At 36.6% G+C, this 60,948-nt stretch overlaps 3 protein-coding genes across 3 annotated transcripts; all 3 read left to right on the top strand.

The window, feature by feature from the left end:
* Nucleotides 1–1,358: 1,358 nt before the first annotated feature.
* On the top strand, nt 1,359–16,123 carry zmat1 (zinc finger matrin-type 1). The gene is made up of 7 exons (XM_066711799.1): nt 1,359–1,504; nt 9,509–9,615; nt 9,935–10,030; nt 10,116–10,278; nt 10,928–11,209; nt 11,851–11,950; nt 12,636–16,123. Exons 1-7 carry the CDS (start codon nt 1,363–1,365, stop codon nt 13,807–13,809), a joined length of 2,064 nt encoding a protein of 687 aa, XP_066567896.1. The 5' UTR covers nt 1,359–1,362; the 3' UTR covers nt 13,810–16,123.
* Nucleotides 16,124–24,821: 8,698 nt separating this feature from the next.
* cd8b (cd8 beta) lies at nt 24,822–35,321 on the top strand. Its single transcript, XM_066711800.1, has 7 exons — nt 24,822–24,916; nt 27,797–28,150; nt 32,379–32,471; nt 32,942–33,034; nt 33,558–33,591; nt 34,721–34,777; nt 34,889–35,321. The coding sequence occupies exons 1-6, from the start codon at nt 24,871–24,873 to the stop codon at nt 34,737–34,739; spliced, it is 639 nt and encodes a 212-aa protein (XP_066567897.1). The 5' UTR covers nt 24,822–24,870; the 3' UTR covers nt 34,740–34,777; nt 34,889–35,321.
* Nucleotides 35,322–52,839: 17,518 nt separating this feature from the next.
* Nucleotides 52,840–60,235, top strand: cd8a (CD8a molecule). Its single transcript, XM_066711801.1, has 7 exons — nt 52,840–52,945; nt 53,819–54,142; nt 54,539–54,646; nt 56,757–56,873; nt 56,954–56,993; nt 57,803–57,864; nt 59,397–60,235. Exons 1-6 carry the CDS (start codon nt 52,888–52,890, stop codon nt 57,852–57,854), a joined length of 699 nt encoding a protein of 232 aa, XP_066567898.1. The 5' UTR covers nt 52,840–52,887; the 3' UTR covers nt 57,855–57,864; nt 59,397–60,235.
* Nucleotides 60,236–60,948: the final 713 nt, after the last annotated feature.

Consider the following 60,948-nt stretch of genomic DNA (forward strand, 5'->3'; position numbering starts at 1 on the left):
AGTAAATTGTGTTAAGCAAAGGAAAAATAATTAAACTCACATGAACACAATCAGACCATCAATCATTAATTAAAAAAGGAACCATCATTCCTTTTGTAAAGTTAAATAAGTCAAAATAAATATATTGTTACACAATTGGCAAAATCTTGTTTTAATTTACAATATTTCACAGTTCTAATATCATGATTTGATAAGAGCATTTGACTCGGACCATCTGGTCCCACTTTTTGGTGGCCATCTTATAAAATGGCAGGCATCTTGTCTTGAATACTTAGGAATGCAAAATGGGTGTACTATGGTCAACATCATATGATTTGAAACCAAGATCAGTCAAATTGGACCAGTGCGTTTCAACTTTAATGATAAACATAGCATTTTAACTTTACAAATGGTGGCCATCTTGAATTTTTCCTGTTTAAATATTGGTGACTCCAGGGTGAAAAACATTAGGATTTGATACAAGAATCATTCAAATTGTATCAGTGGTCCAACTTTCAAAAAACATAACATTTTGAAGGCAGCCATCTTGGAAAATTTTGAATTTTTAAGTAGCTAACTTTTTTTACTTTCAAAAAGTATTCATGACAAATTTGGTGCTTGTATCACAATATTGATTTTATTTGTTTTATTACTGCTGTTCTATTTTTTTGTTAATGCCGAAATATTGCAGCAAAGATTCCTCGGGAGCTAATTCCCCACTACTCTTTGAAAATTGTGGACCTGCAAGTTATTTTAATGTATTTATTTTACCATATTATCTCACATAAACTGCTGTAGGCTATATTTTGGTCTGCACCTAGCAAGAAGGCTGCTCACAGACGTTGATACCCAAATATTGGTCATTACTTGATATGGAATAATCTAATAACCGAGGACCAATTTTCATGGGAGACTATCGTGTTTCCAAGACAGGTCATCTGACAGTTTCATGGCAGACTTTTTGAGAAATTGTGTGCGGTAGGCTACCTTTTGTATGTCAATTGTTGGGTTAATAAGCGGTCTTTATTACGTATTCTCATTATATTGTGGCAGTCCTCAATTTGCTACGTCACTGCTTCAGAGAATAGTAGGCTTCGGGTACCCCTGTACCCCATGACTGGCTATTGAAACGCACCACCTCCAATACACAGCTTCACATGTCCCCCATTACCAGTCATGAAGCATGTAGTCACTTCCAAAAAGTAATATGTGTAACTGCATAGTGTCATCATCTGTTTGAAGTTGGACCAAAATCCTTACAAGAATAGTTGTCACCTCCTACCAGCAGGCGGCAGTACGTTCGCATGCATCGACCAGAACAAAGCCCTTGTCCTCTTTCCCATAATTCCAAGCGGCGCCCTTCCTTCTCAAATAGCAACAAAGATGGAGTCGAAGAGTCCGTACATCCCGCAGCTAGTGGAGATACTTACACCGCAAAGTCCCAATAGCCCGAGCAGCTCGGCCTCTGTAGTAGAAGCCGAGACTAATAAAAACACACAAAACACCATTAATTCCCAGAGCAAAGGTGAGTTCAGAAAGAACGTGGAAGTATTAAAAATAAAAGGAAAATAAAGTTGTAGCGGAGAGTGTGGGGATTTGGTGATAAGGGTCATTGTGCGGAGCTTAATTGGGAATAATTTATTGAGAGTGAGGGCGAAATATACAACCTTTGTGTTATTGGTGATTATATTGAAATGGCGGTGTATATTCACATCAGACACTGGATTAAGCCTTTCCTGCCTGTAGTTAACTTGTGTCGTCAGACACAGGCCGTATGCTAGTAGATTGTTTGGGTTCTTATTTCTTTTCATTTTTTATTAACAACGAGGATAATAAACAAATAAATAGATCAGTGATCACGATGATAATAAAATGAAAAGAAAATGCTTTGATGAGCCCGGACAATCTACAGTTACGTGATGCGGTTGTGCTGGGCTTTTGAATGTTTGTTGGTTTAAGTATCGCCATTTCTTCGCTTACAATATAGCAAAGCCAATATTGTTTTATGAAAACGTGGTTATGTATGTTAAAAAAAAGTGTACAAAACTGCCTTGGATTTTCAAACGATATCTCCATTTCTCAATGTTAATTTACACAGCATTTTTAAAAACATTGACTATTTTTCCGCAGCTGTTAGGAGGATAAACACATGACTGATCTCGTTCTATGCTACAATCGGTAGTATTTTGAATTTTTACTTGATTTACTTGATATGTGCAAGTTGCCTTGCACAAAACACACCGATTGTAGACTTTCTAACTACTGAATTTCTTTAAAATCAATTGAACTTCCCCATTGTTTTACCGTCTTAAATTTGGGTGTTTGAAAAATGCAAGTTGTGTTATAAGGGAACTCCAGGCACTGCAGCTGCTGTTAGTGGGAGTTCGTGTCGATTGAACTGAAGACACAATCAGTATAGCGCATTCATTCCAATGTACTGAGTATGGTGTTTTAAGAGCAAAAAGTAAAATTATACACACACACGCATGTACAAGTATGTGTGTATCCTGTAAATAAATAACATGTTGAATGGCCTGTCTGTAAGGCTAGCAACAAAATTGTGCCCTTTCCTTGTATATTACTGGGCTCAGAACTTGTAACCACTGCCACATATATCATGTGTGTGACACAAGTATTCAGCAATTGTAGTCTCATTCTCAGCTTTCTTAAGATTTATTTATTATGTATTTTTGTCCTTCATAAAAGAAATTTTATTTTACAGAGCATGATACTGTGCATTCTCTTCTAGGCTGTCTGTTTTTATTTGGTTTGGGAATAATAAAATACACATTTGCAGTTCTCGAGTTCATCCCTACATAGGTTGTATGTATTGTTTGTTTGAGAAGAATAAAATACACATTATTTGCACTTCACAATGAGACCAGGAATACATAAGCAGGCACTCACTTGTTATTTTAGAAGCCTCTATTAGTCACTGTTTTTATATTTTAGGTTATGTAGGTTTTTGTTTTATGCACCTTACCTAGTTGTCAGTGTGTCAGAAGTGCTGAGTAATAATGAAATAGAATAATTCCAGATAATCAGATTTAAGGAATGAGTATACTAAATTAAACTTTTTTCAGAGAGGCTTATTTCTAATTTCTAATTTCTTCGAAGCATTTTATGTGTAGTTTTATAGCTGGTGAAAGTATGCTATTGACTACAGACAGACCCCACAGGAGCCTGGAGAGAAGTGTTAAATGTACCTAATTTTAGGTGTAAGGTCAGTTCAGCATGTGAAACCACTCTCCACTCTCTCATCCCAGGAAATAGACAATAGGGCAGGGCAATCAACTCTCTCTCCAGGGGTGGTGCAGTATCCTCTGCATTGATCTGATTACTATGATTTGTTTGGGGAGAGAGGGGATGGATGGACTAAAATTTGGTTTCAGCAACTGTGAAAATACAATGAAACTCTTAAATAAGCTTAGTTTGAGGGAAAACGCATAGTTTAAATTATTGAGCACTACAATTTAAACGAGATCTGCTCTAGGGACTGAGTTTCATACTAATGCAGTAGGCAATACATGAGGCACTGTTATGAAGAAAGAAACAAATAAGGTTCCTGCATCAGAGCAGTGTGGCTTGTTTTATGGAAGATGAAGGATGGAGAACATAGTTTGACCCGTACTGGTGTGTAATAGAAGCATGACTCTGTTCACAGCCCAGATGATCCCATCACAACATAACTACTTACTTCTTGAACATATGCAAACATGTACAAACTCCTGAGATTAAACACAACCAAAACTTAAGGTCTGGTGGAGTATTTGAATGTGCTATGTGACCTCTGAAATGCAACTCTGACTTTTTGTTTTGTTTTTTTGTAAATCAACACTGAAGTGCTTTGAATTCTGAAGCAAAGTGTCACACGAAATCTGAACTGCTCGGAAATTTATTTTCAAGGACAACAAGAAATAACTTGGGCTGTTGCCACATGATGCTGACTCACTCTATCTCTTATGTTTGTTTCCTGTTATTTTATACACATTTACTACATGTAAGGTTACACGTGTATCATATATCTCCTGTTAGCTTAAGTAAGGGGCTGTGATGCCTGCAAAACCTGGAATGAGTCTGACAGCTATGAAATGGGAGATTTTTGATCCCTAAAATTAAGCACAAGACATGCAAATGCATACTTATACATTCAAGAAAAAAGTCAAAGATAACATACATCATATCATTTTCTCAATACCTCTTCCAGATTGTAAGAGTAAATGTCAAAAATCATCAAGCGAGTGCTTTCTCCTGTTATTTTTATTGTTCCTAATGCACATGATTAAGCTTGGTATCTATACTGTACTGCCCTGCTACTTAGACTACCAAGAGCATCTCCACCCAGTACCCTTTAGAGCAGTGTTTTTCACACTTTGTCCTGGAGTACTCCTTCATGTTTTGCTTTTTGTTTTAGTTTTCTAATTAATAAATTGCATCATTGCAGCTTTTTGTAATTACTTCCAGCTGTTAAACCATTACATTAGTTAATTTATGGATTTATTTAGCTAACTGAGAGAGGCAGCTGAAAGGAAAAAAACAGAGGAGATGGAAGAGCCCAAGGCCCAGAGTGGAGAACAGCTGCTTTACACCAATGTTGTCCATCCCTGGTCCTGAAGGGCCAAAGTCTTTCCAATTTTCCTACACCATTGAAAAGAGAAAAATCAAAATTAAGAAAATAAATTTTGGAATTAAGAGCTCCGCTGAAACAATAAGACAGTGCCCCCCCTAATTATATATTTTCAGCTCTGCTTTAGACATTATGTAAGAGTGAAAGATAAAACTCATGCATTATAACAATGTGAGGTTTTTGCACTGTTAAAACTGCAGGTTTGGATTGTTAGCTAAATAAATAAATGAATTTTGTATAAAGAGTATTTTCCCTTGATCCACCACAGTGTTAAAGACTCAAATATGCACACCCCTTATCACATTCATCTTATACTTATACAGAGACGAGACATAAATTAATCAGCACCCATGTTTAAAAAAAGACATTTAATCTGGCATTGTACAGAATAGTGTGTGGATATTACTATACTTGCCCAGCATACTTCCTCAGTGTGTTGGCTCAAGCAGTGTTTCTCAACCTTGGTCTTTCTGTATGTATATTGTACCTATGAAATGTAGCCTTCAATTATGTGCCAGTACCTCACTACAGCATACTGCAAAAAGTGAGTTATTGTAGCTAAACTACTAAACTACTGAGAGATATCTTAGATGGCCCAGCTGAGACAACCTGGATTAGCTATTTTTCCGGGATTAGCATTCTTAATCTTCAGAAAAGTACCATGGTCTGTTTTTTATTGACCAGCGGGAGCACCCCCTGTCCCCTGTTATATGTTCCTACTAATTTACTCTTCTTAATTGAAATAAAATAGCTTAATTGGAATCTTTTAAATCATTGTCAACTCTTTAAATAGTTGGAATAATGAAATCCCTTATTTATTTAGGTAACAAAAATATGTAGCTGGATCTGCATCTATGAGACCGGGGTTGTTACAGATTTAGGGCTGAGATGCATAGGGCTATGGTAGTCCTGGTTTGAGGGCCTATAGCTAGTATTGTCACTGACTCTTGAGTGTGAGTCCTGGGGAGATTTTTACTGGGACCCGTTTACAGCAATAGAGTAAAACAAAAAAAACAGCAGCCCTGACAGAGATGTGTACATTGCACAACAGAGCATGTAAAAGCAGACAAAAACACAACATGACGGCATTTAGTGTAGCCTGGCCTTGTTTGTAACACAGGACCTGACAGAAGCTCTTGCAGTGTTGATATTTACACCACTAGTGAGGAGGTGCTTAATTTTAATATAAGACCTTGACCCCTAATTCTATAACTAAAGTTGACAAGCACATTGAATTGGGATACACAATTTAAGAAAAGGTAATTGTGTATGTTCTGACTGTCACTCAAATCACACTTTTCACAGGATTTAATATAAATAAATGAATCATTCTATTTTATACACAATAGTGGCAAAGTGGCACAGTGGTTTGAATGAATGGAGAGTGGAACCTTACATGCACTAGGCATAATATCAATGGTGGGTCTTATAGTGTTTTCACCTTTAGACAGCATGGGTCTTCATATCACAACAGTGTTTGCCATGTTACCAGTCTTGGCAGTACGTGGCGGGACACATTGAGCCAGTTTAAACATGAAAACCCTGAGTCTCTAGGATCTGTGGTTAGTTAAACACTGACAACAGACTCTGTGTCAGGAAGGGGCAGGAAACCTCAAAATGCAGGTTTCTGCCTTTTGTAAGAGCAAGGGTGGTTCCACAAAACATTAAACCCCACTAATGGGTTTCCAGTGCTGCAAATGGCTCCAGTATAAAACATTTTGGTGCTAATAGGATTATGCAGTACTTACTCCCATCTGAGTTCAATAAATTAGCATTATACTGATCATTCCTGTCAACTTTGGCAAAGTGTAAAAGAATAATACTTGCTAATAAGCAGAATATTGTTGTATTGTTTTTTTTAAGGGCTGGCATTTTTTGTTTTTGTTTCAGTGCATTATGCACTGGCTAGTGAACAGTATTTAAATGTATTTAGCAACGCAATAATTAAATATGTAAGAAAAACATGTTAAGGGTCATTCAAATAGTTGCTGGAAATACAGGAAAAAGAACAGGATCTTATTCTGGACCAGTGTTGCACTCTTTCCAGAGCAGCAATATTGTTTTTTTGTTGTAATCAGCACTGGTGACAACATTGTGAATTTCAGTGCATAAGTGTATGTGTTCGGATTAAGCGTCATTTACATTTCCATAACTTCCAAAAGTGTATATATGCACTACCGTTCAAAAGTTTGGGGTCACTTAGAAATGTCCTTGTTTTTGAAAGAAAAGCACATTTTTTGTCCATTAAAATAACATCAAATTGATCAGAAATACAGTGTATACATTGTTAATGTTATAAATGACTATTGTAGCTGGAAACTGCTGATTTGTAATGGAATATCTACATAGGCGTACAGAGGCCCATTATCAGCAACCATCAGTCCTGTGTTCCAATAGCACATTGTGTTTATCATTTTCAAAGGCCAATTGATCATTAGAAAATCCTGTTGCTCTTATGTTAGCACAGCTGAAAACTGTTGTGCTGATTAAAGAAGCAATAAAACTGACCTTCTTTAGACTTGTTGAGTATCTGGAGCATCAGCAATTGTGGGTTCCATTACGGGCTCAATATGGCCAGAAACAAAGAACTTTCTTCTGAAACTCGTCAGTCTATTCTTGTTCTGAGAAATGAAGGCTATTACATGCGAGAAATTGCCAAGAAACTGATCTCGTACAACGCTGTTTACTACTCCCTTCACAGAACGCAAACTGGCTCTAACCAGAATAGAAAGAGGAGCGGGAGGCACCAGTGAACAACTGAGCAAGAGGACAAATACATTAGAGTGTCTAGTTTGAGAAACAGACGCCTCACAGGTCCTCAACTGGTAGCTTCATTAAATAGTACCTGCAAAACACTAGTCTCAATGTCAACAGTGAAGAGGCGACTCTGGGATACTAGCCTTCTAGGGAGAGTTGCAAAGAAAAAGCCATATCTCAGACTGGCCAATAAAAAGAAAATATTAAGATGGGCAAAAGAACACAGACACTGGACAGAGGAAGATTGGAAAAAGTCTTATGGACAGATGAATCTAAGTTTGAGGTGCTTGGATCACAGAGAAGAACATTCGTGAGATGCAGACCAAATGAAAAGATGCTGGAGGAGTGCTTGATGCCATGTGTCAAGCATGGTGGAGGCAATGTGATGGTTGAGGGTGCTTTGGTGGTGGTAAAGTGGGAGATTTGTACAGGGTAAAAGAGATCTTGCAGAAGGAAGGATATCAATCTATTTTGCAATGCCATGTCATACCCTGTGGACAGCGCTTGATTGTAGCCAATTTCCTACTACAACAGGATAATGACCCAAAGCACAGGTCCAACATTGCAAGTACTGTTTAGGGAAGAAGGAGTCAGCTGGTATTCTGTCTATAATGGATCTCAACCCTATTGAGCTGTTGTTGGAGTAGCTTGACTGTATGGTACGGAAGAAGTGCCCATCAAGCCAATCCAACTTGTGGGAGGTGCTTCAGGAAGCATGGGGTGAAATTTCTTCAGATTACCTGAAAAAATTGACAACTAGAATGCCAAAGGTCTGCAAGGCTGTAATGGAGTATTCTTTGACGAAAGCAAAGTTTGAAGGTCACAATTATTTCAATTAAAACCTTGTCAATTACTATATTTCCAATTCAAACTCATTTCATGTATGTTTTCATGGAAAACAAGGACATTTCTAAGTGACCCCAAACTTTTGAACGGTATTGTATATATGTGTACATGTACATGTTGTAGGTGGCCTTTCGTAGTTCTATATATATCACTATCGGAAACAGGTGAAGGAAGCTGTGTCCATGTGCTCTGTCATTCCTTGATTGTTATAGCTGGAGAGCCAGGACTAAGGATAGTAGCTAAACATGTCAAGGCTCATGTATCATATCAAATATGTATGCTGATTTATAGGAACTACAGAGTGACTGACTGATACATGGATTTACTGATAAATGAGTGATTGACTGCTTTTTTAATTACTGTAATTTTGGTGTTCTGCAACTAAGATTAATAAATTCTCACTGAACACTTGATTTTCATTAGATTTTTCTTTTGTCACAACTACTCTGTGGTTTTTAGTTACTTGTATTGTTTGCATGGTTTTTACAGTGTGTTCTGTCTGCTCTAAAATCTATGGAAATCTGTGCAGCAGGAAATTTGCCTCTACTGGATAATATCAGAGAGTTTGCCTTTTATCAGAATCCATACTAATTGACATACCCTTACCTTAGCTGAGAAATACAACAAAACCTACATTGCAAACACATTTTGGAAAGTTTGTGGTTCTTATGTAGATCTTAAACTCTAATGGTTAAAATTTAAAGATAAACTGCTATGTGTGAATGATGTCTTGCAATGCTCAAATGTTAATAAAAGATTAAACAGAATACCTGAAAGGTTAAAGTACTATGCAGTGTCCACAAAGCAAAAGCTGTGAAGATATCCAGGTCATCATTCAATGCAAAATAAGAGCACATGTGTCAGTAATGTCTTCCCTTATTTAAATATTCTGCATTTTGACTTCAATACATTGTATCCAGTTGATTTTATGTTGACCTTATTGGTGTTTGCACCTTTTGTGTTTTTCATTTTTTTCATAGTTTTTTAAAATATACCAACATCTGATCGCTCACTGCTGTGCAGTCTCACAGGCTCAGTGATTCAGGTTTCAAAGCCTTCTGATAGAGAGGGAAGGGTACATTATCCACTATATTGTTCTATTACCTTGTGCATAGGATAATACATTTTTAACCAGTTTATGCATATATTTCTTAATAGGGTCTCTGTATGAGTTGGTGTCTTTTTCCATTAAGTCAACTGCAGATTCATTGCTGGTTGTAAACCGCAGCATTTAAAAAAGTAATTCAATTATAATGCAGCCGTTCATCCTTTGACATGTCCCTTCTCTATTTGTCTCAGGTGATCCGAGTCCTGGAGGAGCTCTAAGTGAGCTCTTCACAGACTCATTCTGCAAAGTGTGTGGCGTTGTGTTGCTGTCTGAGTCTCAGAGAGTATCTCACTATCAGGTAGGTCACGGTTCTCCCCTAAACACATACAGATCTCTACTCCACACTCAGATTATTATTATTATTATTATTATTATTATTATTATTATTATTATTATTATTATTATTATTTTATTTTTTATTTTTTTATTTGCAGACGCCCTTATCCAGGGCGACTTACAACATGGTTCTGTATTCAGGTGCATAAAAACCCTGAAGTGTTGAGGTGTTAAGTATTAAATGCAGTAGCTTTACACTTTAACTGGTGTACTCACTTTAATGTTTTGAGGTTCTTTGTGTGATGGACTGTGTGCTGCAGGGTGACTGTGTTTGAATGCAGGGGAAGAAACATGCTCAGAAGGTGAGGTTGTACCTGCAGATGAAAAAGGATCAGAATGGAGGTGGAGCCAACAACAGTGAAAAGAGTGACTTTCAGGTAGCTTTTCCTCACAATCGTACTCTGTGCATCTCTGTGCAACTCTGTGTATTTGAGTCTGTGTCTTTATATGTTTGTTTTACAGAATGATGGCACAGTGGATAAGAACCGGTTCTGTGAGCTGTGCAACATGGTGTTTAGCTCTCCCGTGGTGGCCCAATCCCACTACTCCGGCAAAATACACACCAAGAAAATGAAGAAGCTTGGCCTACCACTCCTCACCCACACACTGCTGCCTGCACAGACAGGTACCACCTTGTAGACTTACGGGAAACATACTTTGCAAATCTTACTGTGTTTGGGTGGAGGGTAGGAGAGTGTCTAGTTAGGACTCGTTCTGCAAAATGTAGCTCCCAAAGGTGCAGCCATGATTAGACCATTTTGTATATGTTTCTTATTTAGGTTTCAATATTTTCTGGGTATGCGGTTCTTCAACTGATTTAATAGGGTGTTCACTCTGTTTCTGCTTAGGAAGAACACCAGAAAAGTCCCAAACGAGAGGATTAATTATTTTGTTTTCGTTGCTATAGTAGATTAGTGACCCAAGGATCTCTTCCAGCTATTGCTTACCAAAGACTCCCATGGAATCTGCTTCAGTAGTGTGACTGGGAAACATGTTTCTCCCTTTCTGTAAGAAATTGCTTCTTGTCTTGTTTTCAGTCCTAATAGCGTATCCACATTGCTATTATATTTTATCTGTGTACAGGGTGTGGAATCGTTTTCTGAATTGTGTGTTCTCTGATAGATATATAAATAGACTGCACTGTTTAAATGTACGGTACAGAATAAGCCCACAAGACTTTGTGCAGTTCCAGTTGTACCTCCAGCCTTTAACAGATATTGTAAGCGCTGCATTACAGTGAAGAGGATGTCAACACGCTCTCCCTATGCTTTCAGACAAGTCTCATCGTACCGCTGTCCCTCCCATATCTTTGGAGGCAGAGTCCGCAGCACCCCCCTGCTTGGGAGGGGAGCGGAGGAGCCAGCAGCCAGGGCTCAGTGTGGAGCCAGAAGTGGACCTCAGTGATATTAACAAGTACTGCCAGCTCTGCTCGGCCTCATTCAACAACCCCCTAATGGCCCAACAACATTACGGCGGCAAGAAGCACCAGCGCAATGAGGCACGGCGGCGCATGCTGCAGGACATGTGTGAAGAGGAGCCTGATTACGATAGACACGGTGCCACAGCTTGACCTGCCCCCCTTACATACACTCAGACACTCGCAATCACACTGCCCCATCACCCACACACTCACACTCAGGGTCGCACTTCGCCTCCTAGTCAGTGACTTGCCTCACACGGCACAATAAATGAGTTACCTTAAGTTAGTTCTGATTTGGTAAGCAAAGTTTAATGAAAACTTTCCATATAATTAAAAGAATGTCAATCACACATTCTTAGAGAAGTTAACGAAATCTTCAATCTCTCTCTCTCGTTCTCACACATAATTAGTATTCAAAATGGTTTTATTAGCATGACAAGCTTATGAAAATATTTATAAAAGCTTTTAGTATTGCTGGGTTGCAGAGGAACAAATTGGATACAATTAATAGATTATAAAAAGTTGCCAAATAATGTATAATACTTAATTAACATATCTACCTAATAATAATAATAATAATAATAATAATAATAATATTATTGTTATTATTATTTATTGGCAGATGCCCTTATCCAGAGTGAGCAGTTTACACAAACATTACAGAAGTGTAGTAATACAAATCAATAAACCATTTTAGTATTACATTGACATGGTTATTTGTATCCTAACTGCCCCCCATCCCTTTTCCCTCTCTCTCTCTCTCTCTCTCTCTCTTAGCAGTGGGAATGGGGACCCTTACCTGCCCTATCTGCAGTGTGACCCTGAACTCTGTGGAAGTGTACCAGGCACACATGCAGGGAAACAAGCACCAGGTCAAGTGAGTATTTCTACCTGGTCCATGGGAACATGAAACCTGCAGCACCCATTGAAGTTTCGCTCTGCTTTGTCTATTTTCCTGTCTGTGTTATGAGAGACTGCAGTTGTGAGTCTCTGTCAGGTTCAGTGGGGGAATGGTTTGGTAACAGGCAGGTAGTCCCAGAAGAGCATATATCCCTCAAAGAGATCCACAGAGATGTTGTCTGTCTGCACTGAGCTCTAGTTTGTACTTATTGTTTGGTAGCTACATATACAGTGGCCTCCATTTTTATGTATCATTCATGATGAATTGTAACTTACATTATTTAAATGTTTTTTAAATAATGGCATATTTATCAACATTTTTTTTTCACACCTATAAGTGAAGCACTGTTTTTCCTTTGTATTCAAAACAATCACCCCTGGTTATGTGAAAAATAATATATTTAATTTTACAAATGCAAAACCACATTAACAATCATGTACATCTACTTATGTGGAGAGCTAAATATATATACAGATAAACTGATAGTCATATATAGATAGTCACAATGTATGTAATATAATGTATATAAATGCACCAAATCTTGTCAATTAAAGCCCCTATGAGACAGTAAGCTACAGGACAAAATTGCAGCGTTGCTCCTGCTCGTCTTGGAGCACCATTCTCTCCGCCTCACCATTCTTCTTGGCATATATTCCCACAGAGAGACAAAGGTGGCCAGTTTGATGAAGAGCACCAAGAAGAAGGTGTATGACTCCTTCCAGGATGAGCTGGCTGACTACATTCAGGTGCAGAAGGCCCGGGGGCTGCTGCCCAAGACTGTACTGGCTGGATTGGAGGGGCAGCAGCAGCAGCAGCAGCAGCAGGAGGAGGAGGAGGAGGAGAAGGAAGAGGAGATGAGGGGTGCTGCTGGGCCAGGGGAGGAGGTTTTGGGCTCAGCAAGAAGTGAGAGCATGGAGCAGCTGCAGTACCTACCCGGGTGCCCCCCCCTAGAAAGCTGGCACTTAGATGGTCTGCAACACCCCCCGCCACCTCCACAGAGCAAGCCCCCCTGGATTTGTGGTGCTGGGGGACTCCAGCCCAAGACCAGATTGTTCAGACTGGACCAGGGGCTACCTCCTGGGCTCCCTCCTGTCTGTACCTTTGGGCAGCCAGGGTCCCTGCTGGGGCAAACCTGGGGACCCCGAGGCCCTCCTCCATTCTTCTGGCGCGACCCTTTCCCTCCTGAGAATGGGGGCCTGTTTGTGCCATGTATGAGGGCCCAGCTGCCTGAGTCATTCGGGGCCAGGCCCTGTGAGGGGGTGCTCCCTGCTCCCCCCCTAGAGCTGGGCTGTAGACCCTGGCCCCCACACAGCCAACTGGGACCCAACAGAGATCTGGGCCTCTCTTACACATATCGAGAGGGCTGCCAGGAGCCCGACAGCCTGGACTCAGACTGCTCTGACACCAGCAGCAGCTCTACAGGGGAGGAAAGGAGGCTGAGGAGGAAGAGGAAGAAAAAGAGAGAGCATAGGTCTAGGGGGGACTCAGAGGAGGTGGACGAGGAGATGGGCGAGGATGAAAGGAGATGCAAAAAGAGGAGAAAACATGAGCACAGGGAGTCCCATAAGAGAGAGGACAGGCAGAGGGTGAAGAAGGTGAAGGTGGGGGAGGGAAGGGTGGAGGTGAAAGAGAAAGAAAACAAGGGGAAGGAGGAAGGAGGGGCAGAGGGGGGGAGCCAGAAACCACAGGACCCTGCAAAAGAGGAGAAACAGAGACAGAAGAGGGAGAAAGAGGGCAGGGCCAAACACAGGAAGGACAAGAGGAAGAAAAAGGATAAGGTTGATGGCCGAACAGAGGAGGAGAAACTCTGGGATGAGTCCATCATGGGGCTGTGAACACAAAAGCCACTGAATGCAGGGCAGCAGCCTTACTCTAAAGCTTTCCAGTGACTGACTCAGTTTGCAGATGACAGTACAGCTGTTTATAAAAAAAAAAACAATGAAATACAGCCCTCCTTCCTTATTGTACCAAAAATCTGGAACAGCCAGTGAAATAAGATGGAGAGTGTGAGATGGGTATACACCGGAGCACAGCTATTCAAGAGGTGACACTGGCGACAGGATGCCACTTACAGGGGTATTGGTGTTGATGGCAGTTCTGCTCCTTCCTGTCTTCACATCAGACAATCATCCAGCAGACAGACGGATTACGGTCTTTGGAAGAGGAAATTCATAATCGTACAGGGAAACCAAGAACCATTTGTTCATTTGTCCCAAAGGAGATCGATGGGTGGAACTATGCCATTACACTTAGGTCAGCTGTATTTGATGTAGCTTTAGAGAGGTGAGGTGAGGTTATCTGTTCAGGTACACCAAGTTATTAGCAAGACATGGAATGTGGAGAATAAGAACAAGTAGTATCTTGTTTGCCCCCTAATCTCGTTTCTTTGAATATGATGCATTGTCTATAAGTTTTGACCTGCAGTTTTTATCACATTTTCTGATATATTTAACTGATTTAATGCTGCATAATGTAGTTTTTTTATTATTTAAATTAATAATGTACTAATCTGGTTTCCCAATGCACTGTCTAGTGTATTTATTTTTTCATAAATTCAGTGCTATCAGACTCTGTAATGTCATACTGATGTATCTGTGTATCAGAATACACACACACACAAGCAGATTGATCTATTTCTAGCACAAGAAAAACAAAACCGGAAGACATCAATCTTAAAGTCATGTCTTCTGAATTGCTACCATACAAGCCGCTCATGTGTGTCCCACAAATAGACTGAGTCAAAAGGTTAACCTTCTTTTTGAAGTCTGAGCTTGCTTTGCACTCTGGCTGGTGATTTTATATGTATGGGTAATTCCTTTTAAAATGTTTATTGCGGCCATTCCAAACACCCAGTCCTGCAGTCCCAAAATAACCAAGGAATATCTGAAGGAAACATTTCTCTATAACTATCCTCCAAATTCAGTAATATTGGTATGGTAACGTTTTTTTTGTCTAGTTATTAATATAAAGTCTGCTTTTCCTGCTGCTGCTTATACACTACAAATCTGTCCCTTATTATGGCTCAGAGACAGAAATTACTGTGATCCAGCACCATGTGCCAAGGCTCTGCAGTGGCTAATCTGTGATTTGCCTTCAATAGGGAAACATGGTGTGTTCTGCAGTTTAGATACAATGGGTTTCACTTCCGCACCATTATCCCATCGAACACCCTACCCAAATCTCAGTCCCTAATGCAAATTCATTTGTGTGTTTATGTTTATATTTATTTTTTCAAGCATATGTATTTATTATTTCAGGAGAACATATCCCTGATTCATTGCCACTTGTGTGCTGGCTGCAAAACCCTGAGTCTTTCTATGCTCTGGCCTTGTAGAGATGGAGGGCTTTCTCTTCCAAAGACAGCTTTGCCCAGCTCTCCACTCCCTCTGCCCTCTGCCCAGCCTGCTGCCCCTTTGTGTTTCTCAGAGTGTGGCTCCTGCTAATACATGAGAGTAGTCTGTGTCCTTGCTTGCTGTGGCACACAATCAGTGTATCCTGCACTTTTCTTAATACTCTTTTATTGTCAAACTCAATCTCCCCCTTTATAACCCCCCCTTTATAAGGCCCAGCAGTGTAGAGAGGAGGTTAGGGTTGTGTGGCCAATTGTACAGAACTCTTAAAATACAGACTCCCCTTGTATTCCTTGAGGTTTTCTTTAGGGTTAAGGGTGTTGTCCAAAGTATTTTAATGCCTTAAAGTCAATACATAGTTAAGGGAAATTTTGCTGTGTTCAGTTCTTAACTAATTTAACTGTTTTATCCAACTGAGTTCAAATATCAGGAAGGGATACTACTGCTGTGCCCTTCAGCAATAATTCCTCACACAGATTGCTCAAGAAGAAACCCTGACCATATCAATGCCTACCCATGTAAGCTTCTATTGAGATAGAGAGAGAATAAAATCAGAATTCACTGAATTCAGCTGAACTTTGGGTTCCTCTGTACACACGTGAGATAGACATGTTTGTAGAAGGGCATCAACCTAATTTTGTTCCTGGGCAATCCAAGGTTGTGACTAAAATTCTCAGATAATTTATAATTTTGTTTTTCTTGTTTTGTCTGGGCTCAACCACTGCTTCTCAGTTTTAATTTATTTTGATAAATGTTACTTTTCTTTATGGAAACAAAATAAATGTCTATTCTGTGTTGATTTTTTTTTTTATTATTTTAACTGGGGGACTTTTTTTGCTTATGTTTATTTTTATCATAGAGAAACCAAAGTAATACTTAACATTTGGTCATTTGACAAAAACACAGCAAGTAATAACCAGTGTACAAAATATTGTTGGGCACAATACAGAATGTGATTTTTGGAGCAAATGCTACAACAAAACGAAATACATGTGCACATGGAAACACAGCATGCAAAGGGCTCTTAAGACATGGCTTGTCAGAATGAAAATTGAGGATTCCATGCAAACAAAAGTGAAATGAGATACAAACGTTTTTTGCAATAAATAATTTTACAACTATAAGTAGAATGCTGTAGCGGAATTAAATTGAAGCTAAACAGATACACTATCCTCTGTGTCTCAAAAAAATGGTCAGGATTTCTCGCATACCTTTTACCTTATTTGTAATGCATCATATACTCCTAAATAAAATAGAGCTATACACTCACCTAAAGGATTATTAGGAACACCATACTAATACTGTGTTTGACCCCCTTTCGCCTTCAGAACTGCCTTAATTCTACGTGGCATTGATTCAACAAGGTGCTGAAAGCATTCTTTAGAAATGTTGGCCCATATTGATAGGATAGCATCTTGAAGTTGATGGAGATTTGTGGGATGCACATCCAGGGCACGAAGCTCCCGTTCCAACACATCCCAAAGATGCTCTATTGGGTTGAGATCTGGTGACTGTGGGGGCCAGTTTAGTACAGTGAACTCATTGTCATGTTCAAGAAACCAATTTGAAATGATTCGACCTTTGTGACATGGTGCATTATCCTGCTGGAAGTAACCATCAGAGGATGGGTACATGGTGGTCATAAAGGGATGGACATGGTCAGAAACAATGCTCAGGTAGGCCGTGGCATTTAAACGATGCCCAATTGGCACTAAGGGGCCTAAAGTGTGCCAAGAAAACATCCCCCACACCATTACACCACCACCACCAGCCTGCACAGTGGTAACAAGGCATGATGGATCCATGTTCTCATTCTGTTTATGCCAAATTCTGACTCTACCATCTGAATGTCTCAACAGAAATCGAGACTCATCAGGCCAGGCAACATTTTTCCAGTCTTAAACTGTCCAATTTTGGTGAGCTTGTGCAAATTGTAGCCTCTTTTTCCTATTTGTAGTGGAGATGAGTGGTACCCGGTGGGGTCTTCTGCTGCCTCAAGGTTGTACGTGTTGTGGCTTCACAAATGCTTTGCTGCATACCTCGGTTGTAACGAGTGGTTATTTCAGTCAAAGTTGCTCTTCTATCAGCTTGAATCAGTCGGCCCATTCTCCTCTGACCTCTAGCATCAACAAGGCATTTTCGCACAAAGGACTGCCACATACTGGATGTTTTTCCCTTTTCACACCATTCTTTGTAAACCCTAGAAATGGTTGTGTGTGAAAATCCCACTAACTGAGCAGATTGTGAAATACTCAGACCGGCCCGTCTGGCACCAACAACCATGCCACGCTCAAAATTGCTTAAATCACCTTTCTTTCCCATTCAGACATTCAGTTTGGAGTTCAGGAGATTGTCTTGACCAGGACCACACCCCTAAATGCATTGAAGCAACTGCCATGTGATTGGTTGGTTAGATAATTGCATTAATGAGAAATTGAACAGGTGTTCCTAGTAATCCTTTAGGTGAGTGTATGTGTATAGTATATTTTCTCAACAGGTACATTGTGTCTTAACTTAAACTGTATAACTTATACGTTTAAAGTGACTGTACTTTTAACTTCAAATATGTTTTGAAGTACCCTCAGCAGGTGGGGGATAGTCTTTGTGATGTCTTTTTAAGCACTTCTGTGCTTTGAACGGAGCTGGGCCTTTTATAAAGGAATTTGCATCATCGTTGTACGACAGGAAACTGACAGCCTATACAAAGACAGACACCAAAATGCAAATTATTGTTCATGTTTTCTTTTAATGTGTGACAACCACACACCAGTTTTGTTGGATGCCCAAAGAAGCCAAAGATAACAAAAAGGTAAGGATTTGCTAAGGACTATTGAAATACTAGTGGAAGTTTATTCAGTTCAGTGGTGTTATAGCCAGATAGCCAGATCAGTGTGATGTGTCTGGTGTAGATGACTGTAGAGCTGTTTGGTTTTTCAACCAGAAAATGAATTATATCATAATTTAGTTTTCCTACATTTCTGTATCGAAAACCTTGTATCTGAAAATAATTTCCAAATACAACCTCAATTTACTGCTTTTGAAATATCCTATTCATGTGTATGGGGTGTATAATGGTGCCCCTCTGATTTCTGTTCAGAGACATGGAGAAGTGTGGCCTGATTCTTTTCATGCTGACAGGTAGGAATTTTTATCCTCCACAGAACGCTCTTCACAACAAACACCTACAAAGTGCTTTCACAGTAATTGATCAATATATTGCAATTTCAACGCACACCGAGGCCTGTAGACAGTGTCTGTCTGAAACATTGGCCTGGGCTCTCCTTCATCCTCTGCAATGGTCTCTAGAGAAAGCTGTAGAGAGTGCTCAGTGATGATGTTTAATTATCTCCTATTGGCTAGTTACCTTCTGGTATCTGTATGTACAAAAATATGATTTACAGAATGTTGCCACAAGAACACAAACTTCTTTTCAGCTTAATTAAATCTCTTCAAAGTAATAACAGCATGTTAAATGATGATAATGATCATCTTCATCAAAGTGATGAAAGTTCAATACATTTTGCATTCTTATTGCTTTATGAAATGCATTTGAGGAGAAAAACATCAGTGCCATCATGTGGTGGATATAAATACAATTACAATATGTCGAGTCATTTGCAGTGCTTTATAATTTAGGCTTTCTGCCTTTTTCTTTTCAGGCTTTATTATCTTCACATATACAAGTAGGTAAACTTAATTTTGTCTTGTTAGACAGTGAGTCTGAGAGAGGACAGGCAGTATGCAACACTCTCAATGAAAATGTGATGTATATATGTATATATTGGGTGCGAAACAGAAAAAATATATATACACGTGTGTGTATTGAATTTATATATATATATATATATATATTATTGATTCCCTTATGGAAAGGTTATATGAGTCATATGAGTACTATACAAAAACTACAATTAATCTTGTTGAAATACTGTAGTAGATTAGACACAAGTCCTATAGAATATCTTCATTCTATTTATGCCTATAGGGTCCTAAAGGATTCGCCTTTAGAATGTACTGTATAATCTATATGATTATACAGTACATATACAGTATATGATTATAATGATCTATAGGACTGATTATAGACATCTACAGTGTCCTAAAAGATTCTCTACTGAATTGTCCTCAAGTGTCCAGGGATATTCTATGAGTGAGTGTTCAGCACACTTACAATGTAGTTTAACAAACAAGCATTTATAGCATTTTGCATTGGTACATACATTGGAAAATAACATTGTTGCAAATAGAGGGTGTGTAGACTTTTGATGACAACTTTGAGAACATATTTGAAACCACTCAAAAATGTATATATGATTTTTGTAATGTTTTGTTTTTTTAAATCAGTTCAACTCGTCAATATTCAAAGAGCACATAAAGTACAGTATATTGTATGCCTGTGGTGGAAATATGCAAGTGTGTATTTTGCATACATAAATGCTTGGTTAATAAAGATTTAAAACTACATCTAAAGATTTAGGAAATGTTACAATAGTTTTTAACACTTCAGTATATTGGTTCAAACTAATACTATATTTACAATTATATGTATTATATTTATTGGCAAATATATTATTTTTTAACATACAACAAATCACTAGCAAAGGCCTATTTGCTATTTATTTTTTATAATAAAAAGAGATTAATTATTTAATGGATACTGTCATGGTTTGCTGTCTTCCATTGTCTTGAGAACAGTTGAGCGTTATTTAGTTTTGCATACCTCTGTTTAGCATGATTAATTTTGGAAATAACCTCATCCTATCTGGATGGAGGTGGATCTTTTATTTGACATCTTTTGCCCTGGTGCCTTTGTTAGAATCCAGTGAAAATATTAATTCAAGCATGTACCAGGACATTTTGTCCAAAAACCTGGTTCTCTCTGCAAAGAAGCTCAAGCTTGGCCAAAAATTTACATTCCAACATGATAATAATCCAAAGCATATATCCAAATCTACAAAGTAATGGTCAAGTGAACACATAATCAACATCTTCAAATCTCCAGACCTAAATCCAACACAGTGGTTTGAACTCAAAAAAGTAGTTCAGCTAAAAAATAAAAATCTGATTGAGCTGATGGAGCAATTCTGCCAGGAGGAGTAGTATCAGAATCTTATTATAGACTTAATTAAGCTTATTCTCAGTGCCATCAGAGTCAAAGGAGGATGGATAAAAATACAGATTGCAGAGATGTGAATAAATATGATCATTGTGTTTTGTTTTATTTAACACACCATTATTTGTAAAACATTTAATGTTTCTCTGTGTAGTGTTCAAAGTATTACATTCATTTTTGGAGAGAAAAAATGATTGTACACATTTCTGCTGGTAAATTAACTTTTTGTTACAATTTATCAAGGGTTGAATAATTGTTGAGGCCACTGTAAATATTTCACATCAGTTGTATTGTATTCAAGAGGATGTTTTGATCTTTATTCTTTAGGCTGCTATAAACAAGACTGCATGGTAGAACTTTACAGAATGAAAGGATGAATGAAAGAAACAGGTTGATTGTAGTCCTATGACCATTCCTCTATCCTCTCAGAGAGCTTGACCCCCCTGTATGTGAACAGTCTGATGAGCTGGGAGCAAGCTTTGTTATACTGCCGGAACCACTACACTGACCTGGTCAGCATCCAGTCCTCAGTGAATCAGAGAAATCTGCAGAAGCTGCACTCCAAACCCACCTCCTCCTATGTTTGGCTTGATAGATATGGCAAATAGATTCTATATACAGCAAGATATTTGTAAATGTCTTTCCCTGACTTCTAACTCTTAAGATGCTTTTACTTGCCTGAATTCTGTTTCTTGCTCTCCCAGGTGCTCAGAAGTCCGTGTACTATTACAGCACCTGCTAGAAGTCTCCACAGGGGGGTGCTGTGGTGCTGAAGGTCTTCTCAGAGGTCTGGGTCACTGTCTGATCCATCTTATTTATGTTCTCTATTGAATATTAACACTCAATTTCTTATTGAATAAGATGCAGTAGAATACTTTGATCTGCTTAATTAATCAATATCTAACATTTACCTAGTTTTTCAATTATTTAGGCCGACCAATTAAACTCACTGGCTCTCAAAGAACAGGGTTGCTTGCCCCTGCAATGTACAGTTAAGTTTAGAGAATCATTAGCAAGATGATGATGATGATTATAGTAAAAATAATAATTATTGTTTGTTAATAATAATAATAATAATAATAATAATAATAATAATAATAATATTATTATTATTATTATTATTATTATTATTATTATTATTATTAATAGCAGATGGTCCCTTTTAGTGGATAAACATTGTTTTAATTTTCATAATAAATAAACCAACAATTAAAGAAAGAAAGATCTGTAAGTTTGTTATTTTGAACAAGGGATAATTTACAAACAATATTTTTGTTACCTTTTTACAATAACACCTCTTCCCTTTGGACTTTAATGAAACTTAATAAAATAACAAAGTTCATAACCAGGCCGTCAGACTGTTGAACCATTAGGCTGCCCTTTCTGTATCTTTTGCACATTTTTTGAATATTAAATTGGCTTAATTTAACATACTGCAATGTTGGGCGAGGATAGGGAAACAAGATTTTTGCTATACATGCAATAACACCTGCTATAATGTGTATGTGACTAATAAAGTGGAATTGAACAATGGTAGAGTTTACATTCAGTGTTTTTGACTTGGGAAGGGATTTTATGTGGATCAGCTTTCCAGGAGAAAAACAAAACAAAAAACAATCCAGCACTCTGTCACAAATATTGAATCCCAGACTGGATGTCTAACTTCTAACTTCTGTATGGCTGTGTTTATTTAAAGGACCTAAGACTTGCATTCCTTACTTCTCAATTTCCATTGCCTTGTAACACTGTCCGTGATACAAAAAAAAAAATGAAAAATAGAAAACTAAATGCATCAGTTATTTCTGAAATCTGATTTGGTTCATTCAATGAAATCCATTCAATGGGTTTATAAAAAATGTATTATGTGCTTGTCAGATTTTAAAAATAAAAATGAAAACTGAAAATCAGGATTACAAAATATTTGGGTACCATGGCTTGACAGAACATTCAATTGAATTCATAACAATGTATAAACAAATATATTATATTATATTATATTATATATTACATTATATATATTACACATTATATAACATCTGCTTCTACAAAAGCATACAAGTCAAAATAATGTAAAATATTGAAAGAAAAACATGGTGAAGCTCACAGATATCCTGTTTTCAAAGAATCATGTGGCTTTCTTCCCAACACTGTATGAATGTCTTTCAAGCTCTTGTGCCTAAAATGTGTTTTATACCTGTTTCCTTTTTACAATTTAAAATACATGAACCAGAATAAGACAATATATGTTTAAAGACCATAATAAAACTTGAACTCCTGCTGTTCTATACACTCGCTCTTTGAGTTTATGTAATTTAGTATTTTTCTCTAGTCTAATTCATTACCATTGTCAGTCCTAAAGTCTAATTTCTTTTTTTTTTCATGATGGTTGGGTATTTGTTGGATACCCTGTAAGCACTAATCTCAGACAGCAACAGATGATACAAGAACTCTGGACATGCACTGTAGAAAAAGTCAGGATGTTTTTGGGGTACTATTTCCTTTTCTTCAACTTTATAATTAATATGGGTAGGAATACATCAATAAATAATTACAAAATGAATATTCTTTCTTTTGTGGTTTGGTAACAATTACAATTAATAGGTAGATTTCTGGGTATAAGTACTGAGTAAGTATTCAAAGTGTATTTACAAATAGAACATAATGTGTAACTGTGTTTTAACATTTTCACACATACACATACTTACCTTAACTACAAGTAACTACACTGTGGAACACAATTATCATTTAAATTGAATACAACACAGTACAATCCTGTTTAGAAATACACACTTACATTTCTGCATTTTCATTTTAATGCAGGACCTTTAAATAGTGCTTAGTTTCTTTTAATATTTCTCAATGAATATTAACCATGTCCTGTATAAAACACGTTGAATATACAATTGAATCACAAAATTGTTAAAATGGTGTAAAACTAAATTTAAACAGTATCATGAATTATTTAAGTAAAAAATGTGTAGTGAATTAAATGCAATAAAGAATATACCTTCAACTAATATTACCTTCATAGCAACTAGTATTTAGACTTATACAAAGTGAGATTTTAGTACCAATTCAATTTGTAATGTCACAAGTATGTATAAAGAAACCATCTATGAATGAAGAAAGAAAGAACAAAATAAAATAGACAAGTTTTATTATCATCATAATTTTAATAGTATTATATAATGATATAATGTCATTTTTTAAATTCATATGAGCACTTTTTAGCACTTTAAAACCTGATGATTCCACAAAGAAATAAAATGTGGTGTTTAATTTTTGCTTACTTTGGTCCTTTTTCAATGCAGTGTTGCGGATCTTTCCTTTCTAATAAATTGTTCTCCTCCACGCACCTGTGGTACAATATAAATGTTTTGCTCCAAACTTTATATGATCCAGTAAATTTTCAGTGCTGCTATTTTCCATTTTGAACCTTATATAATAGTGACATAATCCTTTTGTACTATTACACATGCCTTTTACACTTTAAGGACTCAGACACTGAGAGTCAGGTGAATCTAATTTCTCAGCCACCCATGAAGGCAGTGTTTTCAATAGCTTGCCTTAGCCACAGTCTATCCTTCACCCACACCAGCATAGCAGTGTCTCATGAGTCTTTTCCAACAAACTCTAGAGCACCCCTGCAAAGTAGCCATAGAACAGGTAATGGTTCTTTAAACACACTCTCACACACACTTACATACATATACCTACACAAACATAGGCAGCACAGCATCATGTTTAAACTATCAATAAGTAACTAAATACACACATAAATATTTTGTAATGCAGACTTCACAAATAATGTCCAGTTGGGCCTGCAGTGTCTTCTGTGATTTTATTCCCTCTGAGTGCTTAATTATCAACTTCTATGCATTAATAATTAAACTACACCTATTTAACAAGTTTTCCCTGTAGACACACTCCAGAGCTGTGATGCTGGGCAGGTGTGCTGAGACTTACACTTCTCCAATAATTTGGGCCATCCATGAAACTTGTTTAGCAGAAGACATTGTTTTGTACCTTGGTTCTTGTGTTCATCCAAAAGCAACATCAATAATAAAGGTACTGCCTGCTGTGAAGGATGTTTTTTTATATTCAGCAGGATGAAACAACAAGCTAATACAGCAAATGTATTTTGTCAGGTTGATATTTCAATATCCTCTCAGTGAGACATCTATATAACTTATTTATTTCTTGTCATTCATCTATGAATTGTATTTATATATTTATGTTTTAATTTATTTTAGTTATTTAAATGAGACGCAGGGTTTAGGTACACCTTATGATCATATGGGCGTATCTTATTATCTGCACATGATGTCACTCAGACAGAATAAGGGCGAGCTGGAGCTCAGTGTTAGCACTTGCAGTACTCTTACTGCAGTTGAACTGAGCGGCTGCTGTGAGCTTGAAGAGGACAAGAAGACATGGGCTGTCTGGGATTTCTCTGGGCATTGTGCTTATGGACAACAGGTAAGCCCACTCTCTGATCCACCTGTTTCCACTGTCATTTTATCCCATGCTGAGGGACGTTGTTAATGAAAGATCAGCACACAAGTAAGAGTTAACTGATCACAATGAAAAAAACTATCAGAATAAAAATAAATAATTAATGATCTTAATAACTGTATTGATTTATTATGCAGTTTGTTAACACGCAGCCTGAATTGATAAAGATGTCTGTTTTTATGATCAGAAATGTTTAACGTAAAGAAACCATGATCGGAAGTCTTCGGGCCTTCGATTGTCAGATGTTTTAAGTTAGAAATGTTGTTGTGGTATCTTAAATACATTAATTATATATATATATGTGTGTGTGTGTGTGTGTGTGTAAAGTGTGTATAAATGTTCATGTATTTTAGGAAGTATGTGTAATTCTAAAAGTTATAAACAATATCTTCCTGTTTAACTTGTTTGTTAATTTGACTTTTTGACTAGGTTTGCTAGTTTTAGCTTTATTTAGTTTTGATTATATTTTATTTATTTATTCTTGCTCACTTCACATGTGGATGTTAGGTATAACAGTTTATCAACAGTCATTTTGTACAACTATTCTTTCATTTCAAAACATGTTGAACATGAATTCATAACAGTATAACATTTTGTATTAATGTACAGCACACGTAGCACTGTAAGCAATAAATAGGGTCCGTATAAATCCAATACATTTAAAAGTCTTGAATGTTCATATTTTATACTAAATATATGAATAAAATGTGTCCACACAAAAGCTTGTTGTTAAGCTTTTATCCAGCTTATGTTATGTATAGTGTGTTGTATTCACTTTAGATTTGCAGACAACATTAATTACATTGCTTAATAATTAATTACTTCTCCTGTAAATCAGCACTCAAACCCAGGGTCAGTAGGGGATGAGCGGCAGGAAGCAGACACAGTGTCCAGCAGTGCAGAGCAGACTACAGCAAGATAAATAAGTTCACATTATGAGCTTATTATGAGTTTAAGATACAATGGGTTTATTTTAAGCAACATGTACATTGCAGTACAATTATTTCTTTCTTTGCAGATGCCCTTTGATATAAACCTGAATTTTATGGTCCCTGTGCTTTAGTTTTACATTGATATTAATTAAATAATTATTACTTTATTTATGTATTTATTTATTTAATAATTGCATATCCTGGAAGCAATCTGCTAGTCAATGTTGTGTGGACCTCGGCACATTTGAAGTGAGAGTTTGTCACCATGATAGTTCCTGGCGCAGTTTCATCATACCAGACAGTTTCATCATTATGCAGTTAGAACTAGATTTTTGGAAATTGCTGAGTTCACTCACAGCTCTCATGCAGAGAACTGACCACTAACTGGAGCTCAGCCTCTCTCAGATGCCTCTGAATTGAGGTCATTTAATTATTTTCTGCATCCATGGTATGGGTTTCTACTGTTGTATACCCTGCCTTATCTGTCTACTGTGTCTGTCTTGACTTTTGCTTGACTAGCACATTATAAATAAAATGTATTACTATTATTATTATGCATCAATCTCTCCATCTATCTATATATCTATCTAACAATATGATATAAATACATTGAAAAACAAAAGTTGAATCCACTTAATAGGTAGTAGAGAGCGATTTGTGGCAGCTCACTTCTTTAAATCCTTAACAACGATGAACAGTTCAATTAAAGTGAAAACACAAGCTATTGCATTTCAAAAGTGTACATTTATTTAAACCATATACTTAAAATGCTTTTAAGTTATATCTATATATATATATATATATATATATATATATATACACACAGGTGACAAATTAAAGGAAAAACCAACATAGAGTGTCTCAGTAAGGTGTTGGGCACCATGAGCCCCAGAACAGCTTCAATGCTCTTGGCACATATTCTATGAGTCTCTAGATTCTACTGGAGGGATGAACACCATTCTTCCAAAACATATTCCCTCATTTGGTGTTTTGATGATGGTGGAGGAGAGCGCTGTCTAACACGTCGGTCCAAAATCTCCCATAGGTGTTCAATTGGGTTGAGAGCTGGTGACTGCGAAGGCCATAGCATATGATTCACATCATTTTTATACTCATCAAACCATTCAGTGAGCCCTCGTGCCCTGTGGATGGGGGCATTGTCATCCTGGAAGAGACCACTTCCATCAGGATAGAAATGTTTCACCACAGGATAACGGTGATCACTCAGAATAACTTTGTAATGATTTGCAGTGACTGTTCCCTCTAAGAGGACAAGTGGACCCAAACCATGCCAGGAAAATGCACCCCCACAGCATAACAGAACCTCCAGACCCCCTCACTGTAGTGGTTAATCAGTCAGGCCTGTATCGCTCTCCTGGTGTTTGCTACACATGCACTCGTCCACTGAGATTGCAGTCACAGGTCTACATATCTATGACAGTTTTCTCCCAGTATATGTGATCAGACTCTTGAAGTATTTTTCTTGAAAGATTCTGTCTAGATTCATGGCTGATGTATACTTTTTGTATTCCTTCAAGAAACTGCTTAATGAAATCTCTTGGATCACTTACCTACTAAATAATGAAACATTTTCTAACTTTTCCTCCGTTCTTAAGATGCAGAGCCTTAAAAATATCTTGCATATATTACTCATTCAAAAACTTAATTAAAACTTTAGTTTGAACCACAGACCCTTTTGAACTACACATTGGATCTGTGATCTTATTTTCTCCTGGGTGAATAAGAACATGGAGAATGATTTTGGTCTACAGCTAGGATGTAGATTAAATGTTTCTTTATATTTTTCGATGTATTTATGTATTTATTTCTTGTCATTGAACTCACTTAATCTTGTGATTAGTTGGATTCCAAGAAAGATCCCTGTATCTGTATTTCTGTCTTGTCCCCACAGTCATAGGCCTCTTCAACCAGAATCCTGACACAATTTACGTGGAACTGAAAAAAACAGGATCATTATCCTGCAGTACCCCTGACAAGAATCCCTCAGGGGTGTACTGGTACTTTTGGAGCCGTGGCACAAATGAGCTGAAGTTCCTGTTCTACTGCACAGTGACAGGTAGATTCACATATGATGACAGCTTAACTGAAATGGACAGGTTTAAATCTAGCAAGAGGGACAGCATGGGGACCATCTTCACCCTGAAGATCACTAATGTGAAGGCTAAAGATGCTGGGATTTACTTCTGTGCCTTTTCTAATGGAACACATCTTGAAATGAAGAAAGGCATTGACCTAAGACCAGGAGGTGGGTACTAACTTCTCACCACTGTTATTTAAAAAAAAAAAAAAAAAAAAAAATATATATATATATATATATATATATATATATATATATATATATATATATATATATATATTTCTGCTGTAGTGAGGATGACAGTAACAAGCATAAAGAGAGAGATTGTACCTAAAACGTTTCTCTTCTACTACCCTAAGGGTACTGGTGCAGCTACAGGGGATGGCAGTGTAATTGCCCACTTGGAATTTTTATTGAACTTGAAATTGAAATTGAAAATATAAAGTCTAAAAAGGTCTTATTGATATAAAACTGTCATCTGTGCAAGCTTTTAATATGATGCCTATACAAAAAAATGGTTAGTGCTGATTCCAGCTAAAGAATGTAAAAGGGATTCACTGACTTGAATGTCTTCTTTGTGTCAAAATTCTTGATTACAATTACACACAAAAAACAAACAATGAAACTCTATACAAAGATTTCTTCAGCTTGAGGAAGCAAATTAAATTAAAATGTCCTGGGGCTTCGGCAAACCCATTCCAGGTACATGTTGCCTTATATATTTATCAGCTTTATTTGTGTCCCCCCAAAAGGGACTGACAAAATGCACATACATTTAAATACCAGACCTTCCAGTTCATTCTTTGAGATTAATTCCTGTTGTTTGGTACATTCAGCGACTGTTGTATAATTGAACTAATTATTTGTCAAAATGGGAATGTATTTATTATATATAAAGAAATATTCCGTAAGCTTGTAAACAAATATTTATGATAATAAACCTTAAACATATAATTATACTTCAAGATTAAAAATAATGTTAAGTATAATTACAGAATTAATGTTTATTGTCATAAATATTTGTATACATGCTTACGGAATATGTCTTTTTATATAAAACATATATTTTATTTTCACACGATTATGCCAGTTATTATAAAATACTGGTTGGGCATGTGATTTATCATTGGATTCCATTTAGAATGGGTTATTCCGTGGGTTATTTAGTTGGCCAATTCAGATTGATAAAAAATTATCTTAGGGTTACACCTATGCAAATGAAGGGTAAATGCAAAATGTCAGAAATGAAAGAAATTCTAATTACTCATCTTAAAGGAGATAGCACAGCTTCATAGATGTACAAATGGGAAAAGTTTAATAAAAATCTCTGGATGATTTGGCATGGAATGACTCAGTATTCATTTTTACATGTGATAGGGAGAAATTGTCTCCCTAAATATATAGGCGGATAAGGGCAAAGTGCCCAATTAGATTTCTCCCTTATGTTACTAAGCCACCCCATGATGTTAGTGAGGTGCCCCATACCTTATCACATTCTCTTTGGTCATTTGACCTCTATATGACCTTAACAAAGTTGTGTTTATTCTAAAACCAGCTACACAGACACTGAACTAACATGGCCTACCCAGAGAATGAACAAAAGTGAAGTTAACACATATTGGTTACACAATCTTGCTGCAAGAGTAATACAAAGAAAAAATGTACATCCAGACAGAGCAATGTCCTGCATCAACATGTATTTTAAATGGTTATTAAGATGTAATGTGAAAATCAGAGGATTCCAATTAACCTTATCAGTGACTCAGTAAATGTAAATGATATTTTATTAAACAGGAATATAGTCCTAATATAGACATCAATACATTTCAATCATACATGTTTAGGAGTATAATTATCTTTTATCCAGATTCTACATGAGCGGCAACCTAATTTTGATTCTTCAGACCCCATTCTTCACTTCTTGCCCTTTCACTCTCATAGCCCTGAAATCCTTCTACTACCCCATACATTTTACACCTTGACATATTCAGCTTAACCACTCCCCCTCATCCATTTAGAAATGGGGTACATTTACAATTGTGGCATTTCCATTCCTTTAGAATTTAGTTATTACTTGAGACACAAGCAATAACTAAATTACTTCTTAGTTATTTCTTACAGGGTTGAGGACATTAGTCATAACCTCAAGGCGCAGTGTTGGTCAGTGAGAGCTGATACCGTATCTCCACTCACTACAGCATATCATGTTTGCCATGTCCAGTAAATTTCTATTGGGTTTTCCTCTCCTTCAAGTGCTTTGTATTTAAATCCTTTGAAGAGGCTTTTACACAGAGGTTTGCCCAGTGCTTCTGTGGATGTTTTTACCATGGCAATGACTCGAGTACATACTGCACAATATTGTAACATAGCAGACTGATCTGCACAATGCAGTGCTTTTGAGGTATTTAGCCTTAAAAGTAATTAACACAGAATGAGATGGCCACTCTCAATGTGTCACAAAGCTCCAGAGGAGGAGAAGCTACTGGGTTTCTGGAAATTAGATGCACAGTGCTGGTTTGAAAGCATATAAGTTATAAGTTATACTCTTTTTATCAAAATGAAACCATTAAAGACTGTTGTGGTGCCTTTAACTTCAGACTTCCGCCAAGAAGTGTTCTAGTCTGCAGTGAAGAACAATAACAAGCAAAGGTTTTGTGAAACTGTACAAGCAAAAGAAAAAGGCTTTTCAATACCTCCTATCCCCACCCCCTCCTGCTGCTTGCTTCCTTTCCTCCCTGGCACTTTCAATAGTCAAGCTGTTTTTCACTGTAAGAGCTGCATAGCAATACATTTTGTGGAACTGCCCCTAAGAGGAAAGGCCAGTGGATACTGGGATATTGTCATTTTAAAACAGTTGTGGAGAATCAGGTGGACACAGTGGAATATTGCAGTAAACATTCTGAATGTATTTTGATGCTGTGACATTTTGAGAGGGTTCCATTATATGTGTTTAGGTAAGCTAGGGTTTTCATTCATTTTCTGTGTATTTTGAGCACCCATGCACTGTGTCTGTTAAATAATTCAGCACTTGCACCGAAATACGTCCATGTTGTTTTCCTGAGCCCAGCAGTGCAAGGACTATACTCACCACACTGCCACAGTATACAGTGGCTCTCAAAAGTATTCACCCACCTTGGACTTTTCCACATTTCATTGTGTTACAACATGAAAACAGAATGGATTTAATCAGGAGTTTCTGCCACTGATCAACATAGAAAATGTCTATAATGCCAAAGTGAATAATATAACCTGCAAATTGTTCTAAATTAATTACAAATACAAAACAGGAATAATTGAATGCATAAGTAATCACCCCTTCAGTAAATATTTGGTAGAGGCACCTTTGGCAGCAATTACAGCCATGAGTCTATGTGGATAAGTTTCTACCAGCTTTACCCATCCATTTTTGACCATTCTTCTTTGCAAAATTGCTCAAGCTCCATCAAGTTGGATGGAGACCTTTGGTGAACAGCAATTTTCAACTCTTTCCACATATTCTCAATTGGATTGAGGTCCGGACTTTGAGTGTGTCACTCCAGGACATTGACCTTTTTGTTTTGAAGCCACTCCAGTGTGGCTTTGGCTGTATGTTTGGGGTCATTGCCCTGCTGGAAGATTAATGTTCTCTCGTCCCAGGTCTCTTGCAGACTTCAGCAGGTTTTCTTCCAGGATTTCTCTGTACTTTGCTGCATCCATTTTTCCCTCTATCTTTACAAGGTTTCCAGGCCCTGATGCAGAGACGCATCCCCATAGCATTATGCTGCCACCACCATGCTTCACAGTAGGGATGGTGTTCTCAGGATGATGTGCGGTTAGGCTTGTGCCAAATGTAGTGCTTAGCATTGAGGCCATAAAGCTCTATTTTGGTGTCATCAGACCATAGAATCTTCCTCCACTTGGTCTCAGAGTCTCCCACATGTCTTCTAGCAAACTCTACTCTCTACATTTGATGTGAGTTTTAAACAATGGCTTTCATTTTGAAAAGGCCACTTTTGTGATTTACCTGGGCTATTGTTGCAGTATGCACAGTGTCTCATATATCCTACCCCTGATTGACACTTTTGAAGAACCTTATTCCGGATTTGATTTGAATGTTCCGTCGTCTTCATGATGTAGATTTTGTTAGGAACTAACCAACTGTGGGTCCTCTCAGAGACAGGTGTATTTAACCTGAAATCAGAGGTGGACTCCATTCAACTAATTATGTGAGTTCTGAATATTTCTAAGAGCCACTGTACATAATGTTTACATAAAAAAAGAGATCATGATTTTCCCTTTCTCAACCCCTCTGAATCAGATTGACAGACAGTGTTCTCTCCAGCCTCCACAGGTGAATTGTGTGCCACCTGGCTATGTGTGGCCCTCTCCTGACTGACTCTTGGCTCTTGTTTTCCAGAGAGGCGTCCAACTCAGCCCCCGCCCACCATACCCCCCGAGAAGCCCAAACCTTGCCGCTGCATTAACAGACCCAGCACACGGCCCAAGCAAGGTACACAGTTGCACAGCACTTCCTGCTGGGAGGAGCTGGAAAAGCAGCAGCATACAGCACACTATCGCATGTCCTTTTCATGTTTGTTTAGTTGTGGTTGTTCCTGTTGTGTATTTCCTTTTATCTGTGGTCTCGTCCCTCTTATACGCTTTTATATTTTTATTATTTTACTTGTTATCTGACATGTTACCCATGTTGTTATTTTATTTTTTCTCCAATTATGTGTGTGTCTATTTTATTGTAATTCTTCTTGTATGTGATGTAAAGATTGCCATTATATCAGTTGGGTTTTAGAATAATACATAATAAGACATAAAACATCATTGTAAAGTGACCTGGACACTATGAGGTCAGATGGTTGGATACATTCTACTGATGACAAATATTTTTTAATATCTTAAAATCTGGTTATTTATTTAAAGTACCCTTGAGATTAATGTCCTGTAACTTATTGTCTGTGCCTGTCTCAGGGAAGACCTGTGAAGCTCAGGTACTATGGTCCTTGGTTGGAGGAGTTCTGGGCTTGACAGTAGTTTTAATCTGCACCCTGTACTATTTCAGCAGTAAGTACCCATTACATCCTTAAAGTATTATCTAATTGATTTCCTTTTATTTATATATTTAATGAAAGCCAGGAAAAAAGTTACCTGATATATTTTTTATTATTATTATGCATACATTGGTAGCCTATGTATATTACAATTTTTCAGTGGCTGATAGACACTTTTTGTATTATTTTTGGGGATTTGTATTTAATTATAATAATTTCAAACTCTAATATTTTTTTCAAATTTAAAAACAATTCAGACAATTCGGTGAAGGTATGTAGACACTGCATATACACTTGGGCAATACAGAACTGTTTCACTTGTATTTAATATTAAATCACATGGAGTTTTGTATTTATTTATTTGCTCTATTAACATTACAGTTTAAATCTTGGAAAAAGTGGAAAATAACTACCGTTTTTTACAGGTAGCAAATGTGTGACAGTACAAGTAATAAGTGGGCAAGAGAAAAGCTGATTGCGTTCCTTGTCTTGAAACTGATTTGCAATAGTGATTATCGTTTGTTCATATATTACAGGGCTGCCTAAGAAATGCCGTCACAGACTTATCAAGTGAGTAACTATTTTGCATTCACTTCAAAACAAAATACTTCATTAGCAACAATTATATATATATATATATATATATATATATATATATATATATATATATATATATATATATATAGTACTTTTTATGATGTATATACAGTCGGTAAAATTAACGATCTTGGGAGATCATGTTGGTCTGTGCCTGGAAAGGTGCGATAGAAACTGTAAGGGGTTGCAAAGTTGCTGCACCAGATACAAATGCAGAATAATATATATGTGTGTACATGTTGAAAGAATGTGACTGCCGTCATGGCCCAATTATCCACCCGCGAAGATCGCTTGCAGCATCATTTTGCAAGGAATGTTGTATTTTTTGTTTGCCATTTCTTAATATAATAGTGTGAGCGGCAACGGATCTGTCTGTGACACTGCTGCTAAGTTTTTACAGTGTCTAAAGAATGCAGTGCATGAAATTGTCTAAAATGTTTATATTATTATTATTATTATTATTATTATTATTATTATTATTATTATTATTATTATTATTATTGTCTTTAACTCTTCCACAGCTTTTCGTTTTGGTTTTGTACTTCAGTACTTCATTCACTGTGGCTTGTCCTTACGTGACATTGCTCCAGTTCAGACACTGCAGTGAGGGGATTTGGGAAGCACCTGTGCTTTAAAGGCAGCCAGGTGTGTCTCTAAGCCAGCAGACAAAAGATGGTGTCAGACAAGCCTGAGATGAATGGCTCACCTGCAGCTGCAATGATGCTTGCATATAGCTGCACATTCAATGAAAACACTTTCACTGAAGGCACATCAAAACAGCAAACACAATTCGGAGCATGACAGACTTTCTTGTCTATATAGTTTTTTTTTATTCTTATGTAAATTATATTTCCAATCCATGCATTTGAATTATTATTTGCCATTCAGAATTTGCAAAGCACATACAATTATATATATATATATATATATATATATATATATATATATATATATATATATATATATATATATATATATATATATTTAATGTTAATATACTATGGTTTTATTTCAATAATGCAATGTCAGAAAACTCTGGCTATGTTAGTTTTGTGCATCTGTTTGCTGACAGTTTACTCTCTTGTTCTGTGTCGTTAATCAGGAAACAACAGCTGCGCTGAAGTGAAGTGGCTTTGGCAAAGAACACCACAAATGTGAAGTGAGACCTTTTTATCTGGACAGACAAGACTGATAGATAGATAGATAGATAGTTTGCATTGACAGAAGTTGGTAAGTGAATTGGTTAATTCTGTCTGGTTGTCTCCTGCAGGTTCCCTCTGTCTCCAGACTCTCTTCTGCACCTACACCAGGCTGTTTCAGGAGACTCAACTGACACAGATAATGGAGAAAGAGAGAGCGGCAGAGAGAAATTCACTAGTAGCGCAGCCTACCAAATATCCAACTCACAATTATTTAGACTTTTGCTTTTCAGGAAGTACTAATATATATTTCTTGGGAATATAATGCATTTGTTTCTGTAATTTTTATTTTACGAATATGTAGATATTTAACAAAATGTATACTCAAAAGTTTCACATATACTGGATATATATGTTTTCTTATGCTGCAGTCTGCATGATTTATATGTTTTATTATTGTCCTCAAGCATTTGAATGTGTAAAAAGATTTATGTTTGTTTTTCACCAATTTCTTTGCAAATATTTCAGGCATTATAAAACTCACTGCTTCAATAAAATATTAAAAAGGGTAAATGTGTTTTGTTCCACAAGTGATGATGATGATGATGATGAAACTGCAAATGTATTGCAGAGGACCTGGAAATACAATCATGATTTTAAGTGTTCTGGATTCTGGAAACGTGATGCCATGCAACTCCCCAACAACATGATTATGCAGAGAAACATAAAGTGAAACTACATCTATGAAACTTGAATACCCCCATGTTTAAAACAATTTTGATGCTTCCTTCCTGCTCTCCTACCAAGTCTAAGTATTATAGTAATCACAAACAAGTTAAGCCACTCAATAACAAAATTAGGGTACATCAGACAAACTGCATTTCTAAATTCTTCACTATTTGCTTTTATACAATTGAGTTTAGTCAGATAATTTGTTTTGTTATTATTATTATTATTATTATTATTATTATTATTATTATTATTATTATTATTATTATTATTATAGTTGTGTAGCGCTGAGTCTATCTGATTTTTCCCCATTCTGTAATTCAGTGAAGTCAAAGATAGACTTTGTGTTTCTGTTATTGTGGAGAGAACCTAGGTTTCATCTTCCTCTAAGCCCTGGATGTGCTACGCAGGCTGTGGTCTCTGCAGCTAAAGGTTAAGTAACAGAAACCCCTGATACCCAGCTCATGTTTTGAGTGATGTGTTTAATTGATGGTAATCCCCACTGGGATCCCCACCATGTTGCCTCTGCTCTGTGGGCAGTTTCTGATCCTGTTCCTACAACATCGAAGAGCCAGGCTGATTCATTATGACACAGAGGTTAGCTCTTGGTGAGAATACACACCACACTCTCTCCTCCCAGTGAGAAACTAATCTCTCAACAGACTCACACAACACGTTCAGAGAGACATCATGAATGAAAACCAATATACCATAGATCATAGTAAGGCTACTAAAATGGTAAACATAATGTTTATATTGTTGAGTTGTTGCAATAATAATGAGTGATTCACTGAACAAACAAGAAAAACTATTAATTTGTTTATTTTGGCCTTTAGCTTGTGTCATGGAAACCACATTAAAAACAGTATAAACACATAAGGCAGAAACTTTAGTAAGGTCTATCACTTGTAATTACAAATGGGGTTATACTCAACTACTATACTACACTGATCTTAATGTTGTTTAATCCAAAACTACAGCTAATATTGTATTTAGAAGAGTTTGTGATGAGAGTTTGATGAATTGTACACTGTAATATGACACATGGACTTTCTGTAATATAGGTGGATTCAGATTTCGGAACTTCTAATCTCTTCCATTCCACAACCAAAGCACAACCAGCTGCTTAGTTTACTCCATCTAGTACGGATGAGCCTGAATCAACATAGTTACAGAAGATACAGTAATGCTCTCTTTCCATTTTATTAAATTTTACTAGTTTATAAATTATATATATATATATATAAAACATAAGACCGAATAGTCGAAAATCGAAAATTTAACTATTAATTAAAGATGGCCACTATTGACAAGTGAATCTAACATTCGATAGTTAAAATAATAATAATAACAAGAAGAAGAAGAAGAAGAAGAAGAAGAAAATGATAATATTGATTTTATTTTAAAGCCTGAAAGGTTGATTGGCTCTCTATGTAGCTGTAATGAAGATTGACAGGACGGTGGGATTTGTTATTTCATGTCTGTGATTGGCTGACAATGACAGATCTGCGCGACTCCGCCAATGGGATCAGTGGAATTCTGCAGATCTGAGGAAATTTGCAGCGCTACAAGAACGCAACCAATGGCTTCCTCTCAGAGTATTTCTGCGTAGAAATACTTTGACAAAGTAAATTAAAACACTGTTAAGTGCATAATATGTGCAGTTCAATTAATATACCACAAATCTACAGCTGCTATGGTAACCCACCTAAAAGCCAACCACTCTTCTGCGACACTAGCAATGACAGAAAAGGAAAGAGGAGCAAAAAACAAATTAATATTATTAAAACACACACAGACAGCTATTGCTATATATTTTGTTTTCACTGGAACTTGAACGCACAGGTATGTTTCCGAATTTATTCAATAAAGTTGTGTTAGATGAGTATTTTAAAATAAATTTCAGAACTTCTTGCAATTGCAAAAATGGTCGCATTGCATTATTTCGCATTTCATGTATTTTTTTGTTAATGCGTTTCCAAAATATTGCAGCAGAGAGTCCTGGCGATTTCGTTTCCCACTCGATGACATTTTGGAGCTGCAAGTTAGGGTTGCGCACCCCACAGTTTGGGAACCTCTGGTTTAACCCATTACCAGCTTAAGTGACCAGATGTACCTGGTCTGGAACTGCTGCTGATTCAGAAAAACCTACAGTCGATGTTCTCCTTAGTCTCGCAAAACATTGCATTATTTATGATCTCCTTTTCAAAGCTAAATTACAAACCCCACAGATTGAGGCATCTTCCTGTGAGAGAATAGTGCTGAAGACTGATGCAGCTATCTCTCCATCAGTACTTTACCCCAGGCTCCTTTTCAAGCCGCCTTCACGCCAGCCTCCAGTGCAGCACAGCGCTGACACAAAGAGACCACAGGGAGCCCACAGCCCTCACCACAAAGGAGGAGGAGGAGAGAAAAATGGAGGGGTGAAGGGAGCATCTGTGTCTGTGTGTTTGTGACTTTGTGTGTGTTGTGTGTGTGTGTGAGGGTCTATGACTGTGTGTGTGTGTGTATGTGTATGTGAATGTGCATGTGTATATGTGGCTCGGTCTGTCTATGTGCATGTGAGTGTGTATTGCTCTTTGCTGTCTGTGATGTACAGTGTGTGATGGGAGTTCAGAGTGGTCTCTCCTACGAGCTGTACTTCACACCTGCCTGTCTCAGTGTGACTGTGGTAAGTGGTAAGCTCTATGTAGGGCAAACGTGGAATGATTTTTGCCCAGACTATAGCTCCTCAGCTCACGCTTCTAAGAAAAGACCCTCCAATGACAACCCTAGCTTAAAAACCTGCATTTTAAAAGCAAGGCACATTGTTGGTTCTTCAAAGACTTGTGGTTACCCTGCTCTATTTGTTTTGTATTTGAGTCACACAGAGCTACATAAAATGTACAGACTTTAGCCAGGAGCATTCTTGGACCAAAGTCTCATTCTGCTCTTGCACACATTGTGTTCACAGTCTGTGGTCATGAAGCAGAAGAGTTCTTATACTTCTACATTGACAGGTTCTAATCTTTATTTCAATAAGACTATGTAACTCTTAACATACTTTTAAAAATAAACTTAATAGACAAAAATATTTAACCCAGTGAAAATAAAACAGTGCCAGGCACCTTTCACATTTCACATGTTTTATTAATCAAAATAACTCAATATACAGTAGAATGTTAATATCCATGTTCTTACACTCTGTGTGACATTTTTTTTTTATTGTAACTGTGTTGTATAACAGAGGTCTTATTTGATCACATTATACTTACAGGATACATACAGTACATACATACAAAAAATGCCCACCAAATGTCCAGTGGTAACTTAATCTATGTTTAATATGGATCTAATTAATATATCAAGAGACAAAAAACACTTACTGTACTCATTACCTTATATGCTTACTATGTACATTAAAATGCATGCATCATTCAAAGTTTGTATTCCCAGCCCATACATTTAAATTTTGCAAAATGCTTTCAAACCTATAATTCTGATCACAATCACACAGTGCGTATTAACTGATAAAGAGAAACAGTTGATCTATCTTTTAGAAAGTCTTATTCCATGTCTGTGTGAGTGAAGCATACATTATCGCATTGCATGTTTACCTGTTGACTCACAGTTAAGACCTGTTTTATAATTAATGCTATTTTTTATTTAATTGATTTAAACCATGCTATTATGCTAGCGTTACACCAAAACATTGACCTACCCATGAATGGCAAAGTATAAATCTGTACCCTGTTGTGGTTTAATTTATAGTTAGGAGCCAGTTTATACTGTTTATAAATCACAACACTATAGGGTACAACTTTGTAATTTGAGGTATGGTCAAAGTTTTTTTTTTGGTCTGGCCCCTAATATTACATTTTCAGAGTTAAATTACATACATCTTAAATCTTAAAATTATTTAGCCTTTACTCAACATTAAAAAGTTGTAGATATTAGCAGTTAAATTAATAGCATTCACAATAATAATAATAATAATAATAATAATAATAATAATAATAATAATAATAATAATAATAATTAATCATAATGAAAAATTAATTGATTTTAAAAACTTTAACTTCTGACAGCGCATCAAAATATGACTGAAATGAAAAATAATTATACCGGTTAACTTTTAATTAACTAACTAGTTGTTTGTGTTTGTCCTTTCTTGGTCACCTAATCAAGTGATTAATTAAAATATTAAATTAATATAAATATAACAACAAAAGAGTGGTAAGTATTAAGATAAACAAACTATGTATTCAATACATTTTATTTTAGTTTATTGCATTAAGTAAATTGTATAAATTAGAATAATTTAATCTGTCCCCATGAATATCATATATTTTTTAACATATGTAACGTATGTGAAACATTTTTGCTGATAACCCTGCTAATAATATTTGAATGATACAGCATGAGTTTTCATAGAATATTAAAAGGTTATCAGGTCATTTAAAAGTCTTTTAGTCAATACTAATTGCTATGGAAACTTTTTACATTTGAAAATTATGTAAAACAATTTATAAACAACGTAGGATATAACTTCAGGTTATATTCAGTGTGTAATAAATAAACAAATACATTTCCAGCATACAAATAGACACATACAAAATATTTTCATTTCATTTAGATATTTATTTTAATCTCTTTTTGAAATCACTATACAAATGTAAATTACATTTATGCTACAATTCATACAAATAGGTAAAGTAGAATGGCATCAGGTGGCCAGCAGCACCACTTCATGACTGATGTTGAGATACACAGCTTCTGCAGTTCAGGCCTACAAAGGCACTTCTGGAAAAGGATGCATAACAGAGGAGGGGAGAGACAGTGAAAATATAAACATTGCCTTTGTTCTATTCTCTGAAGTAGAATTCAGTTTTTAACGTGGATTTTATCTATAATTTAAACTGCTTTGTTGAGTAAAGATACAGGAACAATGAATATTAGTTCTACGATAAGATTTTCAGGTGAAAAAATCAAAAGCCTGCTCTTTCAACAGCGTTGGTCTCAAAAACAATTATCTGTGTTTAAAAGTGCATATCTACAGTCGTAAATGTACTTACAGAGATGTAAGATCTTTCACAGTCCTCAGTCACAAAGTAAAATAAATGAAAACAGCATTAGTCACCTCTTTCTCACTTTCTTTGACTGGGTTTTCACAACATGCTGAACTGCAGAGACAGGCATCCCCACTGCGTCAGGGGAGCCCAATTGACTCCACTCGGTTTAAAAAGGCAGGACTGATCTGGAACCCTGCTTAGACTTCCTGAGTCAATCAGACAGAAAGCTCCTGGTGGGAGTTCTAGATCTCCCTCCTCCCACCCAGCACAGGAACGTTTGACTCACAACGCCTGTATCACCTCTAGCAGGTGTTATCAATTCAATGGACACTAAAAGGGCTGATTAATTGTAATACCTCCACTGACACCCACAACAGAAAGAGATTCTCCAAAATAGGTAAACGACTAAATGAAAATAGAAATATGGATTTGATATTTTTAACAAACACAAGTACAAAGACAGTCACATGGTTTCCTTGAGCATCAGCATAGACCCAGATGCAGACAGTCACATTCAGGATGAAATTATTACTATATGAATACCACAGCAGAATGTGTATAAGAAACCTGAGAAAAGTTAACCTTATCACCAATTGTTGATAAATGTATTGTACATTAGATTTTTGTTAGATGTTTCTATTAATAGTGATAATCATATTTGATATAGGTATAATAATTATTAATAATAATATATAATATTTATTCAATATTGGAAATTCTAGAAATTAGTAGTTAGATGAAAACTATTATTGCAGTAACAGAATGGTCTACATTGTTCTTTAGTCCTTTTATTATTTTGATAATATAAACTTCCAATGCTCATACATATTCAGCATGTGTTGCAAGTCGCCCTGTATAAGGGCATCTGCCAAGAAATAATAATAATAATAATAATAATAATAATAATAATAATAATAATAATGTGGATGTGACTTTATCACCACTGACCTGTATATAGAAAAAAATAGAATAATTTGGATATGGAAATATGGGTGGGATTTAGTTGAGAATTATCTCAAGCTAATTCAAAAATCTAAATAAATAGAGATCCACAGTGTAAAATAGGAATGGAATATGGAATTGAACGCTAGTAGAACTACACTGTATGAAGGCAATTATGAATTGTGAAGATAATAGTTGGTAGAAGCAGCAGCGGGTTAGCGGAGAAGCTGAATATTGCTACTGCCAATACTTATTTTGGAAGTTATTACTATTTTGGGCTACTAAGCCAGATTAGGTTCATTTGATCGGTAAATAAAAAATAATTTTGTTTAGGGGGATGCAGTGTCTGCTGGGTTTTGTTCCAACAGGAGCTACCAATTACTTAATTAATGCAATGATTTACTTAGGTAGGGTTATCTAAAACTTATTTAATATTTTAATATAAAAATATTGTGTTTTTATTGCTGATTACTCAAAACATTTAACCAACAGGACATTTCAGATTATGGAGAGAAGTGTTAAATTCATACAGTACATTGTTTAATTAGACTAATTAAGGAGTCAAGAGCTGGACTGAAACGAAAACCAGCAGAGACCAGTCCCTTCAGGACTGGAGTCTGACACCCCTGAACTATACTGAAGAGTATATCATTCACCTGTCCCTCCTCAGTGCATATCAAGCCTGAGCCTTAATAATAATAATACAATTAAACAAAATAATAATATCCAGCTTCAGTCCTTAAATACCCAACATAATAAAGCTATGGACAAGAGGGTATATTTGTTCATTTAAGAAAATAATTAGTGCATTATTTTTTAATAAAGGGATTAGTTGGAATAAAGATCAGAAGAGGAATGCAGCTGTACAGCCATGGTTTTAAGATATATGACTGAAAATGCAGTGAATATCGTCAGAGCTCTGACAGGGCCTGTACTGGTGGGTTGTGCTTGTTAATTACACTGTAGCCTACTCAGTTCACATGCCTCTGCCAAGAAACACACACAGCTGTCTGCTACAGCCAGGGGTGGCATTGAAATCATGAAAATAAGACTAATAATAATAATATTTCAAAACCACATGGATTTTTTTTCTTTAATTTTTACTTCATTAGAGCTATGAATCGTTGTTTTTACTTTTTTAACAACTTTTTCATTCATTCACTGCATTGCTAGCAGGCCCATTTTGTAGGCAGGGATAATCAAATACTGTCTCTTCCATTTCACTCCAAAGTGGATCTCTTGCACAGCCAGCCCCTTCATAATATAACTGAAATAATGAGCTATTAATCAAATAAAATGGTATCAAAATCCTACACTGGAAGCATTTGAATGGTCCAGTATTTGTCTACTCCAGTCCAAAGTCCCAACTGAGACAATAATGGACTCATGGAGGAATCAAACCTGAAGACACAAGAAATATACAGCCCTGCTCTTGGGTAACACTATTATTAGTAGAAGTAGTGAATTTTGGTACATTTGGTGTAGGTGAGTGTTCTTCTTTCAGCGGGTTCTTCTCCATTAAGCATCTTTCTTGCAGAATTAATTTGCCTCCTCTCCCTGACCTGCAGAATACTGACGGTATGTAAACTATGAAGAGGAAACTTGAGTGATAGAACTGAAGAACACGAACACACACAAGCAGCTAGAAGCGTCCTTGTATAGTGGCTTCGTGATCCAGGGTGATAACTGTTCTTTATAGGCAGCAGTGTCTAAAGTTACGACACATTTTTGAAAATCAAAAAGCCCAGGATGATGCAAGACGGTATTTTGTTACACAACCCTGCTTTACCTCAGACATTCGAAGACAGCACGACAACAGCGCTGAACAACGGAAAGTCTTCTTAAACGCCCACAACAGGGACAATCAGATTAGGCAGGAACGAATACAACATTGTAAGACATATATGTTTAAATATAACAGTGTCTTTCCATTCTCCTTGTAGAAAATAGAAGCAGGCTAAGCGTTATTAGACGAGGTGCATTGCTGCTTCTGGCCTCCTCTCAGGGTTTATAAATGTTCTGTTTGCGGGCCATTAAATGTATTTATTTTATTTTATTAATTTATGTTTCTATTTATTTATATATTGTAACACATGAGTGTTGTTTATTGCGTTAATCTGTAGCAGAATGATTAAACTGTAACCCTCGTAGCTTTGCTACTCGCTACAGGAAGTGTCCTATGTCTTCATCTGAACAACCCTCGGTTGTGGTATTTGTGGAGATTACTAATATTGACGCAGATATAAGTAAATGTATGTATGACACACATACATACACCATTGAAATTAGGTATACTACGTAGGCTACTGCTGGAGACGTTGTTTAATTTAGGATTAGCATCCTGCTGTGCGGTGTAATGACAATTCATATGAGTTATTTAAGTGGACTCAGCCCTGGTCAATAAAATAGATAACTGTACAACTAGGGTCCTTTGACACACTGTCCACCGTGGGGACAGAGACTGCACTATGACACTAAGAAATGAAGAACTAAGCATTGTTTTGGACTACTGAGTCCTCACTTAGGACTGTACAGACTTTAGTGATGTACACACCCATCTTGTCTCAGGAAATGTATGTGGAGGTTTGAAAAGAGTTTAATGACGCACATGATTGTGACCTAATTTGGTTTCGGTAATGAACACCTGTGTTTTTGCTGTTTTGTGTAAAAGTGCTGCTGTACAGAAATATATCAGGTAACACAGAAACAATGATACAATGAACAAGAGGGAAGATTCTGGCTCACAATTTGGCATGGAGCAGTTCTCTCCTGAGTTTCACCACCAGTGACTGATAAGGCCATGGTCCTATCCAGTCTATTTTGGAATGTTCCCAAATTTTCAGCTTCAAACACATTGCCGGAAACTTTGTTCCAGATTGTAACAACTCTTTGTGTGAAGAGGTGTCCCCTGTCACAGGTGACACACATACAATACTGTTCAAAAGTTTTAGGCAAAAATACTGTAAAATAAGAATGCTTTAAAAAATAGACATGTTAATAGATTATATTTATCAATTAACTAAATGCAAAGTGAGTGAACAGAAGAAAATTCTAAATCAAATCCATATTTGGTGTGACCACCCTTTGCCTTCAAAACAGCATCAATTCTTCTAGGTACACTTGCAGTCAGGGATTTTGTAGGCATATAGTCATATAGTATGATTAAACAATTATACGAAACAGGTGCTAATGATCATCAATTCAATATGAAGGTTGAAACACAATCATTAACTGAAACAGAAACAGCTGTGTAGGAGGAATAAAACTGGGTGAGGAACAGGCAAACTCAGCTAACAAGGTGAGGTTGCTGAAGACAGTTTACTGTCAAAAGTCATACACCATGGCAAGACTGAGCACAGCAACAAGACACAAGGTACTTATACTGCATCAGCAAGGTCTCTCCCAGGCAGACATTTCAAGGCACACAGGGATTTCTTGAAGAAGCACAAAGAAACGGGCAACATTGAGGACTGTTGATGCAGTGGTCAGCCAAGGAAACTTACTCCAGCAGATGAAAGACACATCATGCTTACTTCCCTTCCCAATTGGAAGATGTCCAGCAGTGCCATCAGCTCAGAATTGGCAGAAAACAGTGGGACCCTGTTACACCCATCATTGTCCGGAGAAGTCTGGTCAGAAGTGGCCTTCATGGAAGACTTGCGGCCAAAAAGCCATACCTCCAATGTGGCAACAAGGCCAAGTGACTCAACTATGCACGAAAACACAGGAACTGGGGTGCAGAAATATGGCAGCAGGTGTTCTGGACTGATGACTCAAAATTTGAAATATGTGGCTGTAGCAGAAGGCAGTTTGTTCACCAAAGGGCTGCAGAGCGGTACACAAATGAGAGTCTGCAGGCAACAATGAAGCATGGTGGAGGTTCCTTGCAAGTTTGGGGCTGCATTTCTGCAAATGGAATTGGGGATTTGGTCAGAATTAATGGTCTCCTCAATGCTGAGAAGTACAGGAAGATACTTATCCATCTATCAGGGAGGCATCTGATTTGGGGCCAATTTATTCTGCAGCATGACAACGACCCCAAACATACAGCGAAAGTCATTAAGAAGTATTTTCAGCGTAAAGAAGAACAAGGAGTCCTGGAAGTGATGGTATGGCCCCCACAGAGCCCTGATCTCAACATCATCGAGTCTGTCTGGGATTACATGAAGAGAGAGAAGCAGCTGAGGCTGCCTTAATCCACAGAAGGACTGTGGTTAGTTCCCCAAGATGTTTGGAACCTGCCAAGTTGCTTCAAAAACTGTGCAAGTGAACCCAGAAGAACTGATGCTGTTTTGAAGGCAAAGGGTGGTCATACCAAATATGGATTTGATGTAGATTTTTCTTCTGTTCACTCACTTTGCATTTAGTTAATTGATAAATATAATCTATTAACATGTCTGTTTTTGAAAGCATTCTTACTTTACAGCATTTTTTCACACCTGCCTAAAACTTTTGCACAGTACTGTATCTATTTACAAATATGAAGACCTGACTGGATTGGTTTATCTTAATAGATTTTGTGGAATACAGGTGTACCAAATAAATAACTACATAAAGGGCTGTAGGGATCAGCAGATCTCAATGTGGTAGACTGAGACCTACCCTCACATGTGCTCCCACACATCTCACCAGTACAATTAAGCTTTACAGTACTGATCTGTAAGTTTAGGGCAGGATGTGGTTTGATATGAAATTTGTGTACATTTTTGCTGCCACACAGAAACGATAACAAACATCAAAGTTTACACTGACTGACAGTAGGAAAGTTTACACAACACTTAGGTACAATACTTAGAACACCCTATACTTCATTCATATGTGTGAAATTCAAAGCCTCCATTTAGGTAATTGAAATTTCTATTATTGGTCACTTCAGAAAAGTATTTACATACTGTATCTAATTTCTACTGTATCTTATAGCTACCATGTCAAATTAAATTAGAGTAACAGTTTTTAACCATATGATTCAGTAAACAGAGGCTTGTCAATGTAAGTAAAGAGTAACAACAGCATGCATACTGTGCTTTGTTGTTAGAATTGAAAAAGGCATGCAATGATGACTGCCCACACTGATCAGCTGGATATGGCTGACACATTGTTGAATACAAGAATGTTTTTAAAGGACAGAACACCATCAGTCTACCTACAATTTATTGTATTCTACAAAGGCACCAATTAACTAAAACTAATTTACTTGGTGCCTTTTGGAAAACATAATTTTGAAGCAATTGTGAGCAGAGTACGTTCAGGTAAGAACACTATTTCATGCCTCAGTATACTGCAATTGAACTGCATGCACATGTACAGTAATGTTCTCTGATACTGTTAGCATGGTATTGTGAGTTTGGTACAGATACTGCTATACTGTGATAGTACTGTTGATATAGATAAGTAAACCCAGCTGTGCATCTCTATTTTCAGAAGGTAATGGAGCTGTATGCAAATGTCAGTCATCACAAATACATTTTTGTTGGCTTCTACTTGGTCAAAACCCAAATACGTGGCAGGAATATCATCAGCCAGTGTGCAATAACTCAAGTCCCAGGGCAGCATGGTAGTAACATCACCATGTGTGCTGCCATATCAGATGATGGCATGGTGGCTCATACGCCATAACTTGCCACACATCTATTTAATTTTCTATATGAGCTGCACAATAACATTGTTCAAGCTGAATTGCAGTCAGATATGCCATTGTGTGGGACAATATTTTCTTCCATCATGCCACAGTGGTGTGGAAATGGCTCATAGCACAACATCAATTAATTGCAATATACCTGCCACCATACTTGCCTTTGCTCAATCCTATTGTGTAGTTTTGCTCTGCTTGGAGGTGGAAGGTTTATAATCATTAACCTTATCAGCATGCCACACTTCTGGAGGTCATTATTATTATTTTTTTATTATTATTTTTATTTCTTGGTAGACGCCCTTATCCAGGGCGACTTACAACATAAGTGCAAGAATACAGTTAAGTACAAGGCATCAATCAATACAAATTCAAATTTACATTATAATATAATTATAATTCAAAATATAATACATTTTACAACTTTCAATTTATACAGGCAAGTACAGTAAGTGAGGTCATACATCCTGGAAAGTAAAAGCTAAGTGCTGTCAAGATGTTAGGTCACAGTCAAGGGCTACGGGAAAGGGAGCAATGGGGAAATCAATCAATAATACAAGTATTAGTAACGCAAGAAGCATGATAAAATGCTGTGAAGTGGTATCTAATGGGGATTAAAAGGACTAATATTACAAGTACTGTCTGAAAAGATGTGTCTTGAGTAAGCACCAGAAGGAGGTCAAGGACTCTGCTGCTTTGACTTTGGTGGGCAGGTCGTTCCACCATTTAGGGGCCAGGGATGAGAAGGAGCAGCTCTGGAGGAAGCAGAGTGGAGAGGAGGCAGAGTTAGTCTTCTTGCACCAGAAGACTGCAGTGGTCTGGAGGGGATGTATGAGGAGACGAGGGACTGAAAGTAGCTTGGTGCCATGTGGTCAAGACAGTGGGAGGTGAGGGTCAGCGTCTTGAACTGAATGCGTGCCGGTATCGGGAGCCATTGGAGTGAGCGGAACAGTGGAGTAGCGTGTGCAGTATCAGGGCAGAGAGAATACCATGTATGCTGCATGTGATGGATGACAACAATGTCAGGCATGGATACAGTGAGGGAAAAAAGTATTTGATCCCCTGCTGATTTTGTGCATTTGCCCACTGACAAAGAAATGATCAGTCTATAATTTTAATGGGATGTGTATTTTAACAGTGAGAGACAGAATTACAACAAAAAAATCCAGAAAAACGCATTTCAAAAAAGTTATAAATTGATTTGCATTGTTAATGAGGGAAATAAGTATTTGACCCCTTCGACTTAGTACTTGGTGGCAAAACCCTTGTTGGCAATCACAGAGGTCAGACGTTTCTTGTAGTTGGCCACCAGGTTCGCACACATCTCAGGAGGGATTTTGTCCCACTCCTCTTTGCAGATCCTCTCCAAGTCATTAAGGTTTCGAGGCTGACGTTTGGCAACTCCAACCTCCACCTCCCTCCACAGATTCTCTATGGGATTAAGGTCTGGAGACTGGCTAGGCCACTCCAGGACCTTAATGTGCTTCTTCTTGAGCCACTGCTTTGTTGCCTTGGCTGGGTGTTTTGGGTCATTGTCATGCTGGAATACCCATCCACGACCCATTTTCAATGTCCTGGCTGAGGGAAGGAGGTTCTCACCCAAGATTTGATGGTACATGGCCCCGTCCATCGTACCTTTAATGCGGTGCAGTTGTCCTGTCCCCTTAGCAGAAAAACATCCCCAAAGCATAATGTTTCCACCTCCATTTTTGATGGTGGGGATGGTGTTCTTGGGGTCATTCCTCCTCCTCCAAACACGGCGAGTTGAGTTGATGCCAAAGAGCTCGATTTTGTTCTCATCTGACCACAACACTTTCACCCAGTTCTCCTCTGAATCATTCAGTTGTTCATTGGGAAACTTCAGACGGGCCTGTACATGTGCTTTCTTGAGCAGGGGGACCTTGCGGGCGCTGCAGGATTTCAGTCCTTCACGGAATAGTGTGTTACCAATTGTTTTCTTGGTGACTATGGTCCCAGCTGCCTTGAGATCATTAACAAGATCCTCCCATGTAGTTCTGGGCTGATTCCTCACCGTTCTCATGATCATTGAAACTCCACGAGGTGAGAGCTTGCATGGAGCCCCAGACCGAGGGAGACTGACAGTTATTTTGTGTTTCTTCCATTTGCAAATAATCACACCAACTGTTGTCACCTTCTCACCAAGCTGTTTGGCGATGGTCTTGTAGCCCATTCCAGCCTTGTGTAGGTCTACAATCTTGTCCCTGACATCCTTGGACAGCTCTTTGGTCTTGGCCATGGTGGAAAGTTTGGAATCTGATTGATTGATTGCTTCTGTGGACAGGTGTCTTTTATACAGGTAACGAGCTGAGATTAGGAGCTCGTTACCTGTATAAGAGACACCTGGGAGCCAGAAATCTTGCTGATTGATAGGGGATCAAATACTTATTTCCCTCATTAACATGCAAATCAATGTATAACTTTTTTTAAATGTGTTTTTCTGGATTTTGTTGTTGTTATTCTGTCTCTCACTGTTAAAATACACCTACCATTAAAATTATAGACTGATCATTTCTTTGTCAATGGGCAAACGTACAAAATCAGCAGGGGATCAAATACTTTTTTCCCCTCACTGTACAAGAAGGTTTTTTTACAGGTGCATGGCAAATAAACAAAAACAGTTGTTAATGAAAACTTGAATGTACATGAGAGGCCTGGTATGGTTTATGTTTATTGTAAATAATTCATTTGTATTCATTTCTGTTTGCACATTTTGTCCTCTGCTTCAATGATGAAAATGTATTTTGACAAATGTATCATGAGTTTATTGTTCTTGAGTTCACTGTTTGTTCCAACGATTAAGCAATAATTCTGTTGTTGTATTTTGATTCAATGACTAAACTAATGATGTGATGGTTTTTCATTAATAAACTTTGGTTTGGAGCCAACCATGCTGTTTTGTAAAATGGATTAACTTAACAGAATGCAAAACGTAAGGTTTTGTGTGTTTAACAGGCTTCTGACACTAATGTTATTATTAGTGTTCTTGTTTCCTGTTTTAAGAGGAGAAATCGAATATTTGACATGGTCTATAGTTTTATGTTTATTTTTTTAATGTAGCCATTATTAGTGTTTTATTTTTTCTGTTAATTCTCTTTATCATGCACTGTACTGGGTTTTATACATTGCATATTGTGTTTTTTTTTTAACTGCTAGTCAGACTTGTTTTAATGTTTTTAACATTTTAGTAAGCTGTATTACTTTGCTGAAAGCGAAGTCTGTGGTTTTCAATGGTTGTGCTCATTGGTGGGCTCCTGCAGGCGCTGCTTGCAGACCACCTTGGGCTGCAGAGAAGCTTTTTGCTGGGCTGATTTGTAAAAACATAAAAAAAAAATCCCCCTTGAAACACCCTGTCTCTGAAACAGGGGATATAGAAACAGAGAATTTTCATGTTGTATTCTTCATATGTATTTATGAAGAATGTATAACATTCTAATATATTTAACTCTGTAACAATGATGGTGTAACATGGTGATGTTGTACCTAGGGAAAAGTGTGAGACCAAATTAGCTTTGCAGTCTTAAACATGTTCCTGACAGATTTGAATCCCAAATACACTGCTTTGGTAATTTCAGAAGCTGTTAGATAAGCTTGGCATTCCTGGATAATTTAACCAGGTATATTTTAGCATCATTTTCATGTTTGCTGTTGATTTAAAGATTTGTATAAAAACAGCAGGACTGGGGGACTCCTATCCAGGGATAATTCCATAATGGAACAAAACATTTGAGATTTCAAGTTAAATATTAAAATATATAAGGCATCTACACTCACCTAAAGGATTATTAGGAACACCTGTTCAATTTCTCATTAATGCAATTATCTAACCAACCAATCACATGGCAGTTGCTTCAATGCATTTAGGGGTGTGGTCCTGGTCAAGACAATCTCCTGAACTCCAAACTGAATGTCTGAATGGGAAAGAAAGGTGATTTAAGCAATTTTGAGCGTGGCATGGTTGTTGGTGCCAGACGGGCCGGTCTGAGTATTTCACAATCTGCTCAGTTACTGGGATTTTCACGCACAACCATTTCTAGGGTTTACAAAGAATGGTGTGAAAAGGGAAAAACATCCAGTATGCGGCAGTCCTGTGGGTGAAAATGCCTTGTTGATGCTAGAGGTCAGAGGAGAATGGGCCGACTGATTCAAGCTGATAGAAGAGCAACTTTGACTGAAATAACCACTCGTTACAACCGAGGTATGCAGCAAAGCATTTGTGAAGCCACAACACGTACAACCTTGAGGCGGATGGGCTACAACAGCAGAAGACCCCACCGGGTACCACTCATCTCCACTACAAATAGGAAAAAGAGGCTACAATTTGCACAAGCTCACCAAAATTGGACAGTTGAAGACTGGACTCTGATGAGTCTCGATTTCTGTTGAGACATTCAGATGGTAGAGTTAGAATTTGGCGTAAATAGAATGAGAACATGGATCCATCATGCCTTGTTACCACTGTGCAGGCTGGTGGTGGTGGTGTAATGGTGTGGGGGATGTTTTCTTGGCACACTTTAGGCCCCTTAGTGCCAATTGGGCATCATTTAAATGCCACGGCCTACCTGAGCATTGTTTCTGACCATGTCCATCCCTTTATGACCACCATGTACCCATCCTCTGATGGCTACTTCCAGCAGGATAATGCACCATGTCACAAAGGTCGAATCATTTCAAATTGGTTTCTTGAACATGACAATGAGTTCACTGTACTAAACTGGCCCCCACAGTCACCAGATCTCAACCCAATAGAGCATCTTTGGGATGTGGTGGAACGGGAGCTTCGTGCCCTGGATGTGCATCCCACAAATCTCCATCAACTGCAAGATGCTATCCTATCAATATGGGCCAACATTTCTAAAGAATGTTTTCAGCACCTTGTTGAATCAATGCCACGTAGAATGAAGGCAGTTCTGAAGGCGAAAGGGGGTCAAACACAGTATTAGTATGGTGTTCCTAATAATCCTTTAGGTGAGTGTATATTCTCCAATGTTTTTTTAAGTAAAATAATTTAAAAAAATGATAGAAGCAAATTATAAATTCAAGGAAGGTTTTAAATAATTAATTGAGAGTGCAGATGGATTAAAAACTATTTGAACAGTGGGTCTCCAGGACCAGGTTTTGGGACCACTGTACTAAGGTCTTCTGGGTTTTGCTTTTGGCCCTCAATTACCTAATTAAAGCAGTAATTTTAAAACTTAATATTTAATTCAGAATCAATTCAATAATTTCTCCAGGTATGGTTCAGGTAATGAATTAAAAGCATTTTAAATCCCTGCAATCCATTGAGGGCTGGGCACTCACTATTGTTACTGGTACCCTGAAATTATCTCCTGGATAGACATGAATGCTGACCAATTAAGAAATCAGCTGCTTCGATTAATTTATAGATTCAAGCCTGTGCTTCTGAGTCGCAAATTCAAGAAGCTAATAAACCCCGTAGGCCTGTCACCCTTGTGGAATGGTGTGCTGTTTCAGATAACTGTCTTAAAAACAACCCAACATTGCATTTGCTTTACAATAATTGTTGTCAGACACTCCTTCATTTGACTAATTTTATTCAGTTCAAAATGCTGCAAGGAACTCTAAGGTATTTGTTAATTTTTGTGAATATATGCTGCAAATGACAAAGTTTTGGTAAACTCACTTCCTGTATGAAAAAAACTAAAAGAACTGTGTTTGGAGGATCTGCTCAGTGTCACACTCAGCTCTATCTCTTAGCTCACAGCAGGGCACAGCCTACTCCATTACCCTGGGTACAGACATGATGGAAATGAATAGACTGCTGTGGCTGGTGGTTCTGCTCCTTAGCCTGCCTAAGTGTGAGTAGACAGCTTTAGCTATTCATAATTCATACAACCTGTAACTTTGTCTACATCATTTTAAATTTTAAATTGTTAGTCTAAATTATATATTCAGCTGTAGTCTAAGTATTCACATCTTTCATTCTAAGAAAGGTGTTTCTGTAATTCATTAAATTTCTTAATCTCAATACATACAAATATATATTGCTAACAAGAGAGAAAGAGAGGGATTGTTTAAACTGATTCAATAGAGAAGAGTCTAAAGATTCCTGTTCCAGAGTTAAACACTGGAATGCCAGTCCACTGATTTACATAGAAATATAATTATCGCAGATAGAGTATGAATAAGCAGATTAAATTGTATGCTATAAATATAGACCCAAGCAATTAGCAACCTGCAAATATATGCTTGATAGTGGTTATTTGTTAGGCGTAGAGGCATCGGACAATCAATTAAGCCGGCATTGCAAAATATTTTGATTTGATCCCAACCTTAATCTTGTTGCTAAAGTGATTTTAGTGAATGTGTAGTACATTGTACTGGTTTGTTAATTTGACATAACATCTAAATTGACTAAGTTGTCGTTTGTTAAATGAACACAGATGTTATGTTTTCTTCTTCGTTTCAGCAGTCAGTGTTGGAACACTGTACCGATTATAGAGGTTGTAGTATTTATAGATAAACTGTAATTTATTTTTGGTATAGACATTTTGTGTTTTAAATGTTGGTTTAATTTTTGTTTTAAAAATTAATAATTGAGCTAATGGAAATTAAATGCGTGAAGAAACAGTAGATTATGATGACGATGATGATGATGATGATGATGATGATGATGATGATGATTATTATTATTATTATTATTATTAACTTTGCTATATTCTCGTTTACAGTTTACTGTGCGATGACCCAAAAGACTGCCAATGAAGGTGAAAAGCTAACAATTAAATGCAACCCGGATTCCAGCAACAAACTTTTATTAAGCACAGTTTACTGGTTCCGTCAGAACGAAATGACTGTGGAAACTCTAGTGTCTGTAGACGCCATGGGGAAGCAGAAAATGCAGTTTACCAACATTTTGAAGTTTGAAGTTGGCAAAAACTCAGATTTAACTTTTACCATCCAACATTTCACAAATCGAGACAGTGGCCTTTACTACTGTGCCACAATTATCAACAATAAGTTGCACTTCGGAGAACCGACGAGAATTTCAGCAGGTGAGTCATGAGGGGTTTAGAAAAACATAATTATATTAAATAAAACTGAAGATTATTATTATTATTATTATTATTATTATTATTATTATTATTATTATTATTATTATTATGTTTCAGTGAACAGGAGATAAACAGGTCCTAATCATTTTTAAAATGCAAATACATCTTCCTGTAATAGCTTATAAATTGATATAATGATCATCAAATACATTATTTAACCTAAACAGAGGAATGTTTGTAAGACAGCATTAAAATAAATTAAATTGACCATTATAAAGAAATCCAACATAGCCGCATGTGTACATGTTATAAAATATAAAATGTATACATTACACGTTATTATTATTATTATTATTATTATTATTATTATTATTATTATTATTATTATCTTTCCAGTACCAGTAACTACAACGACCAAGGTCAAGCCAACTGAGAAGATAACGCAAGTCACCAATGCCACTGTAAATCCATGTGCCTGTAAAACCGGCTCAGCATCCTCCAATGGTTTGTATTAAGTTCACTCGTGACGGGGTTTGTGTAACTTTAATACACTGCTGATTTGCACAGCTAGTCAAATCTGCTAGCTGTGGTAGTCTATGAGTGACAGTTTTAAATATATATGCATGAAGGTGTGTCCCCTGTGTACATAAAAGATGCAAAATTGTCACATTTGGTACTACACATATAGTAAAGATGCAGCTGTTCCCTATCAAAATGTATCTCAGCTAAAACAACATCTGAATTGTAAGATTGTTCAGCACTAGTCTTCACTGGAAACTCCTTAGTTGAAAGTGAACTGAAGATATTGTGGAGAAAGTGATTTATTAAGTTTTGTTAAAGGTTGCTTGGTGTGATTCACAGAAATCTGTTTTTGAAGTATGCTTTTGCAAGTATGCAAGAATTACTCAGAACAAAGAGCAGATGGTAACGGCATGTTTCAGCCTTTTCTGTCACACCTCATAATGTACAATAACTCACTCATTTTGCCATCCAGTCTTTCAGCATTTCACCAATTTTGTGTCATACACCTGGACTATCAGACAACACTACATTCCACCAGCAATGAGGGGTTAATTCTATCCTGCCAGCTTTCTGCATGAGCAGTAGTTTTACACACTGGTGGGCCAGGTACTCAGATGGATTGTGGGTAACACCTATTCCGAATTTATATCTGTTAAGTCTGGGATATTGTTCCATATCAGTGCTGTGGATTGTATTAAACTTAGCGTGGCTAAAGCATCATCAATATTATTGATTTATTTGAATTAAAAGTAAAGTTAAGCAAATGTTTCTTACTGATTTCACTAAATATACAATAATCTGCACACACTACATCTTTAATGTTTTCAAACACAAAGCTAAAAATAGGCTTATCATTCACACAACACCTCAACAGTGTAAGCAGGGTGTTTTGGTTAAGTGTTATAACAGGGATTTTTTGTCAGGCTTTGAATAAAAATTGTACAAAAGATATTTGACTTTTTGACAATGTAGCAATATGCTTCCCATATGTTATGCAGAATGCAGAAGCAAACATATATATATATATATATATATATATATATATAAATTGTAACACTTGGAATTTAAACCAGAAAGTTCCAATTAGGAATAATCATTGTTCACGATCACTCAGTTGCTTTGTTGCAAACTGTGCATGCTTTGAGATGTCTTATTTTTAATAATGGCTTCCATCTTGCTTCTCAGACTTACAGGCTAGTTTTGTAAAGTGTTCTGGATATTGTTGACTGATGCACGTCTTCTCCAGTCTCAGCCATTGAACTCTGTAGCTCATCCAAAGCTGTTGCGAGCATCACAGTGAGTGGGTCTCCTCCTTCACTGGCTGCTCAGTTTGGAGGCACAGCTGGATTTAGGCAGTGTCTGGATGGCAAAATGCAACTTCTGTTTCTTTCAGTTTACTGTGCTCACAGAGATATTCAGAGACCTCAGTATTTTTGTACCATTTTACTGGCCTTTGCAGTTCAATGATTTAAACCCTGACCTGCTTTCAAAGCTCCTTGGTCTTCATGGTTGAATCTTTGTTTAAAATTCACTTCCTGACCCAGGAACCTCACAGAGACATTGCTTTTATTCTGAAATCAAAATAACTACTTTTATTGCGCACAGACAGACTGTGTAACTTGTTAATTTTGTGCACCTGAATTAATTGCTTATGTTTTGCTATGATATGACTTTTCCATTTTAATTGCATATTAATTATTGATGTACTTCTTTCTATTTGATTTTGCTGTAATTGTGTGCAGCAGGTCATGTATGTAACACATTAATTACTACTACAAATAATTACTACTGTCATGACTGCCAGCTTTAAAGTAACAATATGTGAAAACTGTGAAAGGAGTCTAAATACTAAAACAGAGGTCTCCAGACTCTTTGAAGGCCTCAATGCTTCAGTAATGCAGAAATGTAATGTACAATAAACTGGGTCTCTAGGACCAGGGCAGGAAGTGAACATTATGATTCTGTACTACTGTGGTTATTATTATTATTATTATTATTAGTAGTAGTAGTAGTTATATTATTATTATTATTATTATTATTATTATTATTATTATTATTATTTCGTTAACTAATTCATTATTTCTCTCTACAGTGTTGAAGACCACGAAGACAAATGCAATTAACTGTGAAGTAATTGTGTGGGCGCCTCTGGTTGCCGGTTGTGGGCTGCTCTTCGTCATCCTCATCATCACCATCGTCAGCTGCAACAGTAAGCACTGATGCTAATACTTGAGGATTTAATTGCTCAAATAAACGCGTGTATTTATCTATGCATTTATTGATTTTCAGAAGTCAGAACGAGACGCTGCCCTCACCACTACAAGAGAAGGTACGTGGTGACGTCATTCCGTGCTTTCTTCTAGTCTCACTAAAGCATGGTCACATGGCACACGTATCTAATTCCCAGCAAACCATCGTTTCAATACTAGAACCCGATTTGCTGTCTATACATCAGAAATTCTCCGCAAATACCGGATAAGCGGAAACAGATTTTACACGTTATGAATGACTGGGTATTTTTTATTATCCGAAAATAAAAATGTGGAAATATTATAAACCAACCAACACTTTATTTTGTTAATTATAGTAGTTTTATTGTTTTGTTTGTTTTTAATTTAAAAACATATCAATATAAATATAATGTGATATTAAAACAGGGACAACTTTTTAGTGTAGGCTCTATAGTTATATTCAAATAATTCTAATCTACTAATGTATATTGTCTTTCCACAGTTTACTTATTGTACACAATTTAATAAATAGTTATCATTAAAAGCAATAGGCCTATACATATTAGTCTAATAAGGTATACAAATAACGATATCAAATAAATATAATATCAATCCTGACACAAGAGTAGACTTGTCTGTCTCTATCATCTCATACAATATCTTGGAGGTATAATAATAGTAGCCTAATCATCATCACTACTACTACTACAACTATAACTAATAATAATCATAATAATGAAAATAACTATTATGATTATGATTATTACTAATAACTATTATTATTATTATTATTATTATTATTATTATTAATAATAATAATAGTAGTAGTAGTAGTAGTTATTATTTATTTATTTGTTTATTTACTTATTTTCTGATCACTCAGTTTGTCATAATCCTTTTCTTACAGACCAAAAAAAGACGTAAACGGAAGACCGTCGGTGCCAGACAGATATGTTTAATCAAAAACAGGTAAATCATGAAAGAAACAAAGTAACAAAGAAACAAAAAAATAAAAAATAAATTCCTCAAGAGGAGCTAGTCTACTTTTGAAAACGTTAAATAAAGGCGTCTGAAAACGAATAAACAACAGCAACTACAGCATCAGTAGCGGCACCAATAACTGTACTATTACTACTACTACTACTACTACTACTACTACTACTACTAATAATAATAATAATAATAATAATAATAATCATAATAATCATCATCATCATTTATTTTTACTAATTTGTTAAAATATATCTCCCTGCTAATGTTGTAATTAAGTTGAATGATCTGTTCTCAAGAGATTAATTTCCTTGATTTAGACGATTCATCAAACCATTAATTTCAAGTGTAATTGTGCAACAAATAATAATAATAATAATAATAATAATAATAATAATAATAATAACAGACTTCATATTGGATCTGATAAAATACATCAGCAGAATTCCTATGGATATTGATAGGTACATTTTTTCAGTATATTTATGTTCTATGCATGCGATGAGAATGTCCCGTAGTGTGATATGATTTACCGTGGTAACATTATTTATAAGCTATTTATTAAAATATGTATTTAAACATATAAATGCTTTTTAAAACGTCCCTCTTAGGTTTCTGTTAATGCATTTACTTGTCAATTAATTGTTGCAATTAATAAGATAAATATATGGTTTCATTTTTTAAATATTAGGCCTACTGTTATTTCATATTTATAATGTTTATCGATGGTGATATTATTATTATTATTATTATTATTATTATTATTATTATTATTATTATTATTATTATTTGCTTAATACGAAACGCGGCTCTTGGGTTTTGCCGCCAAGAAGTGGAGTTTTAAAGTCAGATTGTGTAACACCATGTTGCATAGTTAGTTTTGTAAGTTTTGGATGAAATGCTTGTTTTGCATCAGTCTTATTCAGATAGAAGTGATTATTGTGCTTCTTTGACCTTTTGTTGTAATGAAGTGGTAATGGTGTCTTTGGATATATATTACAGTAATATTTGATCCCCTTTTTGGTTTTCTCTTGGCGTCTGGCTCTAATACGTTCACTGAAGTTTTAACATTATTGATATAGCACCTTTGTAGGTGCTGTTTTATTCAGTGGTCCATGTATCAATGCCGTCGTGGAAAAGTTTTTGTTAATTTCTTGTTTTGTTTTTCAGGGTATGTTTTATGTTTCATATATTTAAGAATTACAATTTTTAACAAAAACTTTATTTCAATTTGTAATTTGTAAATTCCATGGAATTTGTGTTGATTTCACATTCTATTTATTAATTAAAATGTCGATATAAAAGTATTTTCGTTGTTATGCTGAGGTAATATCAAATGCTTTTGGTACCCTCGCATTTCGTTTTGCCCCTTGACACCAAGAACTGTCCTGCCATCCCTGAATGTTCATGCCCACCGAATGCGATCCTGGCGTGTTCTTCATGACTTCTGGAATACTTGGAAATAACAATTCTATATGTATGACGCTTCGAAATCTTCCTGTCTGTTTTAGATTAATTTGCAGATCATCCCTGCCGACAGTCCCCGAGCCCCGCTGATCGCCTGTTATGTTGCAGCTGGAGAGAAGAGTAACCAGCCACCAATGCTCCAGGAATAGGATTGAGTTTAACATGATTTTGAAAGTGAAATCCTGAGATAGTAATATTATATATTAGGGTTGTCAGCGATTAATGCGATTAATAAAAGATGAGTAACGCATTAATATTTAATTGAAAGATTCCCTTGTGATAATTTTACGTCCATTCTACTAGAATTACACTCATATATGTACATGTTTTATGACATCCTAACATACGATTAAATATGCAAATTAATCGTGACTAATTTTTGAAAATGTGAAATTAATCGTGATTAAACATTTGTTTGGCAGCCCTAATATGCATATATATGCATGCTTTAAAATGTCACAAATATGTGTTATAATGTTATGTATAATAATCCCAATTGCCCATTTTGTATATTACTAAAAAATGATTATATTTGCCAGGAAATATAGTGCAATGTCATTATGTTGGAGGGGTGGTGCCTTATATTCTCTTTGACAAATTATTAATAACATTGTTTAAACCTTGTGCCTTAAACTGTATACATTGTTTTTTTACACCTTGATAAAAGTTGTACGTTTTGTAAAAAATATATATATATTCAAATCATATATCAGATTAAAATATTCTATTAAAATAAATTGTGAAAGTTTTAGATACATCTACCTGAGTAAATAATTAAGTAATTGGGAGCTCCTGTTGGAACAAAACTGATTTTTGGAACAGCAGACACTGTTTCCTTGGAGTCTGAAACCCCTAATCTGTATCATCAATAGCATATCTGGTTAAAATATTTACATATATTCCTTATAATAATAATAATAATAATAATAATAATAATAATAATAATAGATTCTGTAAAAGTAATCATGATGTGATTTTTGTTTTCTGTTACATACAATGCCTTGTAAGTATTTGAAAGCCACCTTAACTGATTTTGCGGTAAAAAGGCTGGATGCCCTGAGGCCATCGCCTGTTACAGGGATGGTTTAAACTCAACCAATAATAATCTTTACACACTGAACAGCGGGTAGATTGTTCCACACCTGGAAAGATGACCTTTGGGCTCCATGGGAATAGAATGTAAACACTGACTGGGGTATAGCACAGCTCTTGCTCATCACCATCAGACACTCCCAGAAACAGACACAGTAACCATTGTGGCAGAAAGAAAAATAATATATACACACGTAAATAACAGCTGGATGGCAGGGCAACAGCACCTAATCAACATCCGCAGGTGCATGGAGCAGGAGCAGGTGCATGCCTTCTTTTCTGGCTTTCATAACCATGTGCAGCACCAAGGGCATGCTCTACTGTGTCTAGTGGGTGCATTGTCCACCCTCTAATACTTTTATGAACAAGCAATATCCACCCCACATTCAACAGAAATTACAAGAGTGAAACACAGTGTCTGCTCTACTGAGGATACAAACATACTATACACAATGCAGGGTAGCTAGGGCAACAGCACCTATGCTCTAATGAAAAAAAGCATTA

This window comes from Amia ocellicauda, chromosome 8, assembly GCF_036373705.1.
Source record: "Amia ocellicauda isolate fAmiCal2 chromosome 8, fAmiCal2.hap1, whole genome shotgun sequence".
NCBI classification, from domain to species: domain Eukaryota; kingdom Metazoa; phylum Chordata; class Actinopteri; order Amiiformes; family Amiidae; genus Amia; species Amia ocellicauda.

Bases quoted from the DNA above. Each gene is read 5' to 3' on its own strand.
- cd8b (XM_066711800.1), top strand. From the start codon at position 24,871: ATGGGCTGTCTGGGATTTCTCTGGGCATTGTGCTTATGGACAACAG. The intron at 28,151-32,378 runs GTGGGTACTAAC...CTTGTTTTCCAG, and splicing joins CATTGACCTAAGACCAGGAG to AGAGGCGTCCAACTCAGCCC. The intron at 33,035-33,557 runs GTAAGTACCCAT...CATATATTACAG, and splicing joins CACCCTGTACTATTTCAGCA to GGCTGCCTAAGAAATGCCGT.
- cd8a (XM_066711801.1), top strand. From the start codon at position 52,888: ATGATGGAAATGAATAGACTGCTGTGGCTGGTGGTTCTGCTCCTTAGC. The intron at 52,946-53,818 runs GTGAGTAGACAG...TCTCGTTTACAG, and splicing joins GCTCCTTAGCCTGCCTAAGT to TTTACTGTGCGATGACCCAA. The intron at 56,994-57,802 runs GTACGTGGTGAC...CTTTTCTTACAG, and splicing joins CCTCACCACTACAAGAGAAG to ACCAAAAAAAGACGTAAACG.
- zmat1 (XM_066711799.1), top strand. From the start codon at position 1,363: ATGGAGTCGAAGAGTCCGTACATCCCGCAGCTAGTGGAGATACTTACA. The intron at 9,616-9,934 runs GTAGGTCACGGT...GTTTGAATGCAG, and splicing joins AGAGAGTATCTCACTATCAG to GGGAAGAAACATGCTCAGAA. The intron at 11,210-11,850 runs GTGCCACAGCTT...TCTCTCTCTTAG, and splicing joins GCCTGATTACGATAGACACG to CAGTGGGAATGGGGACCCTT.